Source organism: Ochotona curzoniae, unplaced genomic scaffold (genome assembly GCF_017591425.1).
Source record: "Ochotona curzoniae isolate NIBS_2020 unplaced genomic scaffold, NIBS_Ocur_1.0 scaffold_1837, whole genome shotgun sequence".
Classification (NCBI taxonomy): domain Eukaryota; kingdom Metazoa; phylum Chordata; class Mammalia; order Lagomorpha; family Ochotonidae; genus Ochotona; species Ochotona curzoniae.
The window spans coordinates 445,422-517,510 of record NW_024467086.1 but is presented as its reverse complement, the minus strand read 5'-3'; positions in this window follow the sequence as shown (position 1 = coordinate 517,510).

Below are 72,089 nucleotides of genomic sequence, written 5' to 3'. Positions count from 1 at the left end.
TCCCCTGTATGTAGTCTTTTCTCTACGTCGTACTTGTCTCAGGATTCCTTCTTTGTCTTCGTTGGAGTAGAACTTGAACACCGTGTGTCTAGGTGAAGATCTCTTTGGATCATGTCTGTTGGGAGTTCTCTGTCCATCCTGTGGGCGGACTGGATTCATGTTCCAAGTGTTTTAGAAGGTTTCCTGTAAAATTTTGTCAAGCACTGCATGCATTCCTGATTCTCTTTCTACTCCTTCGGGGAGGCTGATGATCTGAATATTCAATTTTCTAAGGTGATCTTTTATTTCTTGCATCATTTTATTAGTTTTGCTGAGGCTTGTCTCCAGCTGCTTAACTAGCTGGGCACCTTCATTTTGTGTGTCTTCCATTTCAGAGATCCTTTCCTCTGCCGTATTTATTCTGTTGATCCGGCTTTCAATTTTGAGTTCCTGGTCATCCAATTTGGTTTTGATTTGTTGTATTTCGGTGATTATGCGGTTCTGGAGGTCTTCCGGCTTTGTGTCCACGTCTCTGATAAATTTTAGCATTATTTTCATCAATTCCTTGTCTGGTAACTCCTCCATGTCTTCATCTCACATCTCCGATATTGATAATGGCTTTTGGCCATTATTTGGTGGGGTGCTGGCTCTTTCATCTGGAGCACAACTTTTTCTGGTGGTTTTTCCCATTGTGTTGATGTATTTTTGGTGAGGCCAATGAAACTGTGTGTTGAGGGGTTGTCAGGCACTTTCCTGTAGAGATTGGAGTCTGCAGGTGTGGTGTTGCAGGACGTGGGGATTTTCAAGACACCTTTGGCGCATTCTCAGGGCCCAGGACTGTAGGGCACCACCTTGGGGGCCCTGTGGATTCCAGGCACACTCTGGGCACCTTTTCTACAGGTGTGGCACTCCCGGGCATGGAGGGATGGAGGCGCTCTCTGGGTGTGCCCCCTGCATGGGGATCCACATGATGTGGAAGGTTTTATGTGCTTTCTCCCTGTGTTCTCCGTGCCAGGGTCTTCAGGGTTTTTCAGAACCCACCTGGTGTGTCGCCCACACACAGGACTGTGGGTGAGACACTTTCTGGGCGTGGCTCTTGTGCAGTGATTCCACCACTCGTGGTGTGTGGGTGTTCAGAGCCCTCCTGGTGTGACTCCCTCACACAGGACTGCAGTGGAGGAGTGACCCAGGTGCCCTGTTAAAGTGACTTTGCGGCGGGTTCGCACAGTGCCAGTGTGGCGCAGGAGTTTTCAGAACTCTCCTGGTGGGTCGCCCATGCTCAGAACTGCGGGGTGGGAGGCGAGGGGTGGGCAAGACATTCTATGAGAGTGGCTCCTGCATGCCAGGGTCACACAGCACTGCACTTCCAAGTGCTCAGAGCAGTCCTGGTGTAGCCCCTGCACTGAGGAGGTGGCTTTTGCAAGCAGGACTGCCTAGCCCGGCACTGCGTTCAGAGTCCTCCTGGTGTGTCGCCCACCCACAGGGAATCAGAGTGTGGGGGATTCTAGACCCTCTCTGGTAGTTTCTGCGCACTGAGATGCACTGGCCCACACAGCACGGGAATATTTGGAGCGCTTTCTTTGTGCCTTCTCAGCACCCAGGACTACTGTGCGCCACTTCCAAGGCACAGATTTGGCAGTTTCAAGGCGCTTGCACTGTGTTCTCAGAGGCTGGAACCTCTGCAGGGAGGGAGGGTAAAAGGAGCACTCCAGAGGCTTGGGCTTTGTGCCTGCCCCTGGGAGGCTGTTAACCCTTCCCTGGCTCACCCGAACCTCAGGCTGTTGCAGTCTGCTTCTGTTGCTGTTGAAGACCTTTGCTGGTGAGGATTCCTCCCGATTTCCTTGTCTCTGGGTCGGCTACGTCTGCTGTCGGCTGCTCTAAAGGGTGACTCATCAGGTCTGGAGCGGGACGCCGTCTTCCTAGCCTTTTATTTTGATTTGTTCTCGTTGTTCTTCTGAGTTGTGTGGATCGTTTTGGCTCCACACTGTCCAGGGAACTTCACGTACCTCTCCCTGCGGTTCTTTGCTGTTCCTCTTTGCTGCTTCTGTAGTGTTCTATCCCTCTCTCACTGGGCTCTCTCTCACAGCCTTCCTCCTACATCGGCCATCTTAAAAAACTCAAAACCAATATATTTTTAAGACCCTATGTTGTTCTGTAATGGGATGAAAGAGCAGAGAATTCTTCCATTGCCTTAGAATATGAGGAGGATGTTAATTATAACCTTTCAAGAATACAGCAGGTATCTTTAGATAACAGATTCAAACCAGCACTAAACGTTAGTAAAACCAAGAACACAAGCAGAGGAAATCAAGAAAGATCCTGACAACCTCTTAGCAGAATGTTAAATACACAGGATGTTTGGGGGGCGGGCAGGGACCCTAAAGTTGAGCATGCTGCAGGAGGAAGCTTGTATCTCAACCCTGGAGTCTTCTGGATCCTCACCAACGACTATCTGCATGGTTACCTAGGGCTATATCCCAACTGACAAAAAACTGCCCTTGTAGGCCAAAAACTCTGAGATCAATCCACTCCATTTTGGACCACCAACATGGGCTTGAAGATGCCCAGCTCCTTCCTCACAGGACCTAATGTCATAGAAACAGATGCCAGGAACGCTGAACACACCTCTGAAACAGAACAATGAACTTCCTTTGGGACTAGGGAGGAGAGATTTATTTGGTCTTTACTTAGTTCCAACTCTGGTTCTCCACCCTCTCTTGCAATGACCATCAGGGTAACCATGGAGTTCCACCTCTTCCCCAAAAACTTAGATCAGATTGACAGAGAGCAACAAGGAGGAAACAGTCAGGTTGGACTCACATATACCTTAGTAGATAGGACACAAAGATTATTTACTGCTCACTAAAATATTGAAGCTTTCTCTGCGCACACCTCATAAAACTGTTCTGTGCCTCAACTGTTGACATAATGCCTTGCTAGAGTAATAAGCCAGTTTAGGCTATCCTAAAATCTGCCAACTTCATTAAAGATTATGCTTCAATACTACAAACTGCTAAATACTAAAATGAAAATAGGCATGAGACAGCTGAATAATACCCTATAGCCATTTTAAGGTGTATAGCAGCCCATTCTGTGTATAAACTAAAATTGAAATGTCAATGAAGTAGTCACAGGATGTGGTTAAGAACTTTCACTTTCTAACATATTGGTCACTCAATACTATGACAAATAACTCCATAATTTTGTAAATTGTGGTTGATGTTATGTCATGGCTTTTCATTTGACCAGATGATATTCTGCTAGCTCTGCTTTCAGAACAGAGATTGTCTCTCCAAGAAACTGTTGAGTTTATTTGAACAATGAAATGCTGGACTCTAAGCATGGTTCATGTTTGCAATGAAAGAATATCAATTTAATTTGAACTGTAATCCTGCAACAAGATGGAGGAATCCACTATGGTGGGAGGGTACAGGGAGGGCTTGGGGGAATTCCAGAGCCTATGAAACTGTGTCATATAATGAAATGTAATTAATTTTTAAAAAAGAGTAACTGAGATAGCTTTTTCAAATCTATTCACAGAGATGGGGGGAATGAACACAGGAACACCACAGCTACACTAGTCGTGACTGACTGGACTGGTTGAACATCCAGACTGTGTTTTACAGACACCAATGCCATACTGTCCAGGAGCTGAGTGGCAGAACACATGGGCCCCTTGACTGGCAGATACCTGGCCTGCTTTCTTGCCAAAGTTGCATAGAAAAGGAAGCTAATGGCATGGGAATTTGAAATATTCACCTTCCCAAGTTAGAGACACCACCGAATTTTGAGAATTCTATGTGATAAAGAAGTTAACATATGGACAGTCTATATTTTGAAGCAAGAAATATCTGTGCCATAATGTAGAGCTAATTGTCTCCTACATTGCAGAGATTTTTTTCTTCTTCCCAATCAGCACTTTTACTTTCTCAATGATGACTATGGGTCATGTGCAACCAAGAACCAGTCCTCTTCATGGTAAGAGAAAGTGGCCTTCTGCAGAGAGTGGCAGTCATCTGATTAGATTCAGTTGGAGATCAAGCGATGATGTCCTTTTGAAACTGAAATGCTTTCATTTGGCCTGGCCTTTGGGTATTAAAGATGACCTCAAAGACAAACTTACATCTGCTATGGCAACTGTCCCTGGATGCTATTCTTAAGAATGTAAGATTTAGATACAAAGTGGGCCTAGAATTTGACAAGGGAGTCCAAAAAACTTTACACACTTGAGTTTATTCAGAGAACAACCAGGAAAATGGATGTGATGATCTTGTGCTCAGAGGGAGTCAGGCCATCACAGACAGAACCACAAGAAGCCACTTAGGGTCACTTGTTTGAACACATAAGGTGAGCATGAAGATGAAACTTAAAAGCAGAAAGGGCACTCCTCCCTCTTGTTACATCTTGGTCACTCCTCTCAGGCAAGCCAAATATTTGGGGAACTGTGCCTCTGTGCCATATACTTTCCCAGTCACAAGTAAATGAAAATCTCCACTGAGCAAGCTGATGTTGATTGTCAATGCTCCAAGGGAAGGAAATGCTGCAGCTCGCTAACTCTTGTGACAAGCTATGGGAAAGAAAGAGGTAAAAGACACTTATTGTATCCATGAATATTCCCCAGGGCCCCCATACTGTACTCTCTTTGCTCTTATCTTTATGGCTGTAATAATACTTTTTATGTGCGGTAAAGGCTTAATATTCCGTTATAGTTCTAAGTCATTTTGACAAGAGACTGGACAAGGATTGCAAAAAGTATGAGATAAAAACTAACTTTAATAAGCTTACCTGGGACTATTTTTGGGAATTTCTAGAAAGAAGATTATAGTAGAAATTTATAGCTTAAAAAGCCAAACAGGAAAAAAAAAAACTAAGAAAAACAGACAGGTTAAAAATAAAACCAATGTAAGGCACAAAACACAATGCAAGTCACAAAACACAATGAGAGCTGTTTAATGATTAAAACTGCAACTGGTGCCAAACTGCATGCACAAGAAATAGCAACTGCAGTCTATCACCAGGCCATTAGAGAACAATCTTTTTTTCAACAGACCCACTTTTCTCCCTGGATTCATTGTTTGTAGAAATGCAACCACATGAATAAACAAAGAAAATGCCCCCTTTTGCAATAATCTACTCTATATAAGTTGATGCCTTGCTTTTGCAAAATACACTCAGATACAGCTGCCCTGAGTTGTTGTGTCTGTCACTCGCCAAAACCTTGCCCGCCATTCCTGGTGTCCTGATCTCATCAGAATGATTGATCCCAGCCAAGCTGGTCTGTTGCAGTAGTTGCTGGGACAATTATAGCAGTAAAATCCCCATTGATTTTTTGCTCCTTCTACCTCCTACATGGGCGACTTGACTAAGTGGACCACTGAATAGAGTGGGAAGAGTCAAGTAGTGAAGGTAAGTAGATCAGCCAACTATTTCTAAGATTCTTTTTTTTTCCACTTCCTTCATCTTGGCTAAAGAGGGGGAGAAAAGTAGAGGGCCACACACAGCACCTTAACCACATAAGTAGCTGAGATGGGGGATGGTCATCTGATGTAATTCCAGGGTTCCTAGTCTTGAGCATGTTCCAAGGATATTGATTAAGCAGTTTCAATTGTTCTGAGGTGATTTCATTGTTCCAAGGTTGAGCAAATACCTCCAAAGACTACTGGTTGATATAGTGCACCTTAGAATCTGCATTCACTCAGAAACTTGCTGCCAAAGACTGCTAGGAAAGTTGTAACCCTACATCTAACTCTTCCCACGCTAATCAGTGGTCAACATAGGCATGCATTCTTCACACGTATGCAAAAATCAAAAATAAAGTAGGGCCCGGCGAGGTGGCACAAGTGGTTAAGGTCCTTGCCTTGCAGGTCCGGGATCCCATATGGGAGCCGGTTCTATCCCGGCAGCCCCGCTTCCCTTCCTGCTCCCTGCCTGTGGCCCGGGAAAAGCAGTCAAGGATGGCCCAAAGCTTTGGGACCCTGCACCCGCATGGGAGACCCAGAAGAGGCTCCTGGTTTCGGATTGGCATAGCATCGGCAGTTGTGCTCACTTGGGGAGTGAATCATCGGACGGAAGATTTTTCTCTCTGTCTCTCCTCTCTGTATATCCATCTTTCCAATAAAAATAAATAAATAAATAAAAATAAATCTTAAAAAAATGTTCTGAGATGAACACAATATGAACAGAACAGAAAAACAACAGGCACGATGGAGATGAGAAAAATCTCTTCTTTGAAAACTGACAAAAATGGGTAAATGTTGACTTAAAAAAAATCTCAATGATAAAGTTGACTGAAATTATACATACTGGCCTTTAAGACACTATCACAAAGACTTAAGATTAAATGCAAATCAAAAGTGACAAGCCATTATCTGTCACAGAAAGTTCAAGAGTCATTTTGGAAGTGGAAAGGGGTGAATATGAGTAGGACAGATTAAATACAAAATTATTAAGTTTCTGGCAATGTAGGTAAGGTTGTGTCATAACAAGATCTTAAGTTATAAAGTGTTACATTTTTTTTTTTTTTTCTGGAACAGTATTTGACATCAGACCAGACAGAAAATAAACTTTTTATCTCTGAAAACCATGTCAAGAGACTTAATTATTCACTTACTTGTGACAGCCCTAATTTACACTAAAACTTCATTTCTCTTTGCTTACTAGAAATTTGTCATTCCTAAGAGAAAAACTCATGAGTGTAAATGGACTTGTATAATATGACAAGGAAAAAAAATGAATTGTTTTTAAAAAGGAGCCACTTATTTGCTGCCAGTATCAAGATATTATTTGTTTCCTAACAGATGGATGAATGCTGTAAACTTCTTGATAAGCAAGGGGGATAAAGGAGTTAATCCTCTTCTGGTGAGAGTCTATTTTAGGCTGCCTCTTATAATGAGAGTCTCAGCAGAAGGATTTTATGCTAGGGTAATTTTTCATTCTTATTTTTATTTTTAAATTTTTTATTGCATTTAATTTTGTAATAATGTTTCAGAGGCTCTAATGTTTCTCCTTCCCCTCTAATTGCCCTCCCGCCATGGTGGATTGTTCCACATTATTACAGTATTACATTCAAATCTAGTCTTGTTTCTTTCAATGCAAGCATGCACCTTGCATAGTGTCCACTATCTTATTGCACAGCTGAATTCAACTTACTTGAGGACAACAAATCTGGTCTGGAGACATAGTTGGCAGATTATTTTTTTGACGAATTAAATGCCATAGCAAAGCATCAACAAGCATTTCCAACATTATGGGGTTAATTAATAATGAAATACTACATTTCACAGGTACCCTTTTACAAATTGACAGCATTTCAACTTAAATTTAGGCAAACATGTGGTATCTGACCTTTTGAGATTGACTCATTTCCCTTAGCATGATAGTTTCCCATTGGTCACATTTGGCCACAAAGAGCTGCATTTCATTTTTTTCTTTTAATAGCTGAGTAGTATTCCATGGAATAAATAAGCCAAAGCTTTCTTATCCAGTCTTGTGTTGATGGGCACTTTGGTTGCTTCCAAGTTTTTCCAATTATTGATTGTGCTAGTATAATCGTAGGGTTGCATGTAGGTTTCTCATGTAGCAGGTGTTTTGGATATATTCCTAGGAGTGCTATTGCTGGATCATATGGTATGCAGATTTTGATTTGTTTGAGTGTTCTCCATGCTGATTTCCATAGAGACTGTACCAATCTGCAGCCACACGAGCAATGGAGAAGGGTTCCCTTTTCCCCACAACCTTGCCGGAAAGTGTGGTTGTTGACAGTTGTTTGTATATGAGCCATTCTTACTGGTGTTAGTTGGTACCTATTTGATGTTTTAATTTGGATTTCCCTTATTGCTAGGGAACTGAAGCATTTTTTCATGATTGTTTGCTATTTGGATTTGATCCTTTGTGAAATGTCTGCCCATATCCTGTGACCATTTTTTGAGTGGTTTGTTTGTTTTGCTGTTTTGGTTTCTCTGGAGGTCTTTGTATATTCTGGAGATAAGCCCCCATCACCTATGTAGAGTGCAAAAATCTTCTCCCATTCTGTGTGTTTTTTTTTTTTTACATTTTTACATTTTACATTTTCTTGCTGTGCAGAAGCTTTTTAGTTTGATATAGTCCAATTTGTTTATTTTGGTCTTAATTGCTATTACTTTTGGTGTTATATTAAGAAAGTCAAGGCCTACACCTACTTCTTGCAGTATTTCCTACATTTTCTTCCAAAAGTTTGAAGGTTTCTTGGTGTAGTGCTGGAGTCCAGCTCCAGCTGAGTTTGCAGCTTGGGAAGGGTGCATGGAGTCGGCGATAAAGAAAGACACAGACACAGACACTTGATGCGTTCTCACAACACCTCAGGAATAAAACTGTCCTTTTTATTTACTCAAAACCCTTCTCAAGCTTCTGCACAAGCAACTATTCTATTTTTTTTTGTTTTGTTTTCAAAATTAAGGGGGCATGTGCAGATATTTGGTCACTCTGTCTGCACTTCAAGGCTAAGCAGGTGCTCCTAAAGATAATTTTGCAAAATACTGTATTCAAATTCTTCAAAGCAAGCTATTGTTTATTCTTCAACAGTAGCCATGGAGCAACAGCCAGGACTCGAAGGCCAAGGCACATGTGATTATCTACTAATCAGTAGTACTTTCCCACCACATTTTTACTTCTACAATTTACCTATCATTTAATGGGAAAATAGGTTATAAGGGAAAAAACCTAAAATCTAAAATAGAAACTTCAAATGTTAAATCTCCCTACAACTATAGACCCCTACAACCCCATAAACAATAAGACAATAATCAAAAGCATTTTTCTTTAATAAAAGCATCCTTAGTTCCTCTAGCTAAAAATTAGAAAAGCGGCTAAAACAATTACATTTTCTATGTTCCAAAAAAATTGCAAAGACAGGCTAGCCTTTGAGATAACAATAACTATATTTATTGCCATAGCAGTTTCAGCTCTCACTCCCATCACTTGCATTAATATTTAGGATATTTTCAAGCCCCTTCCCAGAAGGTGTGCTATATGTCTGGGCCCAATTTCAGGGCAATGGGTAGGTACACAATAATGTGTCCAGAAATGGCATGGGTTTAATTGTACTCCTGTGCGCAGTTAAAGGCCCACTCACCAAGACATTAACAATAACATTAATTCTCAAGCTCATGTTGGTGATAAAAGCCATCCCACAGGGGCAAACAATGCCTCAATAGATTACAGAATTCTTAGTGGGGTGCTTGAGTGTCCATGCAAACAGGTGGTAAAACTGCATCAAGGTGGTCAGAGAGAAGTCCGCTGAGTCTTGCCTAACAGCTGGAAACTCCCCGGGCCCTGCCAAACAGGGGAGCTGTTCTCTTCACACCTTCGTGCCATCCACACCTACTGCACGGACCCCAGCAGTGTAGGTTTAGGTCTTTTATCTATTTGGATTTGCTCTTCGTGTATGGTGAGAGATGCGGGTCTATCTTCTGGTTTCTGCAGGCTATCAGTCAGTTGTCCCAACAGCATTTATTGATGAGACGTCCTCATTTGTATGGGTTGTGGTCTGTTTTTTGTAAAATATTATTTGGTTGTATCTGTGTGGGTTCCCATCTGTTGTTTCTATTCTGCTGCATTGGTCCTCCTCTATATCTCTGTACCAGTACCAAGCTGTTTTAATGACCACCTCTCTTTAGTATGTCGATAGGTCTCGAAATTGGATTCCCCCTGTTAACTGCCTGTTCTTCAGGATGTTTCTAGCTATTTGAGGTTTTTTTGTGTCTCCAGATAAATCTTTGTATGATTTTTTCGAGTTCTATAAAGAGTGTTTTGGGCACTTTGATTAGGATTGCGTTGGATATGTATACTGTGTTTGGTAGTATGGACATCTTGACGATATTGATTTTGCCTGTCCAGGATAATGGGATGTTATTCTACCTTTTGAAGTCCTCCTCAATTTCTTTTTTAAACTTACTGTAGTTTTCTTCAAAGAGGACTCCTACATTTTTGGTGAGGCTAATCCCTAGGTACCTCATAATCTACTCTGTTATTTTGAATGGTATTATATTGGTAAGATCTTTTTTCCAACTTGGGGTTGTTTGCATACAATATGGCTGTTGTTTTTTGCTCACTTATTTTGTACCCTGCCACTCTACCAAACTCTCGTATAAGTTCTAGCAGTCTCTGTATTGAGTCTCTTGGTTTTTTTATGTAAAAGATCATGTCATCTGCGAATAGTGAGAGCTTGACTTCTTCATTTCCCATTTGGATTACATTGTTTTCTTTGTGTTGTCTCATGGCTTCTTTGAGTACCTCTAGGATTGTGTTGAATAGTAGTGGTGATAACATACATCCTTGTCTTGTTCCAGATCTCAGTTTAGAAGAGTTTCAGTTATCACCTTTCAGTATAATGCTAGCGTTGGGTTTTTCGTATATTGCTTTGATTATGTTGTGGATTGGTCCTTCTATGCCTACCCTGGCTAGGGTTAGCATGAACCCTAGTGTTGGATTTTGTCAAAAGCCTTTTCTGCATGTATTGAAACTATTATATATTTTTTGTTCTTCAGTTTTTGGATGTGGTGAGTTACATTTATGGATTTCTGAATGTTGAAGCATCCCTGCTTCCAGGGATGAATCCTACTTGGTCCAAATGAATGATCTGTCTGATGGTTTTTTGGATTCTATTGGCTAGGATTTTGTTGAGAATCTTAGCATCAATGTTCATCAGCTGATCTGTATATTTCCTTCTCTGATGGTTCTCTATCCAGTTTTGGGATTAAGGTGATTTTGGCTTCATAGAATGAGTTTGGATGGGTTGCTTTTTTTTCCATTGCTTTGAAGAGTTTGTGGAGGATTGGGGTTAGCTCTGCTTGGAAAGTTTTGTAGAATTCTATGGTGAAGCTGTCAGGACCAGACTTTTCTTCATTGGGAGAACTTTGATCACTGATTCAATCTCTGTCTCAATTATGGGTTTATTCAGGTGTTCTGTAGCCTCTGGGCTAAGTTTTGGTAAGTAGTGTGAGTCCAAGAACCTTTCCATTTCTTGGCAGTCTTTTGATTTGTTGGAGTATAGTTGTTCATAGTAGTTTCTGATTATTTTCTTAATGGTTTGGTGTCAGTTTTTATGCTGCCTTTTTCACCCTTGATGCTGTTAATTCTCATTTTCTCTTGTTCTTTTTTTTTTCTTTGTCAGTTGTACCAGTGGGGTGTCTATTTTGTTTATTTTCTCAAAGAACCAGCTTTTTGGCTCATTGGTTTTGTGTAGTCTCTTGATTTCTATTTGGTTTATCTCTTCCCTTGTTTTGATGATTTCTTGTTTCCTTTTGTTTGAAGGGTGATTTTGTTGCTGTTTCTCTAATTTCTGTAAGTGAGTACTTAATTCTTGTCATTGGTATCTTTCTTGGGCTTTGACATAGGCACGGATTGTTATGAACTTACCACACAACACTTCTTTCGCAGTGTCCCATACGTTGTAGACTATTGTATTTGAGTTTTTGTTGGTGTTCATAAAATTTTGATCTCATCCTTTATTTCTTCTCTTACTCATTCTTTGTTTAGTAGCACGTTGTTCAGCCTCCTGGTGTTTACATACTTCCTGGGACATTTTCATTTATTTATTTTCAGTTTCCTTCCATTGTGGCATGAGAACGTGCATGGTATGTTTGGAATGTTTTTGAAGTTAGTGAGGCGTGCTTTTTTCCCTATCATGTGGTCAATTCTTGAGAAGTTGTCACTCACTGCTGAGTAAAATGTGTATTCTGTGTCTGTGGGGTGGCTGGTACTTCAAATGTTTGCCAAGTACATTAGTTCCATGGTCTATGTGAGTTCTACTGTTTCTTTATTAAGTTTCTGTTTCTTTGATCTGTCTATTGCTGTTAATGCGGAGTTGAGATTTGGCATGATTATTGTGTGATCTTTGATGTCCCTTCTTAAGTCCATCAGCAATTGCTTCACTTACCTGTGTTTGGTCCATAGATGGTTATAATAGTAACCATTTCCTGTTGGAAGGTTCCCTTCAGCACTATAAAGTGTCCAGCTCTGTCTTATCATGTTTGTTATGTTGAATTCTAAGTTATCTGAGATTAGAACACCTACTCCGGCCTCTCCTCTATTGCCATAAAATATCTTGTTCCATTCCTTCATGTTCAGTTTCTTCACATCTTTTTTGCTTAGATGTGTCTCTTGAAGGCACCATATGGTTTCATTCTGTTTGTTGATCCATTCTGTTAATCTGTGTCTTTTGATTGATGAATTTAGGCCATTGTGTTTAGAGATAATATGTAGAGGTCATGATTTTGAGCTGTCATGCGCTTGTGTAAGCATACTTGTGTGTATTTCTGTCCTAATGGGATCTCTTTTTACATGGCTTTCCTCGTATGGGTTTTTGTGGGGAGGTCTTTCCATTTGCTATTGTCGTTTCTGGTTTTCATTTTTTCCTTCTGTGTTTAGCAGTTTTCCAAGGAAATTTTCTAAAGCTGGTTTCATGCTAGCATATTCTTCAAGTTTCTCTTTACTGTGGTAGAATTTAATTTTTTCCCAAATACAAATGAAAGCTTCACTGGGTACATTATTCTTAGTTAGCAATTGTTTTCGTTTCAGCATTTGAAAGGTGTTACCCCATTCTCTCCATGCTTGGAGTGTTTCTTCTGAGAGATCATCTGTGATTCTGATTTGCCTTCCTCAGAAAGTAATTTTATCTTTTCTTCTTACTTGCCTTAGGATAGTTTTTTTATATTCACTTGAGGGGAGCGTGAGGACCACATGTCTATGCAAGGGTATTTGGGTCAAATCTATTGGTAGTTCTCTGACATTCCTAGATTAGAGCTGGATTTATAATTTTTGTATTCTGGAAGTTCCCCTGTACTATTTCTTGAAGCATACTTTGCAAGGCTATCTCTTTTTCCACTCCTTTTTGAGTGCCCATTATTCTAATATTTGATTTTTTTTAAGGTTGTCTTTCATCTCCTGTATTGACCTGTTGGCTTTGTTCAGGTTTGTCTCCAACTCTTTGATGAGTTATTGACTTTCATTCTGTTTGTCTTCCTTTTCTGGTATTCTGTCCTCTGCTGTGTTCATTCTGTTAGTTAGGCTCTCAATTTTGTGTTCAAGATCGAAGATTCCCTCTATGAATTGGTTTATTTCTGTGACGGCATGGTTTTCAAATTTCTTGGACTCTTCCCAATGCTTCTCACTGTCTCTGATGAATTCCATCACTATTGTCTTAAATTGCTTATCTGGTAATTCCTCTATGTCTTCATCTTGCATCTCAGATATTGAGATTAGTTTTTGTTTTTTTGGGGGGGGGGATTGCTTGAACTTTCTCCCATGTCAGTACTTTTTCTGATGCTTTTCCTCATTGTGTTGTTGTTTCCTATTGTGTGGGGATTTTAGCCTCTGATGCTTGTCCACAGCTGCTGTCCTAGGTGCTGTAGCCTGGAGGTGGTGTGATCCAGTTACTGCTGGATAGAATGTTTTTAGAAATGTAATTCTTCTTGCTCTATTGGGGATATCAAACAATGGTGGGGTGGGTTTTGGATTGTTTTGTTCGCACGTGGGTTTATATCTCTGCAACCTGGTTCCATTGCAGCTTGTTCGTTGTGGTTTGTCTTTTGTGTGCCAACGGGGATAGAGTGTTGCTAAGAGACTTTGTAGCCTTATGCTTCTTGTCTTTGCTCTGGGTAGATATAAGAGTGTTTCATTCCAGACCCTACTACACTCTCTTAAGTGTGCTCTCCTTTTGGGAAACATGCTGCTGTGGCCTGCTTGCCTGCACCTCCACCCAGGTCAGCACACTCTGTTGAGCAGTACCCCATCTCTGAGATTGGAGCTGAGCACAGCAGGGGTTTCACCCTAGTCTCCAGCCCTTAGCTGGGTCAGAAAGCTCAGCGTGCCAGGCCCTAGTTAGAGGCTACTCTCTTTGTTACACTCTCTCAAAGGGGCAGCCCCACTGTGAGACACACTCTCCTCTCCCTGTTAGCCTGTGCCTCTGTCCAGGTCAAGAGACTCTGTTGAGTGGCGCCTCACTTCTGGGGTAGGAGCTGAGCTCAGAATGGGATTCTGCATGAGCCTCTCGCTGCCTGCTTCTTGAAATACACCACCCTAAGCTTGGTCAGAAAAGCTTGTCATGCTAAGGCCTTGTATGGCTTTTCTGCCTCTCTCAAGGTGCTGGCCTGCTCTAGCCTGTGCCTCTGACCAGATCAGTAGACTCTGTTAAGTGGTGCCCTGTCTCTGCGGTAAGACTGAGCACAGCAGGGGATTCTACCCAAGCCTCCAGCTGCCTGCTTCTGGCTTGGGATTTGCAGCTCCAAGCTGGGTTAGGAAAGCTCAGCATGCCTAGTGCACTCTCCGAAAGGAGCTGTCCCACTAAGAGACACACTGTCATGTCCCTGCAAGCCTGTTAGCCTGTGTCCCTGCTTAGGTGGGCCACCTGTGTGGGGCAGTGCCGCCCCATCTCTGGAGTTGGAGCTGAGCACAGCAGGGTGTTCCACCTGAGCTTCCAGCTACCTGCAGATCAGAATCCACAGCCCCAGCTGGGTCAGGAAAGGTTTGAATGCCAGGGCCTAGTGAGGTTCCTCTCCCTGTTGTACTCTCTCAAAGACGCTCCCCAGTTGGACGGTGCGCAGCTGTGTCCCTGCTAGCCTGCACCTCTGTCTGGGTTGGCAGGCTCTGCAGTGTGGTGTCCCACCTTTGGGGCTCAGGCCAAGCACAGCAGGAAATTCCACAGCTAATCCACTGTTTGGATCTGAGTTTCTGAGACCCAGCCCCAGAGAGTGGCTTCAGCCCCCTCTGCACTTTCTCACTGATGCTGACCTGTTTATTGGAGTGCTGCTTGGATCCTCTCCCCTGCTTGTCCTCAACCTCTGCAGGGGTTGATGGCCCTGATGTTCAAACCTGTGACATCCTCTAGGGTCTCCAGGACTCCAGTGGTCTGTGGCTCCCTCTGGTGTGGGAGCTTGTTTTTGCAGCTGCCCTTGTCTTCTCTGGATTGGCCCAGACTGCACCAACCATCCCCCTGCCTGGAACCACAACTCACCATTTCTTGCACAGTGTGCTGCCTTTCCTTTCTTTCTTTTTCTGACTGTCCTCCAAGCTGTTTTGATCTTCTTACTTCAGCGGAGTCTAGTGACCTTCCCACTCCTCCCCCTGCAATTCTGTGTCTCCTGGTCTGTTCCTCTGCTGGATCGTTCCCTCTCTTTGTTCAACTTATACTGACTCTTTGAGTCGTCGTCCATCTTCCATCTTGAAGATTTTTCTCTCTGTCTCAAGTTCTCTCTGTGTATCTAACATTGCAATAAAATAAGTTTTTTTTTTTAAAACTAAAAAGAGATGTATTTGAATAAACACCATGAAACCACTATGTGTTAGATGTTACAATCACCTCAGAAAGAAAATACCAGCCAAATACAGACAGAATTCTTTATGCAAAGAGAAATATGTTCCTGTACCTTTCCTGTGTGTTGGAGGAGTAAACAGGAAAGGAGAGGACTGCAAGTGGGAAAGCAAACCTGGGTAGTAGATACAAAATTTTTATACCTCCTCTAACATGGGTTATGGCATCAGTTCTACTTGCGTCCTGATGGGACAGGGAATGTTGACCTTTGTGCTATATTAGCCTATATGTGCCCTTTGCTCACTTTGGGGCATGCCAGATTTCTGGCTGAAGTCACTGTGATGTCCACACACTTTCCGTAACCTCAGTAACCTGTTAAGTGTAGGTAAAGCCATAGTCAAATGTTTTACAACAAAACTTTGCTTTCTCTTTCATTCAGCAGACCTTCTTTTTTTCATAAGCCTCCATTTTCCATGCTCTTTAATGTTGGTGAAGAAATACTCACCTACGTGTGTTGAATTAGACTTCTAAAAGAAAGCACACTCCACTGTGTGAGGCAAAGCCATCCCCACTGTGTATTGGTATGGGCACCTGTTCCCCAAGCTCTCTCCATTCCCTACCACCAACCCAAAGATTTACACATGTAATGCATGTTTTAGAAAATGTTTAGGAATAGTACTGTTTAACAGAAATTGAATATGAGTCACAGACACGCAATTTAAAAATTTTCAGGAAACACCTTAAGAAAGTTAAAAAAAAGGTGTATATATTTAGTGTCAATTATTGTGCCAATTAGATATAGATATAGAGGTGAAATATTATCATTTCAACATGTAATCTGTGGGTGATATATATATGAAGGTTACCTAGGCAACAATGGGAAGACCCTACAAAAATAGCATACAAAGAAACAAAGTAATAATCAACATAGTGTCAAAGGAGCAAACATGTGTTTCAGAAAATGATTCTGACCATGAAACCGATTAACTGAGGATGGGGATATGCTTAGCTACAAGTGACTAATGAGGAAGGATGCACAGAGAGGCACTACTCATCTCATAGTCATGCTTTGTCAGTAAGGAAGCCACAGTCCCACACAGGAAGTCTGCTTCCTGCTAGCACAGTATGCTGAGAGTGTATGAGTTCTGGAATCCTTGGGCATCTGATGGACTGGTTCAAAGGGTGCACTTGCACAGTAATCATTAGTGCAGTAGTTACTAACGATTTATTTTACACTTCTTTTATATCCTGGGGTTTTGTTTGTACTTATAGCACAGCCTGATTGGAAGGAGCGCAATTCAATTGCTTGCTGTTTGTGGCCACGACCATCATGCTGGCCACAGCAGTTCTGAGTGTCATAGACTCTGTGAAGGTCAGCTATTCTCTGTTCCAATAACCTTGGAGCAGCTGATATATTCCCTTCCATGGGAGGGGTTATATGGGTTCCATTTTCTAAAAAAAAAAATTAAAAACCCACTCCCACTTTATATGAGATGAGGATGGATCTTTAGTCAGAATTTTGTACTATATATGCTTGTCTCAGTATTTTGCTCTTTTCTGTGGAAGGGTTCATGAAAAGGTACCACGCAATATTCTGTCCAAAGTGGCTCCATAGGATACAAGAGGAAGGAAAAGGACATAAAAGGACAAACTGTGTGGCTCATGATGTGGTATAGCATGCTAAGCCATTACTTATCAGAGTAGCATCTCTTATCAGACCCCTTGTGAATCCCAATTGCACTACTTCCAATCCAGCTCCCTGACAAAGTGCCAGAGAGGGCAGTAGAGAAGATGGCTCAAATCTTTGGGCCACTGTCTCCCATCCAGTCTTCTTCTTTCAGTCTGGGCCAGATCTGGCCATGTGGCATTAGGGGAACCATATCACGGAATGTAAGATCTCTTAATCTTCCTCTCTATCACTCTATTTTCCAAAGTTTAAAATCTAATTTTCAAAGCTTTTAAAAAAAAGATTTATTTTAATTGGAAAGTCCTATATACAGAGAAGATGAGAGACAGAGAGAAAGATCTTCTGTCCAATGATTCACTCCCCAAATTGGCCTCAATGGCTGGTGCTATGTCAATCTGAAGCCATGATCCAGGAACTTCCTGCAGGTCTCCTACTTGGGTGCAGGGTCCCTAGGCTTTGGTCCATCCTCTACTGCTTTCTCAGGACACACACACAGGGAGCTGGATGGGAAGTAGAACTGCCAGGATTAGAACCAGCACCAATATAGAATCCTAGTGCATTCAAGGCAAGGTCTTTAACAGCTAGGTCATGCTTTTGTGCCTGTCTCTCTCTCGCTCTCTCTCTTTCTCTCTCTTTCTGTTTCTCTCTCTCTCTCTTAAAGAAAGCACTATTTATTCAACAACAATTAAATCAACAAGAATTTTCCTTTGGGTTCCAATTCCTCTGGAAGACTGAACTTCTATTCCTCAGTATTTGCTTTACATTTGAATGGAGTGATAGTAAACATTTGACTGGGTATTTACTATCAGGCAGTGGGGGACTTGGTGCACAGAGATGATACTTACACAACCACTCTACAGACTGATGGTCAGTAACCAACATTTATTATCTGCAAAGACTTTTAAAGACGGCTGGTCACATAGGCATAAGGGAGGAGAGTCTGGAGCAGGATGTAATTTATATGCTGATATACAATGGGGTCAATCAGTAGACAATGTGATTTTCTAGCAGACCACTAATAACCAAACAGCACATACTAGAAGAAACACTTCTCTTTGATCTGTTGTCAAAGCTTGAGGCCTGGGGAGCACTTGTGTCCCTGCTTTTCTGTTTTGACTACTTCAGGCTCTTTCTCCTGAGTTCCTAGAGATTTCTCACAGCTGGCTAGGCTTTTACATCTTTACATCTGCAAGGTCCCCCATTGTCTTTGTAATCTAGTGTCTTCCTACAACTGGGCTCTTTATACATATGCAGTTTGGTTTAGCTCATGGGGAGTCCAGGAGTGTGGAACTTGTGAGAGCTATCTGGTTACACCATGCATGGCAGAAGATAGAACAGGCCTGTGTGAGCTTGGGTTTCCCAGTTGCTCTTCACATAAAGCTGCCAATCCCATCTCAAGACTCATCCTGAAAACATATCCAAATCTAATTGCTCCCAAAGACCCTGTCTCAAAATACCACTTACACATGCACGTGGGGCTTGATTTTCCAGCTCATAACATTATGTAGAAAGTTATAGACCAGCCTATGTTGTATGAAGTGTCTGTAGAGAAAAAAAAGTTCCTATGGAAACAAATGTAGAAGCCTCTTGCACCCTGAGAAGCACAGCTCTACAGCCAACACTTCGCTGCTTGGAATGCATGGGCTCTTCTGATGGGACTGAATAATAAAACCTTGGGAGGAATTTTAACCACTTTACCCCCAGAAAAACCCTTTGTCCAAGAAAAGGGGGGGGAATAGATATGATTGGAAGAACTGGATACACGCCCTGATTTTTAGATTTATTTATTTATTTATTTATTTAAGAGAAAAATATACAGGAAGAAGGGAAGACAGAGAGAAAGATCCTCCACTCACCGTTTCACTCCCAGTGGCCACAATGACTTGAGCGAAGCACCTCTGTAGCCAGGGGACAGGTCCCAAGGCATTGGCCCAACTACTACTACCTTCCCAGGCCACAACAGAAGGCTGGATGGGAAGTGGATCAGCCAGTACATGAACCTGCATGCATATGGTATTCTGGTGATGCAAAGCGAATGATCTAGCTGCTAGGCTATCTCAATGGGCCCTTAACACATTCTCTTTTAAGCTGCGTCTGGATACAGGAGTACTCCCTTCACTACCGTTTTTCTTTTAACTTGTTTGCCACTGGCACCTCATGAATTCCTTTTTCCCTGGAGACAGCAACTTTGAGCAGCACATCACAAGCAGGATATTTGGCACCAACCCAAGCTACAGATGTGCAGCACTGAGTCATGAGTGCCCTCAGCTACAGATACGTTTTGTGTTAAGCCGTCTGTCCTTCCTCCTGCCACATCTAATGGCACCCACAGTCTCTTTGACAGAAATGTTGTCGTTTTGACTTTAACCTAACTGCCTTGGTCTTCCCTGCTCTGTGCCTTCACTGTAGTCCTGCAGAAAGAGAGGCTTGTGGGGAGTTGGAGGCTAACTGGCCAGGTTTTGCGCTCCTACTTACCTCAAGAGCTACCTAAGGGAGACCATGATACAGTGCTTTGGAAGTCACACTCCAGGTTGTTTGAATAACTACGTTCAGCCTTGGCTCTTGCAGCTTTCTATGCAAAACTCTCAAATGAGTCTAAGGCACAGCATCATTTTTGATAACATAAAAAATTCAACATCATGTTATGGAGTAACGCAAAATTAATGTTGCCTTTATTTGGATGCCAAAAAGGTTAAACTCCATTCTTGGGCTTTAAGGAAACTGTAGTGATTGATCTAAATCTTTCATTTCCTTGCATTCACACTCACCTGCAGTTTTTTTACTCCCTTCCTTTTCCTAGTTGGTGTCATGAAGAGGAAAGTTGTTTCTCTCAGCTATGGGTGGCCATGCTACCCCCAGAAGTGGCATATACGGTTTTCATTTTCGTGAATGACCACAGAGACATTTATTTTGTATTTGATAAAGTAATATCTTGTGCTTTTGGTTAAATTTTGATTGTTAGAAACACATGCATTTCAGAAGAATTAAAACTTCTTTTTAAATATGTATTTATTTTAAATTGATCATTTAGAATTATCTTAAATTTGGTTGTCTTATGTATAAATAGTTAACTTAGCTCAAATAAGAGCATGAATATAATTCTTGCATATTATTATTATTTTATAATGCAGTTCCAAAAGCCCCTGTGATTTCTCTTATTTCCTCCCCATCCCTACCCATGACTTCCCCTATAGCATTACTAATGTATAGTTCTTCATACACAGTCATATGCCTATTAGCATTGGCATGGATATAGACAGATGGTCCAGCATCCTATTATTATATAGTAAATAGTCTCATTGGGAGTCCATCCTTAGTCTGGAAGAAGAAGTATATACTGTGTTGTAACCTCACATCTGGATATGCTAATCTCCATATCACAGTTACTGTACATCCACTGAATTGAAAAGTCGAAATACAAAATCAACAATAGGAAGAACAACAGAAAATTACAATGCCATGAATTTGAGTAACATGTTACAAGGTATGTGTCTCCATTAGACAGCCGCTATACATCCCCTTAAATGAAAGGCTACTAAAGAAAAACAAAAACAGGAAGAAAAAAGTAGCAACATCATAAAGTTAAATAACATGCTACTAACTGACTGATGTGTCACTGAAGAAATAAAAAATAAAATCAAGAACCTTCTGGAAGAAAATGATACTACTGTATGATCTATGAGTTTTTGAATAAGTTAATTAAAACAAAGTGTTTTGAAGAGAAGAAACTATCAATAAAAACAACAATAGCAAAATCGAAATTCATGAGATATACTTTCTGCTGTCTCCTGTAGGCAGTACTTTTTTTCTTTTTTAATTTAGACTAACACATGTGATTGAACTTAAGCCATTTGCATTCAGGGTTAATATATATGAGTGGCACTTTGGTCCTGCCATTTAGAATTTTTTAATTGTCAAGATATATATATTTATATATATATATATATATATATATTTATAATAGGGCTTCTTTTTATTAATTGCATTGCATTATGTTTCATAATTTTGCATTGCAAACAGTTTCATAGGTTGTGGGATTCCAGTAACCCCTCCCTGTATCCACCTCCCATGGTGGATTCCTCCACCTTGTTGCAGTATTGTAGTTTAAATCCAGCCAAGATTCTTTCATTGCAAGGGTATACTTGGCATAGAGTCCAGCATCTTATTGTCCAGATAAATTCAACAGGTTCTTGGGGAGACCAACTCTGGTCTGAAGGCAGAGCTGCAGAGTATCATCCCAATCAATCCAAAGCCACACATAACATCAGTGACAATGTGTAACATTATGGAATTATGTGACAAGGTATTGAGTAACCAATATACTAAAAAAAATGCAAATTCTTAACCACATCCTGTGGCTACTTCATTTTAATTTAGTTTAGTTTATACACAGAATTTTAGTTTATTTTTGTTTATACACAGAACTGGCTGCTATACACATTAAAATGGTAATAGCTTACTATTCAGCTGTCTCGTGTCTATTTTCATTTCAGTATTTAGCAGTTTATAGTGTTGAAGCATAAATATGCTGAATTTGGCAGATTTTAGGATAGTCTAAACTGGCTTATAACTCTAACAAGGCATATGTCAATAATTGAGGTGTAGAACAGTTTTAGGAGGGTTGTGCAGAGAAATCTTTTATAATTTATTGAGGAGTAATTTATCTTTGTGTCCTACCTACTAAGACATTAAATTTGTTGTTAATTTAGTCTTCTGTTTTTGTTTTACTCAGACGTTCTTCACATTTTCCGTTGGTTTTTGTAGGTGCTATTCCTCTTCTCTATCAAAAGAATATCTTTAAGTATCACTTGTAGGGCAGTTTTTAAAGAGGCAAATTCTTTTAACTTCTCGTCTCTGTGGAAGAAATTTATTTCATTTTCAAAGAGAAAATAAAGCTTTGCTGGGTATCTTATCCTTGGGTAATAATTTTTTTCTTTTAAAATCTGCAATATTTTCGTGCCATTCTCTTCTAGCCTGTAACAGATCTCCTGTGAGTTTGTATTCCTTATATGTCAATTGATTTTTTCACATGCATATTTAAGTATCTTTTCCTTATATTCTATTGAAGAGAGGTTGATGTTCATTTGTCATGGTCAAAATTGCTTTTGGTCAACCTGTTGGGAATTCTGTCTCTCTTCTGGATCTTGTTTCCCAGTTCTTTCTCCAGGTTAGGGAAATGTTTTCTTATTATTTCATTGAATACACATTTAATCCCAGTTTCTCTTTCTGTACCTTCTGGCACTCCCATAACACTTACATGAGGCCTTTTAATAGTCTTTCAATTGTTGAGTATTTTTTTGCGGGGGAGAGGGAGGGCTTGATCTAGCTCTGCTTTTATCTTTTTGTTTTCACCAGGTGACACTAAATATGTCCCAATTTTGAAATTGTTTTTTTCTGCTTGCTTGATTCTGTTTTGGAGACTCTCCACTGTACTTTTAATTTGTCCCACTGTATTTGTCATTTCTAAAGTATCAGCTTTTATTTGATTCATTTCCAGTGTGATATAATCTTTAAATTCTTTGAATGACTGCTTTACGTTCACCTTGTTATAAGATACTTTATATAAGATGCTTGTGTAAGATGCTTTATAACACGTGTTTTGAATTCTAAATCTTCCATTTTCTAGACTTTTTATTCAGTTAACTATGGGGTTGGCTTATGGGTTTGCTCCTTTGTATGGGAATCCTCAATAATATTCCTTTTGCCTTTGTCACTTCTTTTGCTCTTCATTATTGTACATCTGATTCTTAGAATCTTCTCCTTGGCAGGTTTCTAGGCTGTGTCACCCACAGGTCTACAGTTCAATTTTACTTATTTTGTTTGGTACACACTCTTTGCATCCAATTTTGCCAATCTCTCCAGTGAGTTTCAGATCTGGGTTCTTATGTTAGATTGCCACCATGGTTGCAGTAGCCTCAGCTCCTGGTCCACCAATCTCCACTTCCTGTAATAGTGCTGTGGCTGCATCATTGTCTCTACAACATTTTTTCCTGCTTCTGGTTGAAGCAGATCCCAGGATTAGGGAGAAAACTGGAGTCCTATTTAGCAAGGTTGTTGGTGGTGGTAATCTTGCAAGAACCACTTGGCTCTGGTCTGAAGGACAAGTGAACCTATTTTGACCTACAGAATGCCATAGTAGGTATTATTTCCCTGTAGGACCAGTGGAACTCACTTAACTCAATGCATTGCACTGGTCCCACAGGAAAATAAGTTTTGATGAGCTCAGCACACGTGCAGCTCACTGTTGTCTTTGCATTTCTAAAACTTTAACCAGACCATACAAAATGGCACCAACATGTCACTACTAGATTTCTTGATCTGCTTGCTATCTGGTTGGAGGGCTACCTGGACCTTGCTTGGGTAGAACTTGTAGATGGCTATGCTGGTACAGTTCGGTAAGTTAGAAATGAGTTCACTCCCCGCTCAGTGTATGCTGTCCTTTCCCTTTACATTTTCCTCCTTAAACAAAATGGCACCTGATTTATCTCTATGTGGCTGACTGACTTTTGAAAACCACCCTTTTCCTGCATTGCACATCTGGGATCTGCTGCTCTGTCTCTGCACCTGGTTAAATCAAAGATAACAACAGAGTGGGCAGTTCTTTCTCTGGGTTCACGTCCCAAGCTCCCAAAGATCCTTTCCACCTGGTTGCTGGTGGAGTTGCAGCTGCTGTGGAATTAAGATCACCGTTCACTGAATGATGTTGGAGTTCAGATTATCATTTGCTGGATGTCACTGGGGTATCAGTCAGTGCATCAGCACACCATTGTTTTTGCTATTTTCCTGTGTCTTTAGTCTCCAAGTACCCCTCCGCTGTCATTCTATCCTCTCCTAATTTCTGGAATGTGTCCTCTCTGCTTCCAAGTTATTAATGTTTTTCTGTCTGTTAAAACATGGCCTTACCCTTTTCCACCATCTCGATTATCTCCCATGAGCATTATTTCATGATGCTAAGGGTCCCTAGATTGGCCAGCACATTTTATTCCTCCTGACATCTATGTTTTTTAAGATTTGATTTGCTGTTTTTTGACAGACCAAGTTAGGGAGGGAGAAACAGAGAAAAATATATTCCATTCCCTTATTCATTTCCATGATAGCCACAATAGCTGGAGCTTAGCTGATCCCAAGCCAAGAACCAGGAATTTCTTCCAAGTCTATTCCATGGCTACAGGGGCTCAAGGACTTGAGCATTTTCCAATGCTTCCGAGGCCATAAGCAGAGCTGTGGCAGAAATGGCTTGAAAAATGGAAAAAATTACCATATTTCTGAATTGGCAGGATTGGCATTATCACAATATCCATGTTATCAAATCTAATATAGAGGTTCAGTACAATTCCAATCAAAATAGATTTGCAGATTTTTCCTTGTGACAATTGACTTTCAAAAACAGCTATGGCTCCAGAATCATGGCTTTGAAAATATTCTTAGCACTTAAAAAAACTACACGTTATATGATCTTAACTATGCTTAATTGGTTCATGAGTATAGAGTGTACTGTGCCCTGTCATAGTCAAAACATTCTTTAGCATAGGAAAATCAGATAGGTAGAACAACAGTGAACATTTGGACCTAGTGCAACACATACACACATACACACACACACACACACATATGTGACAATTTACTTCATGCAGAATAAATACATAAGCTACATACACGTAGACCTATGTATCTGTGCATTTACGCATGTCCATGACACTGTGGATCATTGGCTAAGTGAATATTCTCAGAAACTCATGATTTCATGCTTTGAGCAGTGTACATGCCCCAGTCTGTATGAGATTTCCATGAAGGAAATAATCTAGAGGGAAACAATGGCAAATTTACCTACACTCAGGCAACAGCAAGTTGTTGTGATCAACAGCATATTCACTTGATGTGCTCTTGTTCTGAAAACAGAGACAACTCAGAAGATGCCACATCTGTAGACTGCCAGGTAGCCATTTTGCACTCAGCATTCAAAAAGTCTCCAGAGGAGGCTCCTGAGATGTGTGTGATGCTGTGAGTGTGTCTTAGGAAAGAAAGAGAGCCTTTCTCCATCTCACTTACCTTCTCCTTTGTATCAACTTGCATTGAAAATATTCTTCCTACAGAGGATGGTAGGCCAGATTATAAGAACAAAGCCTAAAATCCAAGAAGGCTTGCAATTAGGCACAAAGCACACTATTTCCTCAATCTCTACCCCCACACAAAACATGCTCCTCAACACAGTCACTAGGAGGAGGTGTCTGACAATTGATTCATTGGGGATGCATTCCCAGGAACAAGTCAAAGCTTGTTGAGCTTACTTGAGTACCAAGTAAGATTAGAGAGCAGTGGAAGATCCTCACATGAGGACATGGGAGTGAGAATAACACAGATCTTTCCAGAGCCTCCCCCATGCATTGGGAGCAAGCTGCTTCTCACAAGTTCACATGTTCTATTAGGTCTCATTGTGGAAGGAATCGCTTCCCCTTCTAACGAATCCTCACAATGCATTCCCATTCACCGTGTCTTTGCCAGCTCACCAATTTATTTGAGCATGCACACTCATAGAAAGACATCAACACTACAAGTCAGAACAACTGCGAACTCTTCAGGGCTTCTATGCACTGTGTGTGATATAATGTCGCTTGCTTTTGCCACATGCTATGTCTCATGTCTGTATGACTGACACATACAGGAGACTTTTCAAATCTTCCTCTCCTGATGCAATAGGCACAGCATCAAAATCACACTCACATATACACACAAAATCACATCATAACACACACATACATGCACACTATAAAAAATACAAATATATACCACATTGAGAGACTCTATACATATATATGTACAAATATAAATATTCCTAACACAACCTAACAATTTTCAAATGCATTGTGTATGATCTTTTTGAGATTGAATTTTCAAGCAAGTAATGGACCCCACAATTCACTGCATTTGCAACACCTTTGAATTTTCAAAGAGCTGCAAATTGTGGCTAGTGTTAGAGGCCATTCCTACCATGCTATGCTGTCTCAATAACTGACAATCTCAAGAACCTTCCAAGCCCAGAACACACTGGCAGGACCATCTCAAGTCAAAACACACACACACACACACACACACACACACACACACACACACACACACACAAATACAGTGATATGACTTAAAAATATCCAAATGAATATTGATCAATGTCTTGTAATTGCAATAAACAAGAAAGTGAATCTATATATGCACCTTATTTATATTTTATACATATACAGTCACACACATGTGATTCTTACATACATAAACTATGTGTGTGTGTGTGTGTGTATACTTTTGATATGGATGTATAATACAAGTACACACCTCCGTATCAGATGTATATTGTGGTCATCTAGCAATCAGGACAGTTACAATAAGAAAAGTAGTAAGAGCTTGTGTTTTCATGCCTTGCCATTGGCTTATGGCTTAATTTTACAAGAGACATGGATGAGACTATCTAGATTCAGGAAGTGCATAGTCACCACCACTCCTGCCATAGGCTACCCCATGAGTGCTAAGGCCAAGGCATATGTTATGGTTTATATTGGAGTTGATGAGGCAATGTTGGCCAGTCTACATGCATGAAATGGTGAAATGACCTGACTGGATATGAGAAAAAGTCACATGAACAGTCGCATCCTGACAGCATATATACCTGATGTGCTTTTGAAAAGATGGAAGACTCAGCTAATGCCACAGCTAAAGACTTACATGCTTTCATTTCTTACAGAACAATCCAAACACTTCAAAAGAGTCCTTCTGACATGCTTGTGGCATTCCAAGGATATCTAACGAATGATGGTGAGTGTTCCACCAACTCGGATGAAGTCTTCCTCCTTTCTCCTTTGTATGTTCCTTGTCTATCTATCTATCTATAATAGAAAAGTATATTATATTATGTATAAATATATAAAATCAAATATAAGACTGTTAAATGATATTTCTAAGTATATATTATAAATATATAATATATAAACATATAAACACATATAAATATTTTTATATACACATAAATATGTTTATATTTATATAAAATTTATATGTATATAAATATATGACATTTATCTTTTGAATTGTAAAGGCAGACACCTAGGGAGACATACTGAGACTTTTTTATTTATTGGTTTACTCCATGATTATCATTACTGCTTGTTCTATACCTTTTTAAAATTAAACTGACAGGGCTTATAATACATCTTGAATGTTGAAACAGAAGCATAAATACTTACAGCAACTCCTAATGTTTTCATACCAGTATTAGTGGTGAGCTGTATCAGAGTGGAACAGGCAGAACTTAACCCATTAACCATATACAAAGAGCTCCACTGCAGGTTTTATCTTAACCCATCATACAATAACACCAGCATCTTTTAAACTAAATAAGATTGTGTGTTGAAAATCATTCAACAATGCACAAACGGCTTCATCTTTGAGAGAGTGCTATCAACCATTCACTTGGTCACTACATAAATGTCCACATAGCTGATGATGAGCCAGTTTGAATCTAAATGCCTCCATTATGGGTTTCAATGCAAGTGCAGGGTAATAAACATTTGGGTCAACCTTATTGCTGTTCCAGGACATCCATAGGAAGCTGATTGGAAAATGGTGCACCTGGGACATTAAAAAGTACCAATATTGACCCCAGCACTCACAGAGAGTATTTAGCCATAGAGTTATCCTACCAACTCCTGACTTCCCTGAAGTGTTGAATTTGTTCTGTGTGGCATACTAAGAGTAATGCAAGAAGAGTAAATCTTTCTGAGAAATTCAACATCCAAGAGTAAAATTATAAAAAGTCTTCACACAGTGTATCAAGGAAATAGCAGTTTCATTATCAGCATAGCAGCAAAATGCTGTCCCAGTGCTTCCTAAAAGACATGGTGCCATTGGTTGTCAGCTAATAGTTACCATCAAGAAGACATGTGCAGAAAATATTTACTCTGTGCAAGCCATTCTGTTTTAAAAAATAATGAAATTCTAGCATTCACAACAAAATGTCACAGCTACAGACCATCATAGTCAGTAATGTAAGCAAATTCCAAGAGGACAGATGTTATGGCTGTTATAAGTCAACTGTTGTGCAAACCAGGACTATACCATTAAAGTAAAATGGAGAAAACCGAATGTGGAATGTGTGAATGAATGTGTTTGCTATAGAATCATATAATAAAAAGTAATAATCAAAAAGTATAACCTTGAGCATTCTGCCTGATATACAATGTTCAGAGGTGTGCTTAAATATAGTTAAAAAAATCAACTCTGAAAAACTCAGAACTTGTAAGAATGTAACCAGAGGTTTAAGAAAAATTTGTGTTGAGTAATACCATGGTTACAGCAAAACCAGTAAACCAAGATTTTAGTTTGTGTAATTGGACTTCTACAAGTCATGAATAAATGAGCCCGTTTGAAATATCAAAAGGTAAGACTACTCAGCTGCATTTTTATTAGTCATTGATTGTAGGGAAAAGAATTATTGAAAAAATAGCAACAACATGGCTTATACCCCTTGTATATATTTATACTATCAGGAAATTTTTTCACATTATGTTACATAATTATAGAGCAGATCACTAAATCTATAAATTAAAACACTCTCACAACAATGAAAAAGAAATAAGTGAATAGAAAATGAGAGGAAAATTTATTGTGTATATGAACAACGTGAAATGTGTTTCCCATACATTGCTTTAAATACCAAAGCTATAAAGCTTTATAAAAAGCAAAAAGTTGGGCCCAGCGCGATGGCGCAGTGGTTAGGGTCCTCACCTTGCATGCCCAGAATCCCATATGGGCACCGGTTCTAATCCCGGCCACTCCCCTTCCCATCCTGCTCCCTGCCTGTGGCCCGGGAAAGCAGTTGAGGACGGCCCAAAGCTTTGGGACCCTGCACCCGCGTGGGAGACCCGGAAAAGGCTCCTGGCTTGGGATCAGCATAGAATCGGCCGTTGTGCTCACTTGGGGAGTGAATCATTGGACAGAAGATCTTCCTCTCTGTCTATCTGCCTTTCCAATAAAATAAAAATCAAAAAGTAAGTTAAATTGTGTTTTTAAATCTCAAAAGGTACCTGAAAATGTGTTTGTGTGTGCCTTTGTGTACTCTGCTATACATCTTGGATTATGAAATAGAATCTATATTGTAAATACAGGTTTATTAATATATGAAGGCAAGAGATATATGAAGGCAAGAGATTGCTTCCTCTGTCAAAAACAATGCTTGTGAGAAAGAAGATAACACATATGGGAGCTTTACATTTTTTTCTTTTAAATTATTTTTTAACAGAAAGGCAGATTTAGAGGAGATATAGAAATTAAGATCTTCTGAGTGCTAGTTCATTTCCCAAGTGGCTGCGATGGCCAGATCCAAGCAGATTTTATTTGAAACCACATACTAGGACTTCTGGGTCTCTCCTATGTGAATGCACAGTACCAAAACCTTGGGTCATCCTCAGCTGCTGTCCCAGGCCACAGATAGAGAGCTGCAAGGAAAGTAGAGCAGTCAAGATATGAACTGGTGCCCACATATCATCCCAGCAATTACAAGGCAATGGTTTATCCTACTGTCCCAGGCCTAGAGCTTTGTCAAGAAGTGTTTAAATCAATAACTTCAATAAACCAAAAGGCCTTGTATGTAGAACACTGTAAAGTTAATGTTATTCATGTTACCTGCGTCAAAACACATTCCTAAACTGATAATCATGAATTGCAAGAGAAGTCTGTACTTTCTGTGGGTGTCTCTACCTTCTCCAGGAGTAAATGAAGGGTAAGCATAAGACAGAGGCTACAGAAAGGCTAAAGTAGAAAGCTGATTTGGCATAAAGTCAGACTGCTCTCAAACAAGAGGAGAAAGAATACAGTGGCATTGATTCATTCCATGCCCAAATTTTGAATGGAAACAGCTCAGAATAAGAAATAAAAACATGTAGGTCTTGTTTACCTATTTGAACCTGACCATTGGTAGGCAAAATGTCCACCAGTATGATGTCATGGGATTTAATGAATAGGAAAATGTTAATCCTGCTCATAACTTAAAAGTTTCCATCTATCTCTATAAAGACACAGAGGAATCTGCTGGATCTTGGCTCCATATTGGCACAGTTCAGGCCATTGTGGCTGCTTGGGAAGTGAATCAACAGAAGTAAAATCTTCCTCTCTGTCTCTCCTCCTCTCTATATATCTAACTTCCAATCATATATATACATATATATGTATAATATCATATATATAATACATGATTTAAAAAAAGATTTTACAATTTGTGACAGCATGAATTTTTACAAAAGAAGTATCTTTTAAATTTATGTACATCCTTCCAACATGCTAAAATGAACGGGTTGTTGGAGATAACAGTGTTTGTCATTAATGTAAGAGGAACAGAAATAGATGGTAACATGAAAGACAAAAGGATTTAATGCAAAACAGAGTAAACAGCATATTCTGAAGAAAATAAAAATAAATAAATAAATCTTGTCGTACAGCGTGAAATATGATATTTAAGGTCTAATCAATCCTGAGGCCTGGCACAGTAGCCTAGCAGTTAAATTTCTTATCTTGCACATGCCAGCATCCTATCTGGACTCTGGTTTGAGGAGGTGGCTTCCCATCCAGCTTCCTACTTATGGCCTGGGAAAGCATTGAAACATGCCCCAAAGTTTTTGCAATCTGCATCCTTGTGGAAGACCCAGAAGAAATGTCAGGCTGCTGGCTTAAGATCAGCTCAGCTATGGCTGTTGTGGACTTCTTGGGGTTTTGGCCTGCCAGCAGGCCCTGAGGTCATTTTGTTGCACCAAGTACCACCAGAGACAAGCTGGTGAGGAATGTCTGCTTTATTATGCAAGGGTTACAGGTTTTAAAGGGTAAAGAATGGGAGGCCATGTGGGTGCTTTTGGGCACTCCTCACGCCCACCAAAGATGATGTAATTGGCTACATGACAGACCTATCTTCTAGATTTTCCTGCGATATCAGAGCTCATTCTCAGGTATAGTCTCCTTGACCTCATAGCCATGTTGGAAGTCACACCCAAGGTGTAGGCCTTAAGGCTGTGCCTCAGGCCATGGGAAAGATTAGGCATAAGCTAATCCCTCCAGGCAGTAGGGCAGTGCCTTGGGGTGATAGCCCACAGTGGCCTCTTTGGTAGTAAATCAATGGAAAGAAGAACTTCCTTTCTTTCTCTCCTCCATTATGTACATATGATTTTCCAATTAAAATAATTTAAAAAAATGATCAAACCTGCACTGAAAACAAAAAACGCCCACTGTAGATAAAAAATGTGTTAAGCAAATGTTTTCTAATTGTCTTATTTTGTTGTAATTAATACAGGGATTCACCAAACCACGCCAATGGTATCTTTATAATGTTAAACCCTGGGGGGAGGGGGTTTAAAGGTTACGGACCCTGAGAGTCGCCGCCCGAGGCTCAAGAACCAAGTCAGAGGCTGCAAGGAGCAAGAGGATTTTATTGACGTTCGCGAATGGGCCCCTACTCCAAGAGGGAGAGAAGAGAAGCCCTGAATTCCGGGGGTACGGGTATCTTATAGGCACACACTAAAAGCTTAACATATTTTTGTGGCAGGCCTTAAGTTTTATGGCCCATTCTATTGCCTACCCAGACCCCTTTCCCACAGCCCGAGCCTGTTACAGTTTAATGGCCCTGTTCTGACGCCAACTCAGGATTATCTGGGCCCATTTCTCAGGATAAGGAATTCACTTGTCAGGAAACAGAAACAGAAACCCAGACCCCTTTCCTACAGCCCGGGGCTGGTACTGCCTTCTTCTTGTCTCTTATCTCATCTTTCCAAGCACATATAGAAGCCATGAAAGCATTAACCCTTCCTTTCTCTCTTTCAATAAAAGCAAATTCAACTGTGAATTATATAATGTCTTATCATCAGTCAATTAGAAAGCGAGAAACATGCAGTCTTGTAGTGCTCAGATTTACCTTTTCTGCCATTGTTGTCACTTGGGATTTGAATCTTTGGATGGAAGATAATCTCTGTCTCTCTTCCACTATGTATATCTGACTGTGCAATAACAATAAATAAATATTTAACAATTGCCATTAATGAGTGATATTCTTTAGACTTTGTGATGCATATTGAATATAATGAGTATTAAATAAGCTAAGAGAAAATGCAAGAATTTCTATTTTATGGAAAAGGCATTTGGGCAAAGCTTACTTCCATATGATCCTATGTGAAAGCACAGCAAATGACCTGGAATAAGAAACATTGCTTTAATGTGCCTGTCTGTGTTTCAGCCTCAACTTCTGGTTAACAGCATCAGCCGGCACAGCTGAGCATGATCTACAGTATCCTGTGATGGTCTGCTTGGCTACCCAGCCCATCTTTTTTAGCTTATCCCTGCACTGTTACATTTCTCTCTCAGTATGAGCTTCCTCTTCTATCCCACTTTCTAATTTTAGAGTATTCTGAAACCTGATCCCTGGATTTTTTGTCTTTTTTATCTATAGTAGCTCCTTCTTTTTTATGAAGTTACTTCCTGGTTTGAGCAGCATTTGTGCTTTGATCATTCAAAATTATTTTATCTATGCTCTGATATGTTCCCTAAAACTTGAGTCACATTATCAGCATTCAATTAGTTGACTAACACATTTCAAATTTAGAATTTTGAGGCTCTCATCACATGCCCAGATATCCTTTTCTTGCTGCTTTTCTCATCTCAGTTGATGGGGATTTTATTCTTTCAGTTTAAGGGTGATTGTAGCTCATTGAAATTAATTGCACACCCATATCCAGTTCTCTCTACAATAAACTTTGAGAGAGTAAGTATCACTTCTATGCTTCTTTTACTCACACTCTGGCTTGGTTATTTGCACCAGACCATTAACTAATGACCTAGATTTTTTTTTTAATTGTTGTTAACATTGTATTATGTGATACAGTTTTATAGGCACTGGGGATTCCCCCCACCCCTCCCATACCCCTCCCCCCATGGTGGATTCCTCCACCTTGATGCATAACCACAGTTCAAGTTCAGTTGAGATCCGTTCCTTGCAAACACATATCTAGCATAAAGTCCAGCGTCTTATTGTCCAGATTTTTACTCTTAACCTTTTTCGTTTCTCACAGTGTTATCCAGAGCAATTATCTTAGGACATATCAAGCCATATTGTCCCTGTTTCAATCTCTCAAAATGAAGCAATCACCTAAAAATGGAACAGGGAAATATAGAGCACAAGACTGCAGGAGCTGGCTGATGACAGTTACTGGTGCCCCAGGGAGATATAGAGCACAAGACTGAAGGAGCTGGCTGATGACATTTACTGGTGCCCAACTGTGAACATCAGCTGTACCCTAATGTGTGCCCAGCTCCCTCCATCTCTTCAACTTCATCCCCCATTTTTATCTCTGTGATTCAGTTTAATTCATCAGAGAGGCTCACTGGTTTTCAAATAATTCATCACAAATTCACCTTAAAATCTTTAAATTCACAATATTGTTGTTGATAGTACTCATGCATTAAGCATTAGATCTTATGACTTTGTCTTGTTTAGCGTTACCATAGATAATCCCTGCTCAGAATCACTGCACTCAAAGAATCAAACTAATAAGTGTGAAATTTAGGAAAGACAAAACTATAAATCATGTTTCATCTTTCTTTTCAACTATAATGAATTCCCTCAAGGATTGAACTTTTGTATTTTTTTATAAGATTTATCTTGTATATTTTCCATGAATATTTAATTTTGAGGTAATATAGAATATTGATCAAAGTAAGTTTAATAAATCAATGGTTGTAAAAGGATAATATATAGCCAGCAGAACAAAGAAATGTAGATGAATTTCTACAATATATTATTCTACTTTGGTATGTTACAGTTTTCAAATGTTTTTGTTTTCATCAAATATAGGAATATTGAAACGTTTAATAGGTAACCTCTATTTCTGCTATTTAAGTTTTTACTTATTTATCTGAAATGCCAATTTATGTTAGATATAGATGATACAGATATAGATATAAATATAGATATAGACATAGATATATATCTAGAGAGATGGGGAGGGAGTGAGAGAGGAAGAGACTGGGGAGATGAGAGAGGGAGACAGGGTAGGGGGTGTGACAGAGAGAGAGAGAGAAAGATATTCCAACTTCTGGCTTGATCCCTGATAGCAAGGTTTAGGACAAATCAAAATCAAGTGACAGCTGATTTTTAGGTTTCAGAAAGTTGTGGTACATAAATAATTGGAATATATTCTACTGCTTTCTCAGAAATAGCAGCAAAGAAACAAATCAGAAGAAAAGCTGGATGCTATATATCAACTCATATGGCATTCTGTTATCAATGGTAGCAACATATTTACATGCTGATAACACTGCAATCCCCTAATCAACCTTTTATTTATAATGGTAACAAAGGATATATAAAAACTGAAATAACATTAAGTGCAAGATATAAACTTATCTTTTTGGTTTCAATTTGATATATTACACATTTCTACTAATACATTAATATAGTTTTATTTATTTATTCATATCTTTTACATTTCATAATAATATATATCATTCAGAGCAAGAATTTTTTCTTTCACTCTCACAACCCTCCCCCCCATTTTGTATTGTAACAATAGAATAGTCCTTCAACAATAGTAAAAAAAAAAAAAAAAGCCATCATTTTTCAATTTAAGTGTATCATATAATATTATTAAATATTTTCACTGGGATATAAGTCTAAGCAATGGCACTGAATGGATGTCAGAGTCCTCCAGGCATATGGAGGACATGGGACCATGCTGGGGATAGATCTCAGATGACTTGGTGCATGCCCAGGACCAAAGCTCCACCCATCACTTCTATGTTGGTGGGCAGAGTTTAGATATATCAGAGCAGCAGCATGGCATGTATATTTTACTCCCCCAGGCATGTTCTTGTGGTACACGTGCCAACCCAGGCTTCATGCTATGAATTCTAGCTACCATGCAATGCTGCTAAATGGACAGAGGGTTGTGGTAGTTAGCCAGAGCACCAATTGCACTGGACTTCACCCACTAGTCAGTCAGTGGTAAGTTCTGTGCTATTGGCAGTATAGAATTACTGCCTAAGGACATCCATGGATAAGGCCACAATACATGTAGGTGAGGAATGAATCCTGAGGGACACCCAATGACAGAGACACTCTACTGAAGGTAAGTGAAGGAACTGAGATCTGGTGGTATAATGGGAGAGACCTGAAATTATTTTTGGATCAGACTGATGCCCCAGCCCACATGAAACTACTGGGTTGAGTTTGTTGTTAACATAGAGCATGGCTGACCACCTGTGCACATGTACGTTGTGACTTGGGGCCTGTCTGTCAAGGGTTAGACCCTAGTTCCTGACAGTGATGTCAGATCAGGGGACAGATGACTTCAGACTCCTCCATGATAACAACTAGCACTAACAGAACCAGGCCTGGGGGTGGATTCTGTGGGGGGCATGTAGGCCGAATGCTATTGAATTACAAATCCTTCTGGTTAGCTTTGTAGGCTGAGCTAGGCATGACCTTGGAACTCAACAATGTCCACTGTTACTGGGGCTGGGAACAAGTGGGCAGTTCCAGGCTGTAAAACTCACATGAGTACCCTAAAACAGTTAGGGAGGGCCAGGTTGCAGGAAGGGCCCTTGCTAGCTCACTATTCTACTGGTTAACATTGACAAAAGAACTAAATGGGATTTGGGACAGACATGATTAGTCTGTTGTACATACTGACAAACATGGGAACCAAGGTAGGAGGGAGGACTAGCAGAGGCTATTTTGGGTCACTACAAATAAGCTAAAACTCCCACTGGATCACATGGGAGTTTTGTGTGGGGGGCACCAGAATCAGGCTGGAGTGCAAAACCCATTCATTTGCATAGAAGTTGGAGCTGAAGACAATTGATCCAGCAATAGTGCATGTAGACAGGTTTCGCCCTACTTGTACAATAAAAATGGAACATATGTATTTATTCTAATATATAGACACTGGTAGCCCACTATGCTGACTTAGAGGCTACTTTCTTGTATTACACATCCTGACACTCTATGTGGTACATAGCCACGTGTTGATTGTGCCACTTTTTATCCAGCTCCCTGCTTGTGGCCTGAGAAGACAGTAGAGGATGGCCTTAGAATACCACATCCATGTGGAACATCCAAAAGAGTATGGTCCTGGCTTTGGATCATCTCAGTTCCCAGACATTGCAGCCATATGGGAAATGAATCACTGATTAGAAGATCTTTCTCTCTGCATCTCCTTTTCTCTCTAATCTGCACTTCCCATTAGTAAATAAATATATTGCTTGAGAATTAAATTCTTACAATTTCTTTCTGTTACATTAGCAGAAAAATTTGTCAACAGCAGAAGAGGCCATTTGTAGGGCAAAGCCGTGAATGAAGATTTCTCTCCTCTCCCACCACTCCTTTCTTTCTGTCCCACATTTTAGTCTTTTGCTTATCTGTCACTCTACCTTTGAAATAAATAAATCATAAAATAATAAATCAATAATAGTGATTAGAAGAGAGTATGACAACAGACTTAAGAAATGAAACCTACAGTATCCCCTTCGGTTCCCATACACTTAACATAGCAAGAAAATTAAATACTGAGAAAAAACACCATAGAAATATAAACAACCTCTGTAGTTCTGCAGTTATAAATTAAGTAGGAGTGTCTGGTTCAGCTACTGTTTTTAATTAAAATATCATATAACAGATAGTAATTCAGCTTAAATAATTAAGGTAAGTTATGAGACAAAAATCTGAGCCATCATGAATAGGAAATTAAAGTAACTGAGACAATAGTATTAAGAGCAAACCTGTGACTCAGCACTATTGCTAAAGAGTCAGGAAATTTGAATCTTTAACAGAAGAGTATTAACTGCAGTTCTCAGAAGGATTAACTACATGATATTAACATGTATGTATACTCTTTGAATGTTAAATAAGAACCTATAAATTGAGACAAAGACTTCTTGACTTTCTTTAATTAAGAAAGAATTTAATTATCTTTAATTAGTTTCTTTAATTTCTTTAATTAATTTAATTTTCTTTAATTTTCTAAAGGTGTAATGAGAGTTCATTATTTCATCTTTAACATAACAATATGAATAACAATCAAGAAGTCATGTTAGCTAATTTCAATGTTTAATTTTTAAAACACACAAGTAGGAGTTGACAATGTGGCAGAGCATGCTAAGCTTTTCCCTGTAGTGGCAGACTCTCATACTAGTAATTTTTGAATTCCTGGTATGCCATTTTTAATCATGATTCTATTTATTGTTGGGAAAGCAGTGGAAGATGATCTGAGATCTTGGTCCATTACATGTATATAGGAAACCCGAAAGAAGCTCTTAACCCTGGTCTCTAATTGGACCAAATCCAGTTAATATGACCAATAGTGGAAGTGGATCAGCAGATAAATATTTCTTTCTCTACCTCTCTCTGACTCTCTTTCTCAGCTGTAACTCTGTATTTCAAATAAAACTCAAAAGAGTGCAGCCAGGATCTTAAAAGCCAAGAGACACACTGTTCTAAATGAGTAGAATCCGACAGACATATTTTAGTTAGTAATTTTCTGATTATTTGTTCAGTGCTCTGTGATCACAGTGTGGGTGATAACGTAAGGCCATTTGACCTTTTTACGTGGAGATGGACATAATCTATCACATAATAGAGAGTTTAAGGCAAGAAGCCACCAGTAAATCCTAAATGACTCCAAAGTTCAGATTCCACTTATTTCCATTAATGTTAAACTTCAGATTTTCTAAGAAGCACATTTACTTTTTTTCCCCACAAAAATGTGAATTGTAAATTCAAATTGTAGGTTGGTTGATCTGTAAACTTTTAAGGTTAAACTCACACTTTATCCAGGGTAGAGTGACAAAAGTTCCTTAGTCACCATCCAACAAAGGAAGCTGTTGGAGTGGGAATAGAAACAGAAAGTGAAGAGAGATAAAGGAAGAATAAGAGAGAGTTTTATGTGTTAGGGAGAGTGTGACAGAGTCAACAGACTATGTGACATCCTGACAAATGACATACATGCTAAGACAGCATTACAGAATAACAGCAGGCACATTTTTCTTACAGGCTGCATGATCCAATCCACAAATTTTGAAGAAAAATCACCAGCTAATTAAAAAATAAAATAAAGGCATATCACTAACAAGTATTACTTCCCAGCTGACATTTATAACTATGATAATATTTGGTTTAAAACGGAATGATTCAGTTGCACTCATCACATCAGAATTTCTCAAATCCATATGACTTACATTCATTAGAAATATGCCTGCTTCCAGAAACACAGTCTTTAGTACCACCAGAGAAAGAATAACTCTAAATCACCCAATTTTCACATGTTGTTAAAGTTGAATGCCTGTATGTATGATTTTAAATTTATAAAATATTTATTCTCAGCACAATATAAAATGGCTGAATAGGTTAGGGATGCATAGACTTGGAAAAAGGGGAAGAGGCAAATGCAGAGCAGAGCTAGCTAAAGAATGCTATTAGAGAGCAGCAGTGTAGAGAATGTGAAAGTCCTATGGAGGAAAATTTGACTGATGAAGGTAAGGAAAAAGGGAAAGGTGCCTGGGATCATTGTCCATGACTTAGAGTGTCGGGAAGAGAGTAATCATGTATTCATTGCAACAATTGGTGATGATACCAGTCCTCAGATATAGGATCTGTTGCTTTGTTTCTGGACATGCAGAGATATAGATCATTGGGGGATATGCAACTGAGCCCCTGAATGGTATGAAATACCTACCTACACCACATATCTGGTCTAGGCATGACTCATTCATTGCCTGGCAAATACTATGGCATACAGAGTGGACACTGTAAAACAACCAGAACAGATATGGTTGAAGCTATGCCAGGCTCAATGGGCCCATAGTCCCAGCTACTCAAAGGGTTACATGCAGTCACTGCTGAGGTCACTTGATTGGTAGCTAAAAGCTTCAACTGTGGGAGAAAAAGAAGTAAGCTAGGCATAACACCAATCACTGTGAAATATCAACCCAGTCTCCACAGAATATGCTAGTGCTATTGAAAACCAGGAGTACATTTTTGCATCTCAGAACCCGTAAGATGATGCATAAAGGGATTGTAAACCCCAACCAAATAGTTTTCTAGGGCTCACTCCATATGACAGAATGAAGATGCCAATTTGAACTAAAATCCCTGATGAACCATGATGGAATAGTATCCATGTAAAGAATAGCCAATTAAATCAAATAACACAACAGACATATCATTAGCCAAAACAGGAGTCAGAAACAGGAGTGTATCAACATCCTCACGTGAATAAATGTGATATTCCACAATAATAAAAGAAACAGGGAAAAGCTGGATATTTTCTCATGAAGCCCTGAAAACATACAAGGATTACCCTTCTTACCAATGCTATTAAGAATAGTCTTAGGACTCTGCAATAGAACTTTTAGGCAAGAAAAAGCAGTTACATAAATGAAAATTAGAAATAAGTAAGTCACATTATTTCTATTGATGTATGACATGATTCTGTACATTTCAGGGTAAAAAAATTTAACAAAATGAATGTTGGAATCCATAAGATATTTTGGCAAATGTACAAAAAGAATAAATATAAATTGATTTCCTTTGTGACAATTCTATGTTTTAGAAATAATTCGCAATGGCAGCTCCAATCAAAAGAGTAAAAAAGTTTGTAAACACATTGGAACAAACGTAACTATATTCCTGAAGGACCTATACAATGAAAACTGAAAAACATTATAGAAACAAATAATAAAGGACATTAAGCATGGAGAAATTCAATGCTCAAGATCAATAGATTCAACACCATCAAAATGTCTAGATTACCAAAAGTAATCTGCAGATTCAAAGACATCACAATTTAAAATGTCATTATTTGCAGAGATAATAAAGACAATGCTAAATTCATAAGGAAGCATGAGATACAAATAGACAAAGCATTTTTTTTTAAGATTTATTTTTATTATTTTTTCATTGGAATGGCACATATACAGAGAGGAGAGACAGAGAGGAAGATCTTCCGTCTGATGATTCACTCCCCAAGTAAGCACAACGGGCTGATACTATGCCGATCCGAAGCCAGGAGCCTCTTCCGGGTCTCTCACGCGGGTGCAGGGTCCCAAAGCTTTGGGCCGTCCTAGACTGCTTTCCCAGGCCACAGGCAGGGAGCTGGAAGGGAAGCGGGGCTGCTGGGATTAGAACCGGCGCCCATATGGGATCCCGGGCGTGCAAGGTGAGGACCTTTAACCACTTGCGCCACCGCGCCAGGCCCAAGCATTTTTAATATAAAAAAAAAAAAAAGAGCTGCAAGGTAGCACAAGTTAATCCTTGATCTGTAACATTCAGCACCTCATGTGGGTGTTCGCTTATTTCTTGGCTCCATCACACAGCCTGCAAAAGCAGTAAAAGATGTTTAAGCCCTTGGGACATGAGGCGTTGTGGGGCAAATGGAACAGGATCTTGGGTATTGGCTCCTGTATCCTCGAACTGATACCTGGACCTTAGCTTCAAATCGGTTTAGCTCCATTGTAATGGCAATTTGTAGAGTGAATCCCAGTAGATGGAAAACTTTTCTCACAGGCTATTTTGCACTCTAGAAATCTGCTGTTCTAATATATACACTTACATGCATACATACATGCATACATACATACATACCAACTAGGGGAAACATAAGTCCATGTCTCAAGATTGAACACATGGCAATATAATCAAAACTCCAGTATTGGCACAGGAATTTGGAAAAAAAGGGTCAAAGTCTTTTCAATTGGCACATAAAATCTGCACTTAAAACCAAAATTTAAAAATTGCCTTAAAACTTAAAACTAATAATATTTTGTATGGCAAGGGAAATGTTTAACAAATAAATAGACAGTCAATAGAAAGACAAATCCTTTGCTTAATGCACAACAGAAAAGGGAACTAATATCCAGGAATTAACAGAAATTATAGAAACTTCAAAAGGGCTAGGAAAATAACACTAATAAGCCATGACCAAAGAATATGAACATGTCCCTTTCAAAAGTTAAAATTGTTACGATAATAGACATATGAAGAATGCAAATAAAAATATTAAATCTTGATTTAACTTCTGTGAGAAAGGCTGACAAACAACAAGCTACCTCAACCACACTTGGATGAAACGTTAACTAAGTACAATAACCAGGGAAGTCAGTATGGAGAATGCTCAGACTACTGAGTATTGGATTGTCATATAACAGCAGCCATCCGCTTCTTGGAAATATTTACAGGACAACTGAAATATTATCCAAGAAGGCAGTCTCTCTTTTCATGTTTGTAGCAGCATAATTCACAAAAGCTGAGTCTTGCAAACAAGCCAGATGCCTATCATTAGGTGAAATATTTGTATATCTACTCTATGGAATATTTCCCGGTCATGAAGAAGAATGATATATTTTGCAGCAAAATGGTCTCAATGTAATGCATACATAACTAGAGGAAAGAAAATCACACTGGGGAAAAAAAGATACTATAAACTATGTAGAAACACATAGAATAAAAATAAAACTCCCAAATAAACTTACAAATATAAATTGACATTATTATACATATTTTATTCATCTGCATATATTTATTGTGTTCTCATACATTTAAACATCAGACACTTAATATTGTAATTTGCAGGAAAGGAGTATACTATTGGAATAACATAGGGATATGTAACAACACAAGGGACAATGTGTAGGAGGACATGGTGACTCTAGAAGGTCAGTGAACACAGGATTTCAATTGATTGGTTAGTGTTTGTATGATAACAAGTGAATGGACACCTTTTGTATAACTGATTTGATATAATTTGTATGAGATCAGTTGAGTAGACAGCATGTGAATGAGAACACTTGGTAGAATATACAAAACAAAAGGAGTTTGAAACAGAAGTATAGAAACAGTTGATGGGTTTTGTTGATGAGCTCAATACTTCCTTTCTTATTCCATAGGATTCTCAGTATATAAAGTCAGATGACACTATTAAATTTTGTCTATTAACCATCAGTCATAACACCACATGTATCATTATTGATTCCATGCACCAAGTTCATCAATGTGGGACAACAAGAAGTGGCATCCAAATAGGGACTTGAAAGAAGAGAAAATGCAACGGAGACTCCCACAGAAAGAGGTGAATGTGAAAATGTGCAAGAACCAGTGTAGAACACAGCCTTTTCTCTCTTATGCAGAAAATTTTTAATGAAAAGTAGAGAGAAGGTAGCTAGGCAGCAATTTCATTCTTATTTAGAGCTTTTGGGCAAATATAATCCTTGGTCTCCAGATGAATGGGCACTAGAAACTGGGTTTAAGAATTTTATCGGGCCTGGTACCATGGCCTAATGGCTAAAGTCCTTACATTGAATGCATCCCGGGATCCCATATGGACACCGGTTCTAATCCTGGCAGCTCCACTTCCCATCCAACTCCCTGCTTGTGGCCTGGGAAAGCAGTCAAAGACAGCTCAAAGCTTTGGGACCCTGCACTCATGTGGGATACCCAGAAGAAATTCCTGGATCCTGGCTTGGGATCAGCATAGCATCGGCCATTGCTCTCACTTGGGGAGCGAATCATCGCATAGAAGATCTTCCTCTCTGTCTCTCCTTCTCTCCGTATATCTGACTTTGTAATAAATAAATAAATAAATAAAAAACAATTTTACCCAGAAAATGGCGAAAAGGCCAGAAAGATAGAAGATATTCAAGTTAGGTTTTGGATTATATGGGCTCTAATTAATGCTCTTATTATAATTTTAATAGGAGAATCTGCAAGAAACTTCTTTATGAAGAGACACACCAAAAATGTAGCTAAAAAAGATTTGATTCACAGTAAGAACAAACAACAAAGTACAAAGAGAACAGAAACTCTTCAGAGGTACACCTAACAGGAAAGCGTGCTATAAGCTGGCTAAAAAAGACATGCTTCATACTACAGATGAGGAGGATGGCAAAGTGCAGCCTGTGAGATCCTTCCCTAATGGGAGACACTAGTGTAATGTGGCTAGGAAAGAAATGGCTTATACTACAGATGAAGAAGATAATAACGAATGTGTGAGAGACAATCCTACGAGGAGATGCCACTGTAATGCAGCTAAAAGAGAAAAGTCTATACTACAGATGTCAAAATTAGAAAATTCAGAAGAGATTCTTCTACTAAAAGATACTACCATAATTTGACTAAAAATAAAATTATAACTAAGAAAGAGAAGACATTTTTCAGTGTTTAACCACAGGATTTCTCAAATGAGGATGGGATAAAGGAAGAGTTAAATATCAGCCTGTGCCGATCACTCCTAAATCTGATCAAAAACATTTGCAAATGTTTTATGTTCCCTTGAGACCTCATAAATTCTGATTGGTTTTCCAATCATACTTAGTTAAGAAAATTATCAACCTACCAATGGAAGCCTAGGTGTTAATGCCATCACAGCTTTTAGAAAGGCTTGTTTGTCCTACAGATCTACTTCTTCATATATTCACGTGGGAATATTTAAATGGCTGGAGCCAGCAAGCAAACTGAATTCCTTATGATTTTGAAGTAATAGCAAAAATAGGGCTTTCTCCTTCTTAATATTTGCAATTGAAAATATGCAGAAGTAATGCCCTTGGGGGAGCTTAGGAGTTGTTTGAGCATTGGGATGATACTGGGAGGAACTAGGCAGAATATAAAAGAGTCAGGTTAGCCTCAAATAAATGGCATTCTCTTTACAAGAATGACCCACTGTGTGTTGTCTTTTTTCTAACCCTAGTCCCTCCAGTTGGCTCGGGGTACACAGTGATGCGGGCGTTGCCAACAGATGGGGTTTCCACCGAGATCGAGAAAGAGAAGATTCAATGACGAGTTGTCCCTGGAGTCTGGCCTGCTGATTAAGGTAAGTGGGATGTATTGTAAGCATTTCCTAAAGTGGTAGGAGAGGGAGTTTTATTTTGAAATATAGTTAAGTTTCAGATTTGTTTTGAAATATAGTTAGGTCTTAGATTTATTTTGAAGTACACTTAGGCCTTGGTGTTTTATTATCCTGCAAAAAGGATGATAAAATGGGTTCAGCTTTCTCCCATGATAAATTGGTCACTGAGCTTGAAGAACTTATACATCAAATGGGGAATGCTGTTAGTCAGAAAAGGCTGACCAGAGAATTAAGCAATTCAAGCAAGGTTAATTAAAAAAAAAAAAAAAAAAGAAAAAAAAGAAAACAAAACAAAACAAAAAAGTAAAAATGAAAGAAATGTGGTCTGTAACTTAATTTAACAAAAATAATCTGATACAAAGTGGTCCAGATCCACAGTTAAATTAACCTAAGGTATGACCTGAACCTAAGTACTTGTTTTATAAAATATCTCCAGGTTAAAATATGTAGAAGAGGTTGAAAATTGCAAAGGGCTTAAGAGTTATATGTCTTTGTTATGATGTGTTTGGTGACTGTGCATATGTTTAGTCATTATTGTTGGTGTTCTATTAGTTTTGTCCAGACAAAAGCTAGACTTTGTTTTAATACTCTTTCTCCAATTGTGTCTTTGTCTTAAATTATTAAATTGTTCTTTTTCTGTATTGGGTGTGTGTGTGTGATTGACTTGCCTATTCGATTGCAGTTCCTCTCCAGGGTCCATTCCTATATAAACCCCCTCAATTCTCAGTCTCCACAATACCTCATATATCTCTACAATACACAGAGACACAAAATCTCACCTATTATCTCAGACTCCAACTGCCCTTTGGACTCAGCAGACACATTAATCCATCAAGTCCTGTGTTCCAACTCCACCAGATCACCTAAAGGCTGGTACTTCTGGTGTGATGGATACCTTTACAAGACCTTCTATGTCTCCAAACATCTAACATGCCTCCCAGTAATACTAGTACCATAATTAACACTGCTGTCATGGTCTTATGCTAGGTAAGAAACCTTTGCTCCCCAGGAACTGACAAGGAAGGACAAAAAGGGTGATCTCCATCCTGGTCCTGGTAGGCATGTCAGTCACTACTTCCCTACTTGCAGCAGGACTTAGCATGGGAGCATTAGGCCAGACCATCACTGAAGTCAACAAACTCCAGGGCAATCTCAGTCAATAAATAGAGGACATAGCTGAATCTCTAGCATTGATACAATGACAGGTCACTTCACTGGCCAAAGTGGCTCTTCAAAATTGTTGAGCTCTTGACCTTTCTGCTGCAAGTATAGGGGGTACCTGTGTCTTTTTACAGAAATAGTATTGCTACTACATAAATGAATTGGGTGAAGTAGAGATTGGAATAATAAAAAAAAAAAATCTATACTCAGTGAAAAACCAAATCAATAACATACAAAACACAGGTAAAAAATTCTAGTCTTAACAACCGAGGAACCCCTCGTACCTCTTGGCTCATATCAATATTGACACCATTAGTAGTGTTAGGCCTGTTACTGACTATTGCCCTTGCTTCCAAAGGTTCATCCAAGAACAAAATTTGTGAAGCTTTATGAGTCACTCTCAACCAGATGCTACTCCAGTCCTACATCCCAGTGCCTGGAAAACATCTCCAAGACTTCGTATAAGGACGACACTCCTCTGCAGCAGGATATAACCAGACAGGTTTTGTAACCCCTCTTCCTATTACCAAGAGGCAGAAATTATGGTTCCCATGGGCACACAGGATAGGTGGATTTTACTCAAGGACAGGCATATCATTTTGAGGTCACCCTGGAATGTTGCATTCCCTGACACAGCTCAACTGTATCCAGGCCAATAGTGGACAAAGGACAACACTCCTTGACTTGTTAGGATCAAAGTTGAGCTGATATCAACACCAGCATTGGGAGGTGCATAAATCCTTTGCTATTGTTTTCTAGCTCATTCTTTCCTGCTCATGGCTTGTTCCCTCTCCTACTGGTTCCTCCATTGTGTGAGAAAAGGCACAGGAGTGGATTTCTCTTAGCACTCTTTGCATAGTAAGGACTTGTTTTGTTTTTCTTTCATGGGCAGATCTAACAGATATTTTGATAATATTGACTGTATCTATGCATAAACATTTTTATTTTCATATTTTAATAATTATTTTTGGTTTAAATTAAATTTAATGTGGGTTGATCAAATTTAATTTGTTCTGATGTAATTTAATGTTCTAAACTACCTCATTCATGTCTTCCACATCTGTACTTTGTTTTATTCCAAGGTATTTATGATTCTTCTGGGCTACTTTCAGGGTCAGTATACTTTCAAGTTTTTTCCATGGCATTGCATTTTTTGCATATACTGGGCCGCAATTTATGTTCACATATTTGGGTTCTACTCCCTTGTAAATTGAGTCTATTAGGAGTCTCAATAGTCTCTTGATTAGATATTCTGGTTCTTCTATGTGCATATTCATGTCATCTACAATTAAGATTATCTTTATTTTCCTGTCTCGCACTTGTATTTTTCTTCTCCTTTAGTAATAGTGCTAGTATGTTTTCCAACACGACATTGAATATCAGTGAATAATTGAAGCATCCTTGGGAGAATCTAGATGGTAGAAAAGGGTGAGATCTATTTTATGTTTTAACAAATGCAGGAACATTAGCCAGGGTGAAGGAGGGAGGACACATTCTGGGAAATAGGAGAGGACAGATGGGTATTTGAAGACAGACAGATACGGGACAATAATGAACACAAAGGTGTGATGTTGCAGTGACCAATACCGCAGGAGCATTCAACAAATAGTGATCTTCAACAAATAGCAACAGGAATCCATTAGCAACAAGATGGAAGGGGCATTCATCAGGGGTAAGAAGATGAAACCAGAAAAAGAACTGACTGCCCTGATGGTCTGTTTGATTTGACTTGGAGCAGAGACTGTATCATATCATACACAGCCTGCGTGGGAACAGGATAGAATTCATAGCTCAGTCTGCCCCTAGAGCTGATTTTGGTGCCATTTTATACAAGGAGACAATGGCAACGGGACAGGATTGTACATGCATTGAACTGGGAGTGAATTCATCTCTGGCTCAAAGTACTGCCACAATGTGGCATGCTGCAGTCTCCACCCAAGAGAGGTAGCTCTAGCCCTCAAACCTGATGGCCAGTAGATCCAGAACTCTAGTAGTGGCATATTGGGCACCATTTTGTACAGTAAATGAAAGATTATCAGACTGCAAAGATAAGAGTAAGCTGCACATGTGCTGATCATGGAGCAAACTCACAGAGCTCAGTTCATTGCACTGCTCCAACAAAGAAATTAATACCAACTTTCTAATTGCATGGTCAAAAGAAATCTTGTGGCCCACAGACCTAATGCATAAGAGGCTGTGGCAAGCTCAACACCATCAACAATATATCTATTTAGGCACCCAGTATCTCCCTAATCCTGGGAGGCACTCAATTTGGAAGTGAGGGAAAGGTTGTAGAGGCAACAATGTAGACTCAGTATGGTGACACAGGAGATAGAGATTGGTGAGTCAGGAGCTGGAGATACAGATACAGTAGTGGAAATCTAACATAAAAACCTAGACCTGGAATTTGCTGGAGGGAGTGGCACACTGACTACAAACAAAGATCTGTGTACCAATCACAAAATAAGTAAAATTCAGACATAGACCTGTGGGTGACACAGCCAAACAATCTGTCCCAAGTTGATGAATCTATTAAACAGAAGTACAAGGACCCAATGCAAAAGAATACACAAAGGCACAATGAATATTGCTGAAGACTTCCCTGAAAAAGAGCAGAAGCAACTTCATAGTGGCCTGGGAAAGCAGTCAAAGACAGCTCAAAGCTTTGGGACCCTGCACTCATGTGGGATACCCAGAAGAAATTCCTGGATCCTGGCTTGGGATCAGCATAGCATCGGCCATTGCTCTCACTTGGGGAGCGAATCATCGGATAGAAGATCTTCCTCTCTGTCTCTCCTTCTCTCCGTATATCTGACTTTGTAATAAATAAATAAATAAATAAAAAACAATTTTACCCAGAAAATGGCGAAAAGGCCAGAAAGATAGAAGATATTCAAGTTAGGTTTTGGATTATATGGGCTCTAATTAATGCTCTTATTATAATTTTAATAGGAGAATCTGCAAGAAACTTCTTTATGAAGAGACACACCAAAAATGTAGCTAAAAAAGATTTGATTCACAGTAAGAACAAACAACAAAGTACAAAGAGAACAGAAACTCTTCAGAGGTACACCTAACAGGAAAGCGTGCTATAAGCTGGCTAAAAAAGACATGCTTCATACTACAGATGAGGAGGATGGCAAAGTGCAGCCTGTGAGATCCTTCCCTAATGGGAGACACTAGTGTAATGTGGCTAGGAAAGAAATGGCTTATACTACAGATGAAGAAGATAATAACGAATGTGTGAGAGACAATCCTACGAGGAGATGCCACTGTAATGCAGCTAAAAGAGAAAAGTCTATACTACAGATGTCAAAATTAGAAAATTCAGAAGAGATTCTTCTACTAAAAGATACTACCATAATTTGACTAAAAATAAAATTATAACTAAGAAAGAGAAGACATTTTTCAGTGTTTAACCACAGGATTTCTCAAATGAGGATGGGATAAAGGAAGAGTTAAATATCAGCCTGTGCCGATCACTCCTAAATCTGATCAAAAACATTTCCAAATGTTTTATGTTCCCTTGAGACCTCATAAATTCTGATTGGTTTTCCAATCATACTTAGTTAAGAAAATTATCAACCTACCAATGGAAGCCTAGGTGTTAATGCCATCACAGCTTTTAGAAAGGCTTGTTTGTCCTACAGATCTACTTCTTCATATATTCACGTGGGAATATTTAAATGGCTGGAGCCAGCAAGCAAACTGAATTCCTTATGATTTTGAAGTAATAGCAAAAATAGGGCTTTCTCCTTCTTAATATTTGCAATTGAAAATATGCAGAAGTAATGCCCTTGGGGGAGCTTAGGAGTTGTTTGAGCATTGGGATGATACTGGGAGGGACTAGGCAGAATATAAAAGAGTCAGGTTAGCCTCAAATAAATGGCATTCTCTTTACAAGAATGACCCACTGTGTGTTGTCTTTTTTCTAACCCTAGTCCCTCCAGTTGGCTCGGGGTACACAGTGATGCGGGCGTTGCCAACAGATGGGGTTTCCACCGAGATCGAGAAAGAGAAGATTCAATGACGAGTTGTCCCTGGAGTCTGGCCTGCTGATTAAGGTAAGTGGGATGTATTGTAAGCATTTCCTAAAGTGGTAGGAGAGGGAGTTTTATTTTGAAATATAGTTAAGTTTCAGATTTGTTTTGAAATATAGTTAGGTCTTAGATTTATTTTGAAGTACACTTAGGCCTTGGTGTTTTATTATCCTGCAAAAAGGATGATAAAATGGGTTCAGCTTTCTCCCATGATAAATTGGTCACTGAGCTTGAAGAACTTATACATCAAATGGGGAATGCTGTTAGTCAGAAAAGGCTGACCAGAGAATTAAGCAATTCAAGCAAGGTTAATTAAAAAAAAAAAAAAAAAAGAAAAAAAAGAAAACAAAACAAAACAAAAAAGTAAAAATGAAAGAAATGTGGTCTGTAACTTAATTTAACAAAAATAATCTGATACAAAGTGGTCCAGATCCACAGTTAAATTAACCTAAGGTATGACCTGAACCTAAGTACTTGTTTTATAAAATATCTCCAGGTTAAAATATGTAGAAGAGGTTGAAAATTGCAAAGGGCTTAAGAGTTATATGTCTTTGTTATGATGTGTTTGGTGACTGTGCATATGTTTAGTCATTATTGTTGGTGTTCTATTAGTTTTGTCCAGACAAAAGCTAGACTTTGTTTTAATACTCTTTCTCCAATTGTGTCTTTGTCTTAAATTATTAAATTGTTCTTTTTCTGTATTGGGTGTGTGTGTGTGATTGACTTGCCTCTTCGATTGCAGTTCCTCTCCAGGGTCCATTCCTATATAAACCCCCTCAATTCTCAGTCTCCACAATACCTCATATATCTCTACAATACACAGAGACACAAAATCTCACCTATTATCTCAGACTCCAACTGCCCTTTGGACTCAGCAGACACATTAATCCATCAAGTCCTGTGTTCCAACTCCACCAGATCACCTAAAGGCTGGTACTTCTGGTGTGATGGATACCTTTACAAGACCTTCTATGTCTCCAAGCATCTAACATGCCTCCCAGTAATACTAGTACCATAATTAACACTGCTGTCATGGTCTTATGCTAGGTAAGAAACCTTTGCTCCCCAGGAACTGACAAGGAAGGACAAAAAGGGTGATCTCCATCCTGGTCCTGGTAGGCATGTCAGTCACTACTTCCCTACTTGCAGCAGGACTTAGCATGGGAGCATTAGGCCAGACCATCACTGAAGTCAACAAACTCCAGGGCAATCTCAGTCAATAAATAGAGGACATAGCTGAATCTCTAGCATTGATACAATGACAGGTCACTTCACTGGCCAAAGTGGCTCTTCAAAATTGTTGAGCTCTTGACCTTTCTGCTGCAAGTATAGGGGGTACCTGTGTCTTTTTACAGAAATAGTATTGCTACTACATAAATGAATTGGGTGAAGTAGAGATTGGAATAATAAAAAAAAAAAATCTATACTCAGTGAAAAACCAAATCAATAACATACAAAACACAGGTAAAAAATTCTAGTCTTAACAACCGAGGAACCCCTCGTACCTCTTGGCTCATATCAATATTGACACCATTAGTAGTGTTAGGCCTGTTACTGACTATTGCCCTTGCTTCCAAAGGTTCATCCAAGAACAAAATTTGTGAAGCTTTATGAGTCACTCTCAACCAGATGCTACTCCAGTCCTACATCCCAGTGCCTGGAAAACATCTCCAAGACTTCGTATAAGGACGACACTCCTCTGCAGCAGGATATAACCAGACAGGTTTTGTAACCCCTCTTCCTATTACCAAGAGGCAGAAATTATGGTTACCATGGGCACACAGGATAGGTGGATTTTACTCAAGGACAGGCATATCATTTTGAGGTCACCCTGGAATGTTGCATTCCCTGACACAGCTCAACTGTATCCAGGCCAATAGTGGACAAAGGACAACACTCCTTGACTTGTTAGGATCAAAGTTGAGCTGATATCAACACCAGCATTGGGAGGTGCATAAATCCTTTGCTATTGTTTTCTAGCTCATTCTTTCCTGCTCATGGCTTGTTCCCTCTCCTACTGGTTCCTCCATTGTGTGAGAAAAGGCACAGGAGTGGATTTCTCTTAGCACTCTTTGCATAGTAAGGACTTGTTTTGTTTTTCTTTCATGGGCAGATCTAACAGATATTTTGATAATATTGACTGTATCTATGCATAAACATTTTTATTTTCATATTTTAATAATTATTTTTGGTTTAAATTAAATTTAATGTGGGTTGATCAAATTTAATTTGTTCTGATGTAATTTAATGTTCTAAACTACCTCATTCATGTCTTCCACATCTGTACTTTGTTTTATTCCAAGGTATTTATGATTCTTCTGGGCTACTTTCAGGGTCAGTATACTTTCAAGTTTTTTCCATGGCATTGCATTTTTTGCATATACTGGGCCGCAATTTATGTTCACATATTTGGGTTCTACTCCCTTGTAAATTGAGTCTATTAGGAGTCTCAATAGTCTCTTGATTAGATATTCTGGTTCTTCTATGTGCATATTCATGTCATCTACAATTAAGATTATCTTTATTTTCCTGTCTCGCACTTGTATTTTTCTTCTCCTTTAGTAATAGTGCTAGTATGTTTTCCAACACGACATTGAATATCAGTGAATAATTGAAGCATCCTTGGGAGAATCTAGATGGTAGAAAAGGGTGAGATCTATTTTATGTTTTAACAAATGCAGGAACATTAGCCAGGGTGAAGGAGGGAGGACACATTCTGGGAAATAGGAGAGGACAGATGGGTATTTGAAGACAGACAGATACGGGACAATAATGAACACAAAGGTGTGATGTTGCAGTGACCAATACCGCAGGAGCATTCAACAAATAGTGATCTTCAACAAATAGCAACAGGAATCCATTAGCAACAAGATGGAAGGGGCATTCATCAGGGGTAAGAAGATGAAACCAGAAAAAGAACTGACTGCCCTGATGGTCTGTTTGATTTGACTTGGAGCAGAGACTGTATCATATCATACACAGCCTGCGTGGGAACAGGATAGAATTCATAGCTCAGTCTGCCCCTAGAGCTGATTTTGGTGCCATTTTATACAAGGAGACAATGGCAACGGGACAGGATTGTACATGCATTGAACTGGGAGTGAATTCATCTCTGGCTCAAAGTACTGCCACAATGTGGCATGCTGCAGTCTCCACCCAAGAGAGGTAGCTCTAGCCCTCAAACCTGATGGCCAGTAGATCCAGAACTCTAGTAGTGGCATATTGGGCACCATTTTGTACAGTAAATGAAAGATTATCAGACTGCAAAGATAAGAGTAAGCTGCACATGTGCTGATCATGGAGCAAACTCACAGAGCTCAGTTCATTGCACTGCTCCAACAAAGAAATTAATACCAACTTTCTAATTGCATGGTCAAAAGAAATCTTGTGGCCCACAGACCTAATGCATAAGAGGCTGTGGCAAGCTCAACACCATCAACAATATATCTATTTAGGCACCCAGTATCTCCCTAATCCTGGGAGGCACTCAATTTGGAAGTGAGGGAAAGGTTGTAGAGGCAACAATGTAGACTCAGTATGGTGACACAGGAGATAGAGATTGGTGAGTCAGGAGCTGGAGATACAGATACAGTAGTGGAAATCTAACATAAAAACCTAGACCTGGAATTTGCTGGAGGGAGTGGCACACTGACTACAAACAAAGATCTGTGTACCAATCACAAAATAAGTAAAATTCAGACATAGACCTGTGGGTGACACAGCCAAACAATCTGTCCCAAGTTGATGAATCTATTAAACAGAAGTACAAGGACCCAATGCAAAAGAATACACAAAGGCACAATGAATATTGCTGAAGACTTCCCTGAAAAAGAGCAGAAGCAACTTCATAGTGGCCTGGGAAAGCAGCCAAAGACAGCTCAAAGCTTTGGGACCCTGCACTCATGTGGGATACCCAGAAGAAATTCCTGGATCCTGGCTTGGGATCAGCATAGCATCGGCCATTGCTCTCACTTGGGGAGCGAATCATCGGATAGAAGATCTTCCTCTCTGTCTCTCCTTCTCTCCGTATATCTGACTTTGTAATAAATAAATAAATAAATAAAAAACAATTTTACCCAGAAAATGGCGAAAAGGCCAGAAAGATAGAAGATATTCAAGTTAGGTTTTGGATTATATGGGCTCTAATTAATGCTCTTATTATAATTTTAATAGGAGAATCTGCAAGAAACTTCTTTATGAAGAGACACACCAAAAATGTAGCTAAAAAAGATTTGATTCACAGTAAGAACAAACAACAAAGTACAAAGAGAACAGAAACTCTTCAGAGGTACACCTAACAGGAAAGCGTGCTATAAGCTGGCTAAAAAAGACATGCTTCATACTACAGATGAGGAGGATGGCAAAGTGCAGCCTGTGAGATCCTTCCCTAATGGGAGACACTAGTGTAATGTGGCTAGGAAAGAAATGGCTTATACTACAGATGAAGAAGATAATAACGAATGTGTGAGAGACAATCCTACGAGGAGATGCCACTGTAATGCAGCTAAAAGAGAAAAGTCTATACTACAGATGTCAAAATTAGAAAATTCAGAAGAGATTCTTCTACTAAAAGATACTACCATAATTTGACTAAAAATAAAATTATAACTAAGAAAGAGAAGACATTTTTCAGTGTTTAACCACAGGATTTCTCAAATGAGGATGGGATAAAGGAAGAGTTAAATATCAGCCTGTGCCGATCACTCCTAAATCTGATCAAAAACATTTGCAAATGTTTTATGTTCCCTTGAGACCTCATAAATTCTGATTGGTTTTCCAATCATACTTAGTTAAGAAAATTATCAACCTACCAATGGAAGCCTAGGTGTTAATGCCATCACAGCTTTTAGAAAGGCTTGTTTGTCCTACAGATCTACTTCTTCATATATTCACGTGGGAATATTTAAATGGCTGGAGCCAGCAAGCAAACTGAATTCCTTATGATTTTGAAGTAATAGCAAAAATAGGGCTTTCTCCTTCTTAATATTTGCAATTGAAAATATGCAGAAGTAATGCCCTTGGGGGAGCTTAGGAGTTGTTTGAGCATTGGGATGATACTGGGAGGAACTAGGCAGAATATAAAAGAGTCAGGTTAGCCTCAAATAAATGGCATTCTCTTTACAAGAATGACCCACTGTGTGTTGTCTTTTTTCTAACCCTAGTCCCTCCAGTTGGCTCGGGGTACACAGTGATGCGGGCGTTGCCAACAGATGGGGTTTCCACCGAGATCGAGAAAGAGAAGATTCAATGACGAGTTGTCCCTGGAGTCTGGCCTGCTGATTAAGGTAAGTGGGATGTATTGTAAGCATTTCCTAAAGTGGTAGGAGAGGGAGTTTTATTTTGAAATATAGTTAAGTTTCAGATTTGTTTTGAAATATAGTTAGGTCTTAGATTTATTTTGAAGTACACTTAGGCCTTGGTGTTTTATTATCCTGCAAAAAGGATGATAAAATGGGTTCAGCTTTCTCCCATGATAAATTGGTCACTGAGCTTGAAGAACTTATACATCAAATGGGGAATGCTGTTAGTCAGAAAAGGCTGACCAGAGAATTAAGCAATTCAAGCAAGGTTAATTAAAAAAAAAAAAAAAAAGAAAAAAAAGAAAACAAAACAAAACAAAAAAGTAAAAATGAAAGAAATGTGGTCTGTAACTTAATTTAACAAAAATAATCTGATACAAAGTGGTCCAGATCCACAGTTAAATTAACCTAAGGTATGACCTGAACCTAAGTACTTGTTTTATAAAATATCTCCAGGTTAAAATATGTAGAAGAGGTTGAAATTTGCAAAGGGCTTAAGAGTTATATGTCTTTGTTATGATGTGTTTGGTGACTGTGCATATGTTTAGTCATTATTGTTGGTGTTCTATTAGTTTTGTCCAGACAAAAGCTAGACTTTGTTTTAATACTCTTTCTCCAATTGTGTCTTTGTCTTAAATTATTAAATTGTTCTTTTTCTGTATTGGGTGTGTGTGTGATTGACTTGCCTCTTCGATTGCAGTTCCTCTCCAGGGTCCATTCCTATATAAACCCCCTCAATTCTCAGTCTCCACAATACCTCATATATCTCTACAATACACAGAGACACAAAATCTCACCTATTATCTCAGACTCCAACTGCCCTTTGGACTCAGCAGACACATTAATCCATCAAGTCCTGTGTTCCAACTCCACCAGATCACCTAAAGGCTGGTACTTCTGGTGTGATGGATACCTTTACAAGACCTTCTATGTCTCCAAACATCTAACATGCCTCCCAGTAATACTAGTACCATAATTAACACTGCTGTCATGGTCTTATGCTAGGTAAGAAACCTTTGCTCCCCAGGAACTGACAAGGAAGGACAAAAAGGGTGATCTCCATCCTGGTCCTGGTAGGCATGTCAGTCACTACTTCCCTACTTGCAGCAGGACTTAGCATGGGAGCATTAGGCCAGACCATCACTGAAGTCAACAAACTCCAGGGCAATCTCAGTCAATAAATAGAGGACATAGCTGAATCTCTAGCATTGATACAATGACAGGTCACTTCACTGGCCAAAGTGGCTCTTCAAAATTGTTGAGCTCTTGACCTTTCTGCTGCAAGTATAGGGGGTACCTGTGTCTTTTTACAGAAATAGTATTGCTACTACATAAATGAATTGGGTGAAGTAGAGATTGGAATAATAAAAAAAAAAATCTATACTCAGTGAAAAACCAAATCAATAACATACAAAACACAGGTAAAAAATTCTAGTCTTAACAACCGAGGAACCCCTCGTACCTCTTGGCTCATATCAATATTGACACCATTAGTAGTGTTAGGCCTGTTACTGACTATTGCCCTTGCTTCCAAAGGTTCATCCAAGAACAAAATTTGTGAAGCTTTATGAGTCACTCTCAACCAGATGCTACTCCAGTCCTACATCCCAGTGCCTGGAAAACATCTCCAAGACTTCGTATAAGGACGACACTCCTCTGCAGCAGGATATAACCAGACAGGTTTTGTAACCCCTCTTCCTATTACCAAGAGGCAGAAATTATGGTTCCCATGGGCACACAGGATAGGTGGATTTTACTCAAGGACAGGCATATCATTTTGAGGTCACCCTGGAATGTTGCATTCCCTGACACAGCTCAACTGTATCCAGGCCAATAGTGGACAAAGGACAACACTCCTTGACTTGTTAGGATCAAAGTTGAGCTGATATCAACACCAGCATTGGGAGGTGCATAAATCCTTTGCTATTGTTTTCTAGCTCATTCTTTCCTGCTCATGGCTTGTTCCCTCTCCTACTGGTTCCTCCATTGTGTGAGAAAAGGCACAGGAGTGGATTTCTCTTAGCACTCTTTGCATAGTAAGGACTTGTTTTGTTTTTCTTTCATGGGCAGATCTAACAGATATTTTGATAATATTGACTGTATCTATGCATAAACATTTTTATTTTCATATTTTAATAATTATTTTTGGTTTAAATTAAATTTAATGTGGGTTGATCAAATTTAATTTGTTCTGATGTAATTTAATGTTCTAAACTACCTCATTCATGTCTTCCACATCTGTACTTTGTTTTATTCCAAGGTATTTATGATTCTTCTGGGCTACTTTCAGGGTCAGTATACTTTCAAGTTTTTTCCATGGCATTGCATTTTTTGCATATACTGGGCCGCAATTTATGTTCACATATTTGGGTTCTACTCCCTTGTAAATTGAGTCTATTAGGAGTCTCAATAGTCTCTTGATTAGATATTCTGGTTCTTCTATGTGCATATTCATGTCATCTACAATTAAGATTATCTTTATTTTCCTGTCTCGCACTTGTATTTTTCTTCTCCTTTAGTAATAGTGCTAGTATGTTTTCCAACACGACATTGAATATCAGTGAATAATTGAAGCATCCTTGGGAGAATCTAGATGGTAGAAAAGGGTGAGATCTATTTTATGTTTTAACAAATGCAGGAACATTAGCCAGGGTGAAGGAGGGAGGACACATTCTGGGAAATAGGAGAGGACAGATGGGTATTTGAAGACAGACAGATACGGGACAATAATGAACACAAAGGTGTGATGTTGCAGTGACCAATACCGCAGGAGCATTCAACAAATAGTGATCTTCAACAAATAGCAACAGGAATCCATTAGCAACAAGATGGAAGGGGCATTCATCAGGGGTAAGAAGATGAAACCAGAAAAAGAACTGACTGCCCTGATGGTCTGTTTGATTTGACTTGGAGCAGAGACTGTATCATATCATACACAGCCTGCGTGGGAACAGGATAGAATTCATAGCTCAGTCTGCCCCTAGAGCTGATTTTGGTGCCATTTTATACAAGGAGACAATGGCAACGGGACAGGATTGTACATGCATTGAACTGGGAGTGAATTCATCTCTGGCTCAAAGTACTGCCACAATGTGGCATGCTGCAGTCTCCACCCAAGAGAGGTAGCTCTAGCCCTCAAACCTGATGGCCAGTAGATCCAGAACTCTAGTAGTGGCATATTGGGCACCATTTTGTACAGTAAATGAAAGATTATCAGACTGCAAAGATAAGAGTAAGCTGCACATGTGCTGATCATGGAGCAAACTCACAGAGCTCAGTTCATTGCACTGCTCCAACAAAGAAATTAATACCAACTTTCTAATTGCATGGTCAAAAGAAATCTTGTGGCCCACAGACCTAATGCATAAGAGGCTGTGGCAAGCTCAACACCATCAACAATATATCTATTTAGGCACCCAGTATCTCCCTAATCCTGGGAGGCACTCAATTTGGAAGTGAGGGAAAGGTTGTAGAGGCAACAATGTAGACTCAGTATGGTGACACAGGAGATAGAGATTGGTGAGTCAGGAGCTGGAGATACAGATACAGTAGTGGAAATCTAACATAAAAACCTAGACCTGGAATTTGCTGGAGGGAGTGGCACACTGACTACAAACAAAGATCTGTGTACCAATCACAAAATAAGTAAAATTCAGACATAGACCTGTGGGTGACACAGCCAAACAATCTGTCCCAAGTTGATGAATCTATTAAACAGAAGTACAAGGACCCAATGCAAAAGAATACACAAAGGCACAATGAATATTGCTGAAGACTTCCCTGAAAAAGAGCAGAAGCAACTTCATAGTGGCCTGGGAAAGCAGTCAAAGACAGCTCAAAGCTTTGGGACCCTGCACTCATGTGGGATACCCAGAAGAAATTCCTGGATCCTGGCTTGGGATCAGCATAGCATCGGCCATTGCTCTCACTTGGGGAGCGAATCATCGGATAGAAGATCTTCCTCTCTGTCTCTCCTTCTCTCCGTATATCTGACTTTGTAATAAATAAATAAATAAATAAAAAACAATTTTACCCAGAAAATGGCGAAAAGGCCAGAAAGATAGAAGATATTCAAGTTAGGTTTTGGATTATATGGGCTCTAATTAATGCTCTTATTATAATTTTAATAGGAGAATCTGCAAGAAACTTCTTTATGAAGAGACACACCAAAAATGTAGCTAAAAAAGATTTGATTCACAGTAAGAACAAACAACAAAGTACAAAGAGAACAGAAACTCTTCAGAGGTACACCTAACAGGAAAGCGTGCTATAAGCTGGCTAAAAAAGACATGCTTCATACTACAGATGAGGAGGATGGCAAAGTGCAGCCTGTGAGATCCTTCCCTAATGGGAGACACTAGTGTAATGTGGCTAGGAAAGAAATGGCTTATACTACAGATGAAGAAGATAATAACGAATGTGTGAGAGACAATCCTACGAGGAGATGCCACTGTAATGCAGCTAAAAGAGAAAAGTCTATACTACAGATGTCAAAATTAGAAAATTCAGAAGAGATTCTTCTACTAAAAGATACTACCATAATTTGACTAAAAATAAAATTATAACTAAGAAAGAGAAGACATTTTTCAGTGTTTAACCACAGGATTTCTCAAATGAGGATGGGATAAAGGAAGAGTTAAATATCAGCCTGTGCCGATCACTCCTAAATCTGATCAAAAACATTTGCAAATGTTTTATGTTCCCTTGAGACCTCATAAATTCTGATTGGTTTTCCAATCATACTTAGTTAAGAAAATTATCAACCTACCAATGGAAGCCTAGGTGTTAATGCCATCACAGCTTTTAGAAAGGCTTGTTTGTCCTACAGATCTACTTCTTCATATATTCACGTGGGAATATTTAAATGGCTGGAGCCAGCAAGCAAACTGAATTCCTTATGATTTTGAAGTAATAGCAAAAATAGGGCTTTCTCCTTCTTAATATTTGCAATTGAAAATATGCAGAAGTAATGCCCTTGGGGGAGCTTAGGAGTTGTTTGAGCATTGGGATGATACTGGGAGGAACTAGGCAGAATATAAAAGAGTCAGGTTAGCCTCAAATAAATGGCATTCTCTTTACAAGAATGACCCACTGTGTGTTGTCTTTTTTCTAACCCTAGTCCCTCCAGTTGGCTCGGGGTACACAGTGATGCGGGCGTTGCCAACAGATGGGGTTTCCACCGAGATCGAGAAAGAGAAGATTCAATGACGAGTTGTCCCTGGAGTCTGGCCTGCTGATTAAGGTAAGTGGGATGTATTGTAAGCATTTCCTAAAGTGGTAGGAGAGGGAGTTTTATTTTGAAATATAGTTAAGTTTCAGATTTGTTTTGAAATATAGTTAGGTCTTAGATTTATTTTGAAGTACACTTAGGCCTTGGTGTTTTATTATCCTGCAAAAAGGATGATAAAATGGGTTCAGCTTTCTCCCATGATAAATTGGTCACTGAGCTTGAAGAACTTATACATCAAATGGGGAATGCTGTCAGTCAGAAAAGGCTGACCAGAGAATTAAGCAATTCAAGCAAGGTTAATTAAAAAAAAAAAAAAAAAAAGAAAAAAAAGAAAACAAAACAAAACAAAAAAGTAAAAATGAAAGAAATGTGGTCTGTAACTTAATTTAACAAAAATAATCTGATACAAAGTGGTCCAGATCCACAGTTAAATTAACCTAAGGTATGACCTGAACCTAAGTACTTGTTTTATAAAATATCTCCAGGTTAAAATATGTAGAAGAGGTTGAAAATTGCAAAGGGCTTAAGAGTTATATGTCTTTGTTATGATGTGTTTGGTGACTGTGCATATGTTTAGTCATTATTGTTGGTGTTCTATTAGTTTTGTCCAGACAAAAGCTAGACTTTGTTTTAATACTCTTTCTCCAATTGTGTCTTTGTCTTAAATTATTAAATTGTTCTTTTTCTGTATTGGGTGTGTGTGTGATTGACTTGCCTCTTCGATTGCAGTTCCTCTCCAGGGTCCATTCCTATATAAACCCCCTCAATTCTCAGTCTCCACAATACCTCATATATCTCTACAATACACAGAGACACAAAATCTCACCTATTATCTCAGACTCCAACTGCCCTTTGGACTCAGCAGACACATTAATCCATCAAGTCCTGTGTTCCAACTCCACCAGATCACCTAAAGGCTGGTACTTCTGGTGTGATGGATACCTTTACAAGACCTTCTATGTCTCCAAACATCTAACATGCCTCCCAGTAATACTAGTACCATAATTAACACTGCTGTCATGGTCTTATGCTAGGTAAGAAACCTTTGCTCCCCAGGAACTGACAAGGAAGGACAAAAAGGGTGATCTCCATCCTGGTCCTGGTAGGCATGTCAGTCACTACTTCCCTACTTGCAGCAGGACTTAGCATGGGAGCATTAGGCCAGACCATCACTGAAGTCAACAAACTCCAGGGCAATCTCAGTCAATAAATAGAGGACATAGCTGAATCTCTAGCATTGATACAATGACAGGTCACTTCACTGGCCAAAGTGGCTCTTCAAAATTGTTGAGCTCTTGACCTTTCTGCTGCAAGTATAGGGGGTACCTGTGTCTTTTTACAGAAATAGTATTGCTACTACATAAATGAATTGGGTGAAGTAGAGATTGGAATAATAAAAAAAAAAATCTATACTCAGTGAAAAACCAAATCAATAACATACAAAACACAGGTAAAAAATTCTAGTCTTAACAACCGAGGAACCCCTCGTACCTCTTGGCTCATATCAATATTGACACCATTAGTAGTGTTAGGCCTGTTACTGACTATTGCCCTTGCTTCCAAAGGTTCATCCAAGAACAAAATTTGTGAAGCTTTATGAGTCACTCTCAACCAGATGCTACTCCAGTCCTACATCCCAGTGCCTGGAAAACATCTCCAAGACTTCGTATAAGGACGACACTCCTCTGCAGCAGGATATAACCAGACAGGTTTTGTAACCCCTCTTCCTATTACCAAGAGGCAGAAATTATGGTTACCATGGGCACACAGGATAGGTGGATTTTACTCAAGGACAGGCATATCATTTTGAGGTCACCCTGGAATGTTGCATTCCCTGACACAGCTCAACTGTATCCAGGCCAATAGTGGACAAAGGACAACACTCCTTGACTTGTTAGGATCAAAGTTGAGCTGATATCAACACCAGCATTGGGAGGTGCATAAATCCTTTGCTATTGTTTTCTAGCTCATTCTTTCCTGCTCATGGCTTGTTCCCTCTCCTACTGGTTCCTCCATTGTGTGAGAAAAGGCACAGGAGTGGATTTCTCTTAGCACTCTTTGCATAGTAAGGACTTGTTTTGTTTTTCTTTCATGGGCAGATCTAACAGATATTTTGATAATATTGACTGTATCTATGCATAAACATTTTTATTTTCATATTTTAATAATTATTTTTGGTTTAAATTAAATTTAATGTGGGTTGATCAAATTTAATTTGTTCTGATGTAATTTAATGTTCTAAACTACCTCATTCATGTCTTCCACATCTGTACTTTGTTTTATTCCAAGGTATTTATGATTCTTCTGGGCTACTTTCAGGGTCAGTATACTTTCAAGTTTTTTCCATGGCATTGCATTTTTTGCATATACTGGGCCGCAATTTATGTTCACATATTTGGGTTCTACTCCCTTGTAAATTGAGTCTATTAGGAGTCTCAATAGTCTCTTGATTAGATATTCTGGTTCTTCTATGTGCATATTCATGTCATCTACAATTAAGATTATCTTTATTTTCCTGTCTCGCACTTGTATTTTTCTTCTCCTTTAGTAATAGTGCTAGTATGTTTTCCAACACGACATTGAATATCAGTGAATAATTGAAGCATCCTTGGGAGAATCTAGATGGTAGAAAAGGGTGAGATCTATTTTATGTTTTAACAAATGCAGGAACATTAGCCAGGGTGAAGGAGGGAGGACACATTCTGGGAAATAGGAGAGGACAGATGGGTATTTGAAGACAGACAGATACGGGGCAATAATGAACACAAAGGTGTGATGTTGCAGTGACCAATACCGCAGGAGCATTCAACAAATAGTGATCTTCAACAAATAGCAACAGGAATCCATTAGCAACAAGATGGAAGGGGCATTCATCAGGGGTAAGAAGATGAAACCAGAAAAAGAACTGACTGCCCTGATGGTCTGTTTGATTTGACTTGGAGCAGAGACTGTATCATATCATACACAGCCTGCGTGGGAACAGGATAGAATTCATAGCTCAGTCTGCCCCTAGAGCTGATTTTGGTGCCATTTTATACAAGGAGACAATGGCAACGGGACAGGATTGTACATGCATTGAACTGGGAGTGAATTCATCTCTGGCTCAAAGTACTGCCACAATGTGGCATGCTGCAGTCTCCACCCAAGAGAGGTAGCTCTAGCCCTCAAACCTGATGGCCAGTAGATCCAGAACTCTAGTAGTGGCATATTGGGCACCATTTTGTACAGTAAATGAAAGATTATCAGACTGCAAAGATAAGAGTAAGCTGCACATGTGCTGATCATGGAGCAAACTCACAGAGCTCAGTTCATTGCACTGCTCCAACAAAGAAATTAATACCAACTTTCTAATTGCATGGTCAAAAGAAATCTTGTGGCCCACAGACCTAATGCATAAGAGGCTGTGGCAAGCTCAACACCATCAACAATATATCTATTTAGGCACCCAGTATCTCCCTAATCCTGGGAGGCACTCAATTTGGAAGTGAGGGAAAGGTTGTAGAGGCAACAATGTAGACTCAGTATGGTGACACAGGAGATAGAGATTGGTGAGTCAGGAGCTGGAGATACAGATACAGTAGTGGAAATCTAACATAAAAACCTAGACCTGGAATTTGCTGGAGGGAGTGGCACACTGACTACAAACAAAGATCTGTGTACCAATCACAAAATAAGTAAAATTCAGACATAGACCTGTGGGTGACACAGCCAAACAATCTGTCCCAAGTTGATGAATCTATTAAACAGAAGTACAAGGACCCAATGCAAAAGAATACACAAAGGCACAATGAATATTGCTGAAGACTTCCCTGAAAAAGAGCAGAAGCAACTTCATAGTGGCCTGGGAAAGCAGTCAAAGACAGCTCAAAGCTTTGGGACCCTGCACTCATGTGGGATACCCAGAAGAAATTCCTGGATCCTGGCTTGGGATCAGCATAGCATCGGCCATTGCTCTCACTTGGGGAGCGAATCATCGGATAGAAGATCTTCCTCTCTGTCTCTCCTTCTCTCCGTATATCTGACTTTGTAATAAATAAATAAATAAATAAAAAACAATTTTACCCAGAAAATGGCGAAAAGGCCAGAAAGATAGAAGATATTCAAGTTAGGTTTTGGATTATATGGGCTCTAATTAATGCTCTTATTATAATTTTAATAGGAGAATCTGCAAGAAACTTCTTTATGAAGAGACACACCAAAAATGTAGCTAAAAAAGATTTGATTCACAGTAAGAACAAACAACAAAGTACAAAGAGAACAGAAACTCTTCAGAGGTACACCTAACAGGAAAGCGTGCTATAAGCTGGCTAAAAAAGACATGCTTCATACTACAGATGAGGAGGATGGCAAAGTGCAGCCTGTGAGATCCTTCCCTAATGGGAGACACTAGTGTAATGTGGCTAGGAAAGAAATGGCTTATACTACAGATGAAGAAGATAATAACGAATGTGTGAGAGACAATCCTACGAGGAGATGCCACTGTAATGCAGCTAAAAGAGAAAAGTCTATACTACAGATGTCAAAATTAGAAAATTCAGAAGAGATTCTTCTACTAAAAGATACTACCATAATTTGACTAAAAATAAAATTATAACTAAGAAAGAGAAGACATTTTTCAGTGTTTAACCACAGGATTTCTCAAATGAGGATGGGATAAAGGAAGAGTTAAATATCAGCCTGTGCCGATCACTCCTAAATCTGATCAAAAACATTTGCAAATGTTTTATGTTCCCTTGAGACCTCATAAATTCTGATTGGTTTTCCAATCATACTTAGTTAAGAAAATTATCAACCTACCAATGGAAGCCTAGGTGTTAATGCCATCACAGCTTTTAGAAAGGCTTGTTTGTCCTACAGATCTACTTCTTCATATATTCACGTGGGAATATTTAAATGGCTGGAGCCAGCAAGCAAACTGAATTCCTTATGATTTTGAAGTAATAGCAAAAATAGGGCTTTCTCCTTCTTAATATTTGCAATTGAAAATATGCAGAAGTAATGCCCTTGGGGGAGCTTAGGAGTTGTTTGAGCATTGGGATGATACTGGGAGGAACTAGGCAGAATATAAAAGAGTCAGGTTAGCCTCAAATAAATGGCATTCTCTTTACAAGAATGACCCACTGTGTGTTGTCTTTTTTCTAACCCTAGTCCCTCCAGTTGGCTCGGGGTACACAGTGATGCGGGCGTTGCCAACAGATGGGGTTTCCACCGAGATCGAGAAAGAGAAGATTCAATGACGAGTTGTCCCTGGAGTCTGGCCTGCTGATTAAGGTAAGTGGGATGTATTGTAAGCATTTCCTAAAGTGGTAGGAGAGGGAGTTTTATTTTGAAATATAGTTAAGTTTCAGATTTGTTTTGAAATATAGTTAGGTCTTAGATTTATTTTGAAGTACACTTAGGCCTTGGTGTTTTATTATCCTGCAAAAAGGATGATAAAATGGGTTCAGCTTTCTCCCATGATAAATTGGTCACTGAGCTTGAAGAACTTATACATCAAATGGGGAATGCTGTTAGTCAGAAAAGGCTGACCAGAGAATTAAGCAATTCAAGCAAGGTTAATTAAAAAAAAAAAAGAAAAAAAGAAAAAAAAGAAAACAAAACAAAACAAAAAAGTAAAAATGAAAGAAATGTGGTCTGTAACTTAATTTAACAAAAATAATCTGATACAAAGTGGTCCAGATCCACAGTTAAATTAACCTAAGGTATGACCTGAACCTAAGTACTTGTTTTATAAAATATCTCCAGGTTAAAATATGTAGAAGAGGTTGAAAATTGCAAAGGGCTTAAGAGTTATATGTCTTTGTTATGATGTGTTTGGTGACTGTGCATATGTTTAGTCATTATTGTTGGTGTTCTATTAGTTTTGTCCAGACAAAAGCTAGACTTTGTTTTAATACTCTTTCTCCAATTGTGTCTTTGTCTTAAATTATTAAATTGTTCTTTTTCTGTATTGGGTGTGTGTGTGATTGACTTGCCTCTTCGATTGCAGTTCCTCTCCAGGGTCCATTCCTATATAAACCCCCTCAATTCTCAGTCTCCACAATACCTCATATATCTCTACAATACACAGAGACACAAAATCTCACCTATTATCTCAGACTCCAACTGCCCTTTGGACTCAGCAGACACATTAATCCATCAAGTCCTGTGTTCCAACTCCACCAGATCACCTAAAGGCTGGTACTTCTGGTGTGATGGATACCTTTACAAGACCTTCTATGTCTCCAAACATCTAACATGCCTCCCAGTAATACTAGTACCATAATTAACACTGCTGTCATGGTCTTATGCTAGGTAAGAAACCTTTGCTCCCCAGGAACTGACAAGGAAGGACAAAAAGGGTGATCTCCATCCTGGTCCTGGTAGGCATGTCAGTCACTACTTCCCTACTTGCAGCAGGACTTAGCATGGGAGCATTAGGCCAGACCATCACTGAAGTCAACAAACTCCAGGGCAATCTCAGTCAATAAATAGAGGACATAGCTGAATCTCTAGCATTGATACAATGACAGGTCACTTCACTGGCCAAAGTGGCTCTTCAAAATTGTTGAGCTCTTGACCTTTCTGCTGCAAGTATAGGGGGTACCTGTGTCTTTTTACAGAAATAGTATTGCTACTACATAAATGAATTGGGTGAAGTAGAGATTGGAATAATAAAAAAAAAAATCTATACTCAGTGAAAAAACCAAATCAATAACATACAAAACACAGGTAAAAAATTCTAGTCTTAACAACCGAGGAACCCCTCGTACCTCTTGGCTCATATCAATATTGACACCATTAGTAGTGTTAGGCCTGTTACTGACTATTGCCCTTGCTTCCAAAGGTTCATCCAAGAACAAAATTTGTGAAGCTTTATGAGTCACTCTCAACCAGATGCTACTCCAGTCCTACATCCCAGTGCCTGGAAAACATCTCCAAGACTTCGTATAAGGACGACACTCCTCTGCAGCAGGATATAACCAGACAGGTTTTGTAACCCCTCTTCCTATTACCAAGAGGCAGAAATTATGGTTACCATGGGCACACAGGATAGGTGGATTTTACTCAAGGACAGGCATATCATTTTGAGGTCACCCTGGAATGTTGCATTCCCTGACACAGCTCAACTGTATCCAGGCCAATAGTGGACAAAGGACAACACTCCTTGACTTGTTAGGATCAAAGTTGAGCTGATATCAACACCAGCATTGGGAGGTGCATAAATCCTTTGCTATTGTTTTCTAGCTCATTCTTTCCTGCTCATGGCTTGTTCCCTCTCCTACTGGTTCCTCCATTGTGTGAGAAAAGGCACAGGAGTGGATTTCTCTTAGCACTCTTTGCATAGTAAGGACTTGTTTTGTTTTTCTTTCATGGGCAGATCTAACAGATATTTTGATAATATTGACTGTATCTATGCATAAACATTTTTATTTTCATATTTTAATAATTATTTTTGGTTTAAATTAAATTTAATGTGGGTTGATCAAATTTAATTTGTTCTGATGTAATTTAATGTTCTAAACTACCTCATTCATGTCTTCCACATCTGTACTTTGTTTTATTCCAAGGTATTTATGATTCTTCTGGGCTACTTTCAGGGTCAGTATACTTTCAAGTTTTTTCCATGGCATTGCATTTTTTGCATATACTGGGCCGCAATTTATGTTCACATATTTGGGTTCTACTCCCTTGTAAATTGAGTCTATTAGGAGTCTCAATAGTCTCTTGATTAGATATTCTGGTTCTTCTATGTGCATATTCATGTCATCTACAATTAAGATTATCTTTATTTTCCTGTCTCGCACTTGTATTTTTCTTCTCCTTTAGTAATAGTGCTAGTATGTTTTCCAACACGACATTGAATATCAGTGAATAATTGAAGCATCCTTGGGAGAATCTAGATGGTAGAAAAGGGTGAGATCTATTTTATGTTTTAACAAATGCAGGAACATTAGCCAGGGTGAAGGAGGGAGGACACATTCTGGGAAATAGGAGAGGACAGATGGGTATTTGAAGACAGACAGATACGGGGCAATAATGAACACAAAGGTGTGATGTTGCAGTGACCAATACCGCAGGAGCATTCAACAAATAGTGATCTTCAACAAATAGCAACAGGAATCCATTAGCAACAAGATGGAAGGGGCATTCATCAGGGGTAAGAAGATGAAACCAGAAAAAGAACTGACTGCCCTGATGGTCTGTTTGATTTGACTTGGAGCAGAGACTGTATCATATCATACACAGCCTGCGTGGGAACAGGATAGAATTCATAGCTCAGTCTGCCCCTAGAGCTGATTTTGGTGCCATTTTATACAAGGAGACAATGGCAACGGGACAGGATTGTACATGCATTGAACTGGGAGTGAATTCATCTCTGGCTCAAAGTACTGCCACAATGTGGCATGCTGCAGTCTCCACCCAAGAGAGGTAGCTCTAGCCCTCAAACCTGATGGCCAGTAGATCCAGAACTCTAGTAGTGGCATATTGGGCACCATTTTGTACAGTAAATGAAAGATTATCAGACTGCAAAGATAAGAGTAAGCTGCACATGTGCTGATCATGGAGCAAACTCACAGAGCTCAGTTCATTGCACTGCTCCAACAAAGAAATTAATACCAACTTTCTAATTGCATGGTCAAAAGAAATCTTGTGGCCCACAGACCTAATGCATAAGAGGCTGTGGCAAGCTCAACACCATCAACAATATATCTATTTAGGCACCCAGTATCTCCCTAATCCTGGGAGGCACTCAATTTGGAAGTGAGGGAAAGGTTGTAGAGGCAACAATGTAGACTCAGTATGGTGACACAGGAGATAGAGATTGGTGAGTCAGGAGCTGGAGATACAGATACAGTAGTGGAAATCTAACATAAAAACCTAGACCTGGAATTTGCTGGAGGGAGTGGCACACTGACTACAAACAAAGATCTGTGTACCAATCACAAAATAAGTAAAATTCAGACATAGACCTGTGGGTGACACAGCCAAACAATCTGTCCCAAGTTGATGAATCTATTAAACAGAAGTACAAGGACCCAATGCAAAAGAATACACAAAGGCACAATGAATATTGCTGAAGACTTCCCTGAAAAAGAGCAGAAGCAACTTCATAGTGGCCTGGGAAAGCAGCCAAAGACAGCTCAAAGCTTTGGGACCCTGCACTCATGTGGGATACCCAGAAGAAATTCCTGGATCCTGGCTTGGGATCAGCATAGCATCGGCCATTGCTCTCACTTGGGGAGCGAATCATCGGATAGAAGATCTTCCTCTCTGTCTCTCCTTCTCTCCGTATATCTGACTTTGTAATAAATAAATAAATAAATAAAAAACAATTTTACCCAGAAAATGGCGAAAAGGCCAGAAAGATAGAAGATATTCAAGTTAGGTTTTGGATTATATGGGCTCTAATTAATGCTCTTATTATAATTTTAATAGGAGAATCTGCAAGAAACTTCTTTATGAAGAGACACACCAAAAATGTAGCTAAAAAAGATTTGATTCACAGTAAGAACAAACAACAAAGTACAAAGAGAACAGAAACTCTTCAGAGGTACACCTAACAGGAAAGCGTGCTATAAGCTGGCTAAAAAAGACATGCTTCATACTACAGATGAGGAGGATGGCAAAGTGCAGCCTGTGAGATCCTTCCCTAATGGGAGACACTAGTGTAATGTGGCTAGGAAAGAAATGGCTTATACTACAGATGAAGAAGATAATAACGAATGTGTGAGAGACAATCCTACGAGGAGATGCCACTGTAATGCAGCTAAAAGAGAAAAGTCTATACTACAGATGTCAAAATTAGAAAATTCAGAAGAGATTCTTCTACTAAAAGATACTACCATAATTTGACTAAAAATAAAATTATAACTAAGAAAGAGAAGACATTTTTCAGTGTTTAACCACAGGATTTCTCAAATGAGGATGGGATAAAGGAAGAGTTAAATATCAGCCTGTGCCGATCACTCCTAAATCTGATCAAAAACATTTGCAAATGTTTTATGTTCCCTTGAGACCTCATAAATTCTGATTGGTTTTCCAATCATACTTAGTTAAGAAAATTATCAACCTACCAATGGAAGCCTAGGTGTTAATGCCATCACAGCTTTTAGAAAGGCTTGTTTGTCCTACAGATCTACTTCTTCATATATTCACGTGGGAATATTTAAATGGCTGGAGCCAGCAAGCAAACTGAATTCCTTATGATTTTGAAGTAATAGCAAAAATAGGGCTTTCTCCTTCTTAATATTTGCAATTGAAAATATGCAGAAGTAATGCCCTTGGGGGAGCTTAGGAGTTGTTTGAGCATTGGGATGATACTGGGAGGAACTAGGCAGAATATAAAAGAGTCAGGTTAGCCTCAAATAAATGGCATTCTCTTTACAAGAATGACCCACTGTGTGTTGTCTTTTTTCTAACCCTAGTCCCTCCAGTTGGCTCGGGGTACACAGTGATGCGGGCGTTGCCAACAGATGGGGTTTCCACCGAGATCGAGAAAGAGAAGATTCAATGACGAGTTGTCCCTGGAGTCTGGCCTGCTGATTAAGGTAAGTGGGATGTATTGTAAGCATTTCCTAAAGTGGTAGGAGAGGGAGTTTTATTTTGAAATATAGTTAAGTTTCAGATTTGTTTTGAAATATAGTTAGGTCTTAGATTTATTTTGAAGTACACTTAGGCCTTGGTGTTTTATTATCCTGCAAAAAGGATGATAAAATGGGTTCAGCTTTCTCCCATGATAAATTGGTCACTGAGCTTGAAGAACTTATACATCAAATGGGGAATGCTGTTAGTCAGAAAAGGCTGACCAGAGAATTAAGCAATTCAAGCAAGGTTAATTAAAAAAAAAAAAAGAAAAAAAGAAAACAAAACAAAACAAAAAAGTAAAAATGAAAGAAATGTGGTCTGTAACTTAATTTAACAAAAATAATCTGATACAAAGTGGTCCAGATCCACAGTTAAATTAACCTAAGGTATGACCTGAACCTAAGTACTTGTTTTATAAAATATCTCCAGGTTAAAATATGTAGAAGAGGTTGAAAATTGCAAAGGGCTTAAGAGTTATATGTCTTTGTTATGATGTGTTTGGTGACTGTGCATATGTTTAGTCATTATTGTTGGTGTTCTATTAGTTTTGTCCAGACAAAAGCTAGACTTTGTTTTAATACTCTTTCTCCAATTGTGTCTTTGTCTTAAATTATTAAATTGTTCTTTTTCTGTATTGGGTGTGTGTGTGATTGACTTGCCTCTTCGATTGCAGTTCCTCTCCAGGGTCCATTCCTATATAAACCCCCTCAATTCTCAGTCTCCACAATACCTCATATATCTCTACAATACACAGAGACACAAAATCTCACCTATTATCTCAGACTCCAACTGCCCTTTGGACTCAGCAGACACATTAATCCATCAAGTCCTGTGTTCCAACTCCACCAGATCACCTAAAGGCTGGTACTTCTGGTGTGATGGATACCTTTACAAGACCTTCTATGTCTCCAAACATCTAACATGCCTCCCAGTAATACTAGTACCATAATTAACACTGCTGTCATGGTCTTATGCTAGGTAAGAAACCTTTGCTCCCCAGGAACTGACAAGGAAGGACAAAAAGGGTGATCTCCATCCTGGTCCTGGTAGGCATGTCAGTCACTACTTCCCTACTTGCAGCAGGACTTAGCATGGGAGCATTAGGCCAGACCATCACTGAAGTCAACAAACTCCAGGGCAATCTCAGTCAATAAATAGAGGACATAGCTGAATCTCTAGCATTGATACAATGACAGGTCACTTCACTGGCCAAAGTGGCTCTTCAAAATTGTTGAGCTCTTGACCTTTCTGCTGCAAGTATAGGGGGTACCTGTGTCTTTTTACAGAAATAGTATTGCTACTACATAAATGAATTGGGTGAAGTAGAGATTGGAATAATAAAAAAAAAAATCTATACTCAGTGAAAAACCAAATCAATAACATACAAAACACAGGTAAAAAATTCTAGTCTTAACAACCGAGGAACCCCTCGTACCTCTTGGCTCATATCAATATTGACACCATTAGTAGTGTTAGGCCTGTTACTGACTATTGCCCTTGCTTCCAAAGGTTCATCCAAGAACAAAATTTGTGAAGCTTTATGAGTCACTCTCAACCAGATGCTACTCCAGTCCTACATCCCAGTGCCTGGAAAACATCTCCAAGACTTCGTATAAGGACGACACTCCTCTGCAGCAGGATATAACCAGACAGGTTTTGTAACCCCTCTTCCTATTACCAAGAGGCAGAAATTATGGTTACCATGGGCACACAGGATAGGTGGATTTTACTCAAGGACAGGCATATCATTTTGAGGTCACCCTGGAATGTTGCATTCCCTGACACAGCTCAACTGTATCCAGGCCAATAGTGGACAAAGGACAACACTCCTTGACTTGTTAGGATCAAAGTTGAGCTGATATCAACACCAGCATTGGGAGGTGCATAAATCCTTTGCTATTGTTTTCTAGCTCATTCTTTCCTGCTCA